This window comes from Schistocerca americana, chromosome X, assembly GCF_021461395.2.
Source record: "Schistocerca americana isolate TAMUIC-IGC-003095 chromosome X, iqSchAmer2.1, whole genome shotgun sequence".
In the NCBI taxonomy this organism is placed as follows: Eukaryota; Metazoa; Arthropoda; class Insecta; order Orthoptera; family Acrididae; genus Schistocerca; species Schistocerca americana.
The window spans coordinates 990,916,757-990,988,845 of record NC_060130.1 but is presented as its reverse complement, the minus strand read 5'-3'; the positions used below and the strand labels follow the sequence as shown (position 1 = coordinate 990,988,845).

The 72,089-nt window shown below is 39.1% G+C and overlaps 1 protein-coding gene across 1 annotated transcript; it reads left to right on the top strand.

Moving 5' to 3' along the window:
- The first annotated feature begins 15,084 nt into the window (after positions 1–15,084).
- On the top strand, positions 15,085–66,159 carry LOC124554811 (mediator of RNA polymerase II transcription subunit 26-like). Its single transcript, XM_047128469.1, is given in 4 exon segments — positions 15,085–15,276; positions 15,279–15,376; positions 20,534–20,608; positions 60,417–66,159. Coding segments are annotated over 4 exon segments (2,073 nt in total). The 5' UTR covers positions 15,085–15,170; the 3' UTR covers positions 62,211–66,159.
- The last annotated feature ends 5,930 nt before the right edge of the window (positions 66,160–72,089 follow it).

Below are 72,089 nucleotides of genomic sequence, written 5' to 3'. Positions count from 1 at the left end.
ATTCTTGTGTAGCACCATATTTAAAAAGCTTCTACTCTCTTCTTATCTGAATTGCTTACTGTCCACATTTTGCTTCTGCACAAAGCTATATTCCAAAAAAATACTTTCGTAAGAGACTTCACAAAACTTATGTTATATGTTAACAAATTACTCTTTTTTCCCTCCAAAAATACTTCCTGTCTACTTCAGCCATCCCAATACCCTTGTTTTACTTTGGTTGATTTTCATCTTATAACCTCTTTTCAGGATGCCATCCATTCCATTTAACTGCTCTTCCAAGATCTTTGTTGTCTCTGACAGAATTTCAATGTCATCAGCAAACTGCAAAACTTTTACTGCTTCCTCCTGAACCCTAATTCAGTCTCCTGCTTACTCAATGTTCAAATCGAATAACATCGAGGATAGGCTACCTTGTCTCACTACCTTCTGAACCGCTGTTCCTCCTTATCTTTCTCGACCCTTATTTCTGCACATGTTGGAAACAAACATTCACTCCACGTATTTTCTCTCTGACACCTTCAAAATTTCAAAGAGTGTATTCTAGTACACATCACCAGAAGCTTTCTCTATATCTAAAAAAGCTATAAACGTAAGATTGTCTTTCTTCTAAGATGAGTCACAGAATCAGTACTACCTCACGCATTCCTACATCTCTACACAACTGAAACTGATCTTCCCCGAGGTCATATTCAACCAGTTTTCCCATTCTACTGTAAATAATTTGTCAGTATTTTGCAAGCATGACTTATAATTTGGTAACACTCACAACTGTCAGCACCTTTCTTCTATCAAATTGTAAATATTTCTATAATATTAATCTTGAAGTTCATTTCCCTTGAATAGCCCTCAATTATATTTTCTTTCCACCTTCCAACCTTCCCTTTGCTTAGTAATGGTTTGCCATTAGAGTTTTCTATATTCATATAGCTGCTTCTCTTTTCCCCAAATGTTGTTATAATTTTCCCCTAGTTATGTATGCTTCTATATTCTCGCATTTCTCATGCATCCATTGCTGCTTTGCTAACTTGCACTTACTGTCAAACTCAATTTTAGTTGTCTGTATTCCCTTTTGCAGGTTCACTTTCTATATTTTCTCTTTACCTCAATTAGATTACATATTCATGTTTTATCCAAGGCTTTCTACTTGCCTTGTCTTTTTCCATGTTTAATCCTCCACTGCCTTTGTATTGAGTTCGTCACCACTGTTTGAATCTATTGTTGCCTTATGCCCCCTATGAAACTCTCAACAACCTCTGGTTCTTTCAACTCATCATAATGCCCTTCCTTTTTGGAATTTTAATCTGCATTTCATAACCAATAAATTATGGTCAGAATCCACATGTGACCATGATAATATTTTGCAGATTAAAAAAATTTGGCTTCGGGATATTTGTTTTATCATTATGTAATCTATTTGAAACCTTCCTCTGTCTCAAGGTTTCTTCCAAATATTCAGCTTTCTTTCATAATTTTTAAAGTAATAACAATGGTTAAATTATGCTCCATGCAAAATTATACCCGGAGGCTTCATCTTTTATTCCTTTTCCCCAGTCTATGTTCTCCAACTGTATTTCCTTCTCTTCCTTTTTGTATTATGGAATCCCAGTCTCACATCACCATTAAATTTTCGCTCCTTTAAATATCTGGATAATTTCCTTTATCTCATCATACACTTCTTCAATCACTCCATTTGAAAAGCTAGTAAATGTGCACAACTGTGTTGGGTGTTGGCTTTGTATTTATCTTACAAGGGAAACTCCCCATTGCAGCCCCCTCAGATTTAGTCTTAAGATGGAGCAATGGATAGCCATCAAAAACTGAACACAGATCAAGCATGAAAACGGGAAGGAAGTGTACTGAAGTGTGAAAAAGAAGCAAAAGAGAAATAGTGAACAGTCCAAGCTCAAGAAGTGTAGAATCGAGCAGGATTCTACAGCTACGGTGTCGTTATGTGGTCATGGTGTTGGACTTCAAAGGGGGAGACCTGTGTTCAAATCCTGCTCGTGCCCCAATATTTTGATTTTTTTGTTTTTGTTTCTTTTTATTTTTTTTTCACAAAACTATGAACTATCTGTCCAGTCATAATATATTACTGCCAAAAGTAAATGTGATGAATAGCGAGAGCAAGCAAGATGCCACATCAACCTTTCACAGAAATGAAAACAACAAATAAGTGTGTATGAACTATGTTCCATCAAAGGAACTCAAAAGTCAAAACTTCCGTAAGAGGACACAAAAGTCATAATGTGTGGCACTTGTGTAGAACAAATAGGAGGTACATAAGTCTGGAAGTTCCTTTCTTACATCTCACTGTTAAAAATGGACATTACACCAAGACACAGACACGAATGTGAATACAGAGAATAGAGAGCCCAATAACCGGACAGACAGTTCATAATTTAGTGAGAAAAAAAAATTGAGGCATGAGCGAGATTTGAACCCAGATCTCCCTCTTTGCTGTCCATCACCACAAACACAACCCTGTCACACTCAATCATACTCGATGCTGCATATCTTGAGCTTGGACTGTTCGCTATTTCTATTTTGCTTCTATGTTCACACTTCAGTACACATTCTTCCTGTTTTCATGCTTGATCTGTGTTCATTTTTTGATAGGCTATCCACTGCGCCATCTTGCAACTAAATCTGAGGGGGTGAAATGGGGAGTTGCACTTGTTAGCTAAAGTAACGCAATCAGTATGCTGTCCATATTAACATACCTACAGTTCTATTTTCTTGTTGTTGTTGTTGTTGTTGTGGTCTTCAGTCCTGAGACTGGTTTGATGCAGCTCTCCATGCTACTCTATCCTGTGCAAGCTTCTTCATCTGCCAGTACCTACTGCAACCTACATCCTTCTGAATCTGCTTAGTGTATTCATCTCTTGGTCTCCCTCTGCGATTTTTACCCTCCACGCTGCCCTCCAATGCTAAATTTGTGATCCCTTGATGCCTCAAAACATGTCCTACCAACCCATCCCTTCTTCTTGTCAAGTTGTGCCACAAACTTCTCTTCTCCCCAATCCTATTCAATACCTCCTCATTAGTTACGTGATCTACCCACCTTATCTTCAGCATTCTTCTGTAGCACCACATTTCGAAAGCTTCTATTCTCTTCTTCTCCAAACTGGTTATCGTCCATGTTTCACTTCCATACATGGCTACACTCCATACAAATACTTTCAGAAACGACTACCTGACACTTAAATCTATACTCGATGTTAACAAATTTCTCTTCTTCAGAAACGATTTCCTTGCCATTGCCAGTCCACATTTTATATCCTCTCTACTTCGACCATCATCAGTTATTCTACTCCCTAAATAGCAAAACTCCTTTACTACTTTAAGTGTCTCATTTCCTAATCTAATCCCCTCAGCATCACCCGATTTAATTTGACTACATTCCATTATCCTCGTTTTGCTTTTGTTGATGTTCATCTTATATCCTCCTTTCAAGACACTGTCCATTCCGTTCAACTGTTCTTCCAAGTCCTTTGCTGTCTCTGACAGAATTACAATGTCATCGGCGAACCTCAAAGTTTTTATTTCTTCTCCATGGATTTTAATACCTACTCCGAATTTTTCTTTTGTTTCCTTTACTGCTTGCTCAATATACAGATTGAATAACATCGGGGAGAGGCTACATCCCTGTCTCACTCCATTCCCAACCACTGCTTCCCTTTCATGCCCCTCTACTCTTATAACTGCCATCTGGTTTCTGTACAAATTGTAAATAGCCTTTCACTCCCTGTATTTTACCCCTGCCACCTTTAGAATTTGAAAGAGAGTGTTCCAGTCAACATTGTCAAAATCTTTCTCTAAGTCTACAAATGCTAGAAACGTAGGTTTGCCTTTTCTTAATCTTTCTTCTAAGATAAGTCGTAAGGTTAGTATTGCCTCACGTGTTCCAACATTTCTACGGAATCCAAACTGATCTTCCCCGAGGTCCGCTTCTACCAGTTTTTCCATTCGTCTGTAAAGAATTCGCGTTAGTATTTTGCAGCTGTGACTTATTAAACTGATAGTTCGGTAATTTTCACATCTGTCAACACCTGCTTTCTTTGGGATTGGAATTATTATATTCTTCTTGAACTCTGTGGGTATTTCGCCTGTCTCATACGTCTTGCTCACCAGATGGTAGAGTTTTGTCATGACTGGCTCTCCCAAGGCCATCAGTAGTTCTAATGGAATGTTGTCTACTCCCGGGGTCTTGTTTCGACTCAAGTCTTTCAGTGCTCTGTCAAACTCTTCACGCAGTATCTTATCTCCCATTTCATCTTCATCTACATCCTCTTCCATTTCCATAATATTGTCCTCAAGTACATCGCCCTTGTATAAACCCTCTATATACTCCTTCCACCTTTCTGCCTTCCCTTCTTTGCTTAGAACTGGGTTGCCATCTGAGCTCTTGATATTCGTACAAGTGGTTCTCTTCTCTCCAAAGGTCTCTTAATTTTCCTGTAGGCAGTATCTATCTTACCCCTAGTGAGACAAGCCTCTACATCCTTACATTTGTCCTCTAGCCATCCCTGCTTAGCCATTTTGCACTTCCTGTCGATCTCATTTTTGAGACGTTTGTATTCCTTTTTGCCCGCTTCATTTACTGCATTTTTATATTTTCTCCTTTCATCAATTAAATTCAATATTTCTTCTGTTACCCAAGGATTTCTATTAGCCCTCGTCTTTTTACCTACTTGATCCTCTGCTGCCTTCACTACTTCATCCCTCAGAGCAACCCATTCTTCTTCTACTGTATTTCTTTCCCCCATTCCTGTCAATTGTTCCCTTATGCTCTCCCTGACAATCTGTACAACCTCTGGTTCTTTCAGTTTATCCAGGTCCCATCTCCTTAAATTCCCGCCTTTTTGCAGTTTCTTCAGTTTCAATCTGCTGTTCATAACCAATAGATAGTGGTCAGAATCCACATCTGCCCCTGGAAATGTCTTACAATTTAAAACCTGGTTCCTAAATCTCTGTCTTGCCATTATGTAATCTATCTGATACCTTTTAGTATCTCCAGGATTCTTCCAGGTATACAACCTTCTTTCATGATTCTTGAACCAAGTGTTAGCTATGATTAAGTTATGCTCTGTGCAAAATTCTACAAGGCGGCTTCCTCTTTCATTTCTTCCCCCCCAATTCATATTCACCTACTATGTTTCCTTCTCTCCCTTTTCCTACTGACAAATTCCAGTCACCCATGACTATTAAATTTTCGTCTCCCTTCATTACCTGAATAATTTCTTTTATCTCGTCATACATTTCATCAATTTCTTCATCATCTGCAGAGCTAGTTGGCATATAAACTTGTACTACTGTAGTAGGCATGGGCTTTGTGTCTATCTTGTCCACAATAATGCGTTCACTATGCTGTTTGTAGTAGCTAACCCGCACTCCTATTTTTTATTCATTATTAAACCTACTCCTGCATTACCCCTATTTGATTTTGTATTTATAACCCTGTAATCACCTGACCAAAAGTCTTGTTCCTCCTGCTACCGAACTTCACTAATTCCCACTATATCTAGCTTTAACCTATCCATTTCCCTTTTTAAATTTTCTAACCTACCTGCCCGATTAAGGGATCTGACATTCCACGCTCCGATCCGTAGAATGCCAGTTTTCTTTCTCCTGATAACAACTTCCCCTTTAGTAGTCCCCGCCCGGAGATCCGAATGGTGGACTATTTTATCTCCGGAATATTTTACCCAAGAGGACGCCATCATCATTTAATCATACAGTAAAGCTGCATGCCCTCGGGAAAAATTACGGCTGTAGTTTCCCCTTGCTTTCAGCCGTTCGCAGTACCAGCACAGCAAGGCCGTTTTGGTTAATGTTACAAGGCCAGATCAGTCAATCATCCAGACTGTTGCCCCTGCAACTACTGAAAAGGCTGCTGCCCCTCTTCAGGAACCACATGTTTGTCTGGCCTCTCAACAGATACCCCTCTGTTGTGGTTGCACCTACGGTACGGCCATCTGTATCGCTGAGGCACGCAAGCCTCCCCACCAACGGCAAGGTCCATGGTTCGTGGGGGGGTCTATTTTCTTATTCATTATCAAACCTCCTTCTGCATTACCCTTACTTGATTTTGTGTTGATAACCGCACACAACTGCAGTCTCAGACAACTGAAACCACACTGCAGCGTGGTTTCAGTTGCCTGAGACTGCAGTCGTGTGTGCCCGTGCATGTATCTACATCTATTGTTGACGAAGACCTTAATGGCCAAAAGCTTTATTTGTGACAGTCTTTTCGTTGTGCCTATCTGCAAATCAGCATCTCCACTATATGGTGAGTAGCAACTTTCCTTTTCATAGTATTGTTACATTCCAACCTACTCATTACAAGTTTTAAATTGTGTCAACCATCCATTGGTTAAAGATCCTAACTTTTCACACACCAAACTGTACACGGCCAGTCATGTTTTTCCTAATGACGACATCCCCACCTCCTGCCTGAGAATCCACTTGGGGGCTACTTTATCTCCAGAATAATTTATCCAAGCTGATAGAACATTTAAACATACAGTAGAGCTGCATGCCCTCAGGAAATATAATGGCTGTAGTTTTCTCTTGGTTTCAGCTGCTTGCAGTAACAACATATCAAGGTCCAATTGAGTAGTATTACAAATTCAATCAGTCAATAATCCTGGCTGTTGCCCCTGCAGCTACTGAAAATGCTGCTGCCCTCTTCACAAACCAGCTTAGTCTGGACTCTCCACATACATCCCTCCATAGTGTCTGCACCTACAGTGTGGCTGTCTGTACCTTTGAAGCATGCAAGCCACCCCCCCCCCCCCCACCCCCCTCAGTAAATTCCATGCTTCATGAGGGCTTAGAGGACTACAAGCTAAAAATTACAGAAGTGAACACTGAAAAATACTTAAAGAGCAATAGTTATAATAGTGTGGAAGATTTTATAAATAAGGACAATAAGTAGCAGCTCTGGAAAACCATTCTCTTATAATAGACGTATGTGCTCTTTTAATATATACCTACAAATAAATTATAGACACACAATCAATGCTTAAAATGCAAATGTCACTACAGTGAGGAAGATTTTAAGAAAAAGGAAGATATGTAGCACCTATTTAAATTTTTTCATTGTAATCTACATGTATTTAGACCCCTATTAATATACAGTATGTAAAAAAATATGATTTAGAGGACATTAAAAAAAAAACTGTTATGCGTGATAAAAATATCTCGGGGACTTGGCTTCCCTGCCAGTGACGATCAGAAATGGCACTCAAACTGTGTGTAATGAATATTGTTTTAGAGATGTTACTGAAAATGTGATCAGTTTACATTAATCCACAACTGCCATCAGCATTCCAAAAATTTTCTAACATACTCAAAACAATTGGGTGTTTCACAAACAAGGGTTTCAACTCTAGCCAAATGGGCAACCAACTATGCAGTAATGCCTCATACACTAAATGCTCCCCAGAAGAAGAAATCTGTAGGAGTGAGGTCGGGAGAAAGCGATGGCCACGGTACTGGTCCACCGGTCCCAATCCAACACTTTGGGAATATGTGCAAGTGTGGTGGTGCCACATCATAACTGTTGCCCAACTGCTAGCAAGACATTTTCAATGTTCATGGAGAAAGATACAGCAATTTCCCCCAAAGAGGATTCTTGATAGAAGATATGACCCAATCAGATGACAGAACAAATGAGTTGCCTAAGGATTTTCCAACTCCCAGGCATGGCTATTGTGATTGTTCTGTATTCCTTCCCTTGTAAAGACAGCCTTATTAGTAAACAATACACATGTTTGGAAGTCGGGGGCATCTACAAATCTGGAGTAGATACCAATTGGCAGAATTCCACACACTGGGGAAATTCACTGATGCTGAAAGTATTTAGTTCCTTGGCTATGGGTTGTGTGATGGTGCTGCAGTTATTCTCCACTGGCTTTAACACAGCTTCCTGTAACTGAACTGTTTGCACACTACAAGGTCTATGTCTCCTGTGAATCTTGTCTAAGGGATCCTGTTTCATAACGATGGCTATGTAGTCTTTGACATGTGACATGATTTGGTAACCTCTACCCTGAAATCATTCTGCATACAGGCACCTAGCTGCTCAACTGTTGCATTGTGCCTTCCTATAAATGAGACGCATGTCAGCTAACTAGGCTGGATTGTAATTGGTCATCAAGAACCTGCAAACATCAGCAGAAACTTTCATGTAAACGCAAACTGACATACCGATCACACACTTTAACTTGGTGCCTGAGCGGAGGGTGCTGGGGGCGGAAGCTCACAACCCCACCTCATCCTCACAGAGCAACCAGCCTATAGCTTGTAAGAGAAACGAACATGTAATGGATTCATGGGTTGAAGCAGTTGACATGAAGGTTAATGGCAGGTCACTCTGAGGACTAGGTACAGCTCTTCACTTAATATTAAGAATGCGCCTACACACAACACTGCACACAAATCAACACTACATTCACAATGGCTACTTATAACTACAGCACACAATACTATTCGTAGCCAAGGCTGGCAACGAGCATAAATATTACAAGGGGGTACGAAGTCAGCTGACTTTCCCGTATCAGAAAGGGTCAAGATAAAGTGTATGATCTGTAAATAATAATGTAATTTCATACCCAGGGACAGGGCACTCCCTGCAGTAATGTGTGTGTGTGTGTGTGTGTGTGTGTGTGTGTGTGTGTGTGTGTGTGTGTGTGTGTGTGTAGGGGGTGGGGGGGGGCAGGGCACCGTATTTCCTACAGTCGCCACTGTGCTGCTATGAACACTTATGCCGCTACCGATCATATGCCAGCACCCCTCTCCGGAGCTCCGGCAGAGGGGTTCACAAACTTTCATAGGGGTCAGGTCTCCTCATCTACAGAATAGTCATTATATTGAAGACTGAATATATTTCAACATCCAAATCTACTGTTAGCACCTGATGCTGTAACTATAGCACACAAAGTTATGTATTACTTTTACTATTTTATATTAGATGTAGAATAAATTAGTATCAGAATTCTCTGTCTGCGAACAGCATTTGCTCAGACTACAGTATTCATTGACTAGTCACCAATGTTTCAACTAAATGATATTATACGACGTGTCACATGACAATAAAGATTCTAGTAAACAGCAACTACTTTTTAACGGAAAGAACTGAGAGGACAGGGGACTGTTGGATCTTTGAGGGATTCACGAGGCCACAGAGACAAATAATGTGCTCACCCTATGCCCACTTCCATCGGAGAAATATCATGAGAGTTACAATTGTTTGTGTCAACTGTTAATGATGTTTTTGTGAAGTCAAGCCACTGACCTCACGAATAAACATGTGGCATTGCTTAGACTGGTGAAAGCATTGTAGTCATTTGATAACTACAGAAAAGGTTTTATGCAATGGTGAGTGATGATAAATGGTGTTGCACTCCAACTGGTTATGATGGCTTGGTTGTTCTGAATGAGCCACATTGATTAGGGTGTGTTGTGAAAACAGTTGAATTCCATGTAGATGGTGTGACTGTCTGGATAAGTTTTTACTGTTTTTGGATTAAGTGAGAAGTCTTAGTAAATGTAAAATGAATACAAGTGCTTATGAAAATATTTTTGACAAAAGCATTTTTTCCACGCTCTGGTAACAATATGGAATTGGGCGTAGTCTTCTGTGTCAGAATTGTAGTTCCCAGTACTAGTTGCATGTCAGACCAATTTATCTAGAAACTGGCAACAAATAATAGACACATTTATAGGATGGGTACAGATTCTACATTCAGAGTATTGGGACTTAGCATAATGCCTTCCTTACAGATAAATACAGCAATAGTAGTATAAAAGAGTTCCAACATGTAACACTTTTAGAACAGACAACTATAGGTAATCAAGAGGCGTTTGGTCATCAAGTGTATACTTGACAACACAGAAAGTGGTGGTGGAAAATCACAGCCAGAGCGAAAGTTCGGTACAGTACTGACACGAATGAAATGCAACAAGATATTTTTACAGATTATGTTGAGAACAAGCAAAACAGGAATTATTACTTAAAACATCATGTAAAAACCACCCTCCCTGTATTCTAGACCTATTCCAAGAAGACACAAAAGTTTTTCTGCAAATAAAATATGCTTGAGCTATAGATACAATACACAGACCCATAATGGAGGAATTTTTTCTGGTTGTCATAGCTGAATGGTCAACATGTAGGCTTTCTGTTATATGATCCAGTCACATTAGTGTGACCACCACCTATGTTTGATGTCAAGATGCAATAACCAGACACATTTGGGAGGTGGCAGCACTAGCAGTGGAGGGTATATAAAGCATGTTGGGGAATGTGGGAAACAGTGTAGTTATTATCATAATGTGGAAACAAAGTGATTTATCTGATGTCTAAAAGGTGATGATCATTGGCTTTGGGGCCAAGGGTGGAAGCATTTCCAAAATGGCTAAGTTTGTAAACTGTTTTCCACGATGGTTAATGTATACACACATGGCAAAATGGTGCTATCCAAAACTGGCATGCCAAGGCAACTCCACAGGTGGAGTTGTGTATGGGCGTGGAGGTGTGTATGGGTGAATAGACCTACAACTGTCGAGCAACTGATCACCCAGATGAATCGAGGAGCTACCAACAGTGACTCCCCAATGACCATTCAGCAAATGTTGCTGTATATGTGCCTCAGCAGCAGACACATGGTTCACACACCCATCCTGACTGCTATTCATTGGTGACAAAGGCTGCAATTTACATGCCCCAACAATGCAACTGGACATCTACTGAGTGGTGACAGGTGGTCTTTCAAGATGAATCATGCTTTATGCTGCACAGGATACGTGGCCCTTGGCGTGCACGACATGAAACGTTGGAAAGCAAACACCCTGCAGCCAGGAAGGGGTGTTATGCTGTAGAGGATGTTTTCATGGGATTCTCTGGGTGATCTTGTCATTCTGGAATGCACAATGGAACAACAACAGTACACATCTATCCTTGGGAACCATGCCCATCCCTAATGCAGCCTTATCCCCCCTCCCCCCATGATGACATCTCCCAGCAGGACAACACAATGTGTCACACAGCTTGCTGTGTTCGTGCATGGTTTGAAGAGCACCAGGACAAGTTAACTGTACTCTCCTGGCCACCAAGCTTCCCAGATTTAAACCCCTCTATCAAACTATTCGCGCCATGGGTCCTCAACTGACAAATTTTGAGCAGTTGGCATGGCTCCACATCCCTGTCAGTACCTTCCAGAACCTCACTGACACTCTTCCTTAACGTCACGCACTGTACAAGGTGGTTATTCAGGGTTTTGAAGGTGGTCACATTCATGTGACTGGACAGTGTAGATGGGGCAGAGATTTATTCTACATGAAATTGTGACAGTGTTTTCGTTTTTCTCCCTTGCCTTATGAGAAAAACATTTCTCTAGTCCAATAATGGGAAATTAATTCTCTACAGAAAGTGTGATAGCCTTTAAGCTGAAAATTGTCAAGTGTAACTTAAATGACAAGTTCTGTACATAATAATAACAATAATAATAATAATAATAATAATAATAATAATAATATAGAGATAAAGAGGACTGTTTGATACGAATTGTCAGCTTTGATCAGTGACATCAGAAACACTGTAAATAATATGGTGAGTATAGTGTGATTTTCTTCTGATTGATTATATTACTGTGTTCTGGGATAGAGAGAGAGAGAGAGAGAGAGAGAGAGAGAGAGAGAGAGAGAGGTTTGTGGGCACTTGAGAAAGGAATTTCATTCTGAAAGCTAACAAAGCAAATCCATGTATCTTTTGTTGTTGTATCTGTTGACAGCACAGCGCTTCTGCCTTTCGGTGAGTTGTCTCTCTATTCCTAAATAATTCGTTAGTCTCAACCAGAACTTCCTGGGCCTTTTCAGGTAAAAAAAACTTGATTATTTTAATGCATGATGTTTCATATTAACATACAGGCAGTTTCTCTTGAACTTCCACTTGATGATGGATCAGTAACTTTGACTAGACTTGTGAAAACGAGTTTGTGAGTAATGAATTAATGGCAAGGGACTGACTAAAGGATAATAAGAAACAATGTTTGTCAAGATTCTACATTGTCTTATTCTTACATGTCTTATTACAATGTTCTGTAATTATTGCACAAAATAAAGTTAATCTCTGTTTTATAAAATACTTTTCGTTACCCACATGGGGAAATAAACAAGTGTGCACAGACTATAAAGAACAACGGGTTTACTCCACTTCACTGAGATACCCCATACATCAAACTTATTTTTGATGATTTGGCTCTACCTGACCCACACAAAAATGTGCATGATAACAGTGACATTAATAACATATCTGACTTTGCCACCTGAGATTCCCAGGAAATTAAGGTACTTTCTTAGCTGTCAGATTGTCTGACTACTATACTGTAATTGTAATAACAGTAATAATAATAATAATAATAATAATAATAATAATAGCAATAATATGGTGAAATAATATGGTGATGTTTAAGGGTACGAAAAGATTGCCAAATTAATTTGCAATATGAATGTACAATGACTCTTTCCACATCAAGACGATTTATTGTGCAAAATGATACACGGAACATGAAAGTAACTAACTAGCTAACTAACCAACCAACAAACCAGTAATGAATGGCAGGAAACGTGTTTTTGAAGATAAAGAATTAAATATTATACAGACACAACCATTTCAGTATAATCTTGAACAAAGCACACAGTTTAGTTGCAATGAACATCTCTGTTAATATGCACAGAAAGTAAGCCCACGAAAAAGTTGAATAATAAAATAGCCAAGGCCATGTGAGGACCAGAGCCTGATATCTGTGATAAATTAATCATTTTACATTGTATGCAGTGAGTGGCAAATTATGATATGTCTGGAACACACACAGGAGATTTAGCTTCGTGAATCATTGGTGAGATCTTCTGTACCAACATACCTTGTTCTTTCCAATATTACATCAACTGCGCTGAAGAGAATTGTGGTTAACTAAATGATAAAAGCAGCCCATAAGGCCAATGGAGCAACAGTACACATCCAACAACCAAAATTCCACAGTTTCTAATACCCATCTCATATGAAGTGAGACGATTTTCCTGGATAAACATCTGCAATGACATCGTTTACTGTTTCCATAAGCTAAAAACATGCCTCAAAAATTATAATGTGGTTAAACTGACTGCCAAGAAAATATAATCTAGAATTAGTTGTCAAAGATGCCAAGATATGCCCTCCAGTTGTTATGTTTTGTACATCCAGAGTAAGTAATCCTAGACAAACAATGCATCACATCCTTAATGGATGCCCCAAACAATTTCCTGAATGCATGGAAGCCGGCCGAAGTGGCCGTGCGGTTAAAGGCGCTGCAGTCTGGAACCGCAAGACCGCTACGGTCGCAGGTTCGAATCCTGCCTCAGGCATGGATGTTTGTGATGTCCTTAGGTTAGTTAGGTTTAACTAGTTCTAAGTTCTAGGGGACTAATGACCTCAGCAGTTGAGTCCCATAGTGCTCAGAGCCATTTGAACCATTTTGAATGCATGGATCTCATAAGTGACAACAATGGACAAAATGATTTATCATAAAAGTAGCTTAATACATTCATGGCATCCTTTAATACAGATTGCTTATGACTTAAATGAACGTTAACATCGCTGAAAGGTTGAAACTGCTAATTTTGTTCTTATATCCAGCGTAACTGTATTTTGTTTGGCATGAGTAATGTATAATTGTATTTTAATGCTTTCAAATTGTACCTAGCCCTACACAGTTTTTGTTATTTTCCAAAGTGAGACTAATTAAAGTTTCAAATTATTTTTAACGTGTCAACAGAGTTGTGCAGGGGTATTTGCCACACCGTCTTCTTAGTCAAATCTTTGTGTCACGGGATACTCACAGTAAAAATATGCACACTTAACGTGTGTTATGTCGATGGCTTCATTATATTATTCCAGAAATAACACAAATGATACTGCATTTCTAATAAGAATATGAGCATTTAAAAAGACTAGTTGGGAGAACCGGCAGATGGTGGCCCTAGCTAGATTGAATACGTATGAGACATGTGCCTACGTTTTGAAGATCCCGATGTACCGTATTTTAACCATGTCGGTGTAAGTGAAATATTTGCCTGATTATCTACATAGTGAGGTATGTATTGAAGACGACACTCAAAATAAAATACCAGGCTTCCGAAATACTCAACGATTTGAGGAGGGGAAAAAAACTTGTACTGTCAACGAGTTTTTGTCGGTATAATAAATAATTTGAACTCTCAACCAAGTCCCACAATCGTAGCTTTCGTAGTTTCCCATTTCCGTGATTATCCAACGTGGTGGCTTCAATAGACAACAGAAAATATTCCCCTTTGAAACGAAACGACAATACGAACACAACAAACGCAATAATTTACCAACAGCTGTCTTAATTACACTAGTTCTCCTAAATAACCATCGACACACAAATTAACTCATAATGGGTCTCCTACCTGAATAAAACGCTAAATTCAGTTACAACTTTACTTCTCTCCGCAATTCAAATTTCATTTTGTTCATCAATCCTGTATATTTAGGTTATGTCTTCAACAACAAACGAAATTTCATTCATATGTTCATCTCGGCAGCCATGTTTTCCAGAAACTGTAAAAATAATCTGCATTCTTGTCCGTTGTCACAGTTGGATACCGTCCTCTACACTGCACCCGACATCCAAACATTAATATAATTTCATTTATTGCAAAATTTTTGCAACAGCAGCGAAGCATCATTTCTTGGTTGATCCACATCACAACAGGTGTCAACAGTTAGTAAACTACTAATACCACGTACCGTTTATTTGCGGATGAGTATTTTACTTAAAAAATACTGCAGTTACATTCAGATCTGTAATGCATTTTTTGTTGTTGTAACGAAAATGACAGATACTAACATCATGACATGTGGTTGGTCTTTATCGTACAATAAAACAGTTGTCTCTACGCACTCATAATGACCTGTCGCTTATTGAAAAAAATATTGGTTGTCGGAAGGTTTTCGGAAATAAAAAGTATTTGTAATTGCATTCTTCGTGCAGCAGCTAACTGACTGTTACAGAAAACGTAACTACACACACCACGCAATAAACATAGAATGTTGTTTTCAAGTTTTAAAATCGTATAGGTTATTGCAAACTCTCGTGAAACACACAATGACGTCACGTTCGTCAGTTTTCGGCACCCATCGGGAACTGGGATTATACTCCCAGAATTCCGTAGTAGCAGATGTCCGCCATAAGTGCTTGGTACTGTATGTAGGAAAGGATCGTGTCAGTACGAGTCCCAGTACGGCCTCATGCAGCATTCTCCTTCGGAGATCAAGGAGAAGTTACTGAGGGCACTGGATAAGGAATACAATGTAAGGTTTTAAATACTGTCGAAACACATGAAACACCGAAATTAATAAAAATTACGAAGAAACTTAGCTAAATGCGCTGTGAAAGTGGCGTGTCTGACTCCAACTTGTGTTAGTTTTCCACTAGCTAAGGTAGAAATACACCCATATCAGACAAGAATTCCTTAACAGCAGTACCATAAATATATACAGGTTCATTCAGAAGCGTGATTTTGCTTAACATAGTGGAAGAGACGTCAAATTTCGTGTGTGGAAATTGGGTACACGGAGCTGTAAGAGGACAGTGTCTAGCCTAGACCTCCTCCTTACGCGGCACGGCGCGTGCGCACTGGCCAGTGGAGCATGGCCCGTAACATGTAAACTCAAGGCATTCACGTTGACTCATATTTCATACTGACAGCATATTAAACTACGTTTAATAGCCATAAAGTGTTATGGAGCCGTTAAAAATAACGTGCAAAGGATAATGAACCTAACAGTTGCTATATTCATTGTAATGTGCGGTGTTTTGGCATTATGATAAGTGAAACGTGCAAGTGAAGTATTGTGTGTTCTCCGTTTGTGGATAAAAACTGTGTTAATTACGTAAATAAAGTGATTTTGTACAAAGTAGATGCTCCCACAGAAGATTCCTTTCATGCATCATCCAGATTTACTGTGACGTGCCTTGTATCCTTCTTCCGTATCAACGTTTAAGGGATGTTCTCAAACTCATGACTTCAAAATCATATTTCTGTGTGTTTCTCTAATCTCAGGTAATTGTGAACACAAGTGTGCGAAAAGCTGTGTAATTGATTTGCGCCGATGCCAGAGTGAATTGCTTAAAAGGAAAAAAAAAAATGTTCGAAACTACTTTTGTACTGATGCATTTGAATATTGCAGATTACTTCAGGTACGTCCTGTTGTGGTTAACTGAACCATATGTGTAATTTTATTCGTATGATCTAGTTATCCGATGGAAGCCGTGGCCTATATGCATACAGTGTACAGTATTCAAAAGTAAATCGAACTCCTTGTTACATGTTGAGCAAAGTAAAGAAATGCATAAGGAGGCCAACGGGATTTCACCAAAAGATCTATTTCCATACACCAGGAAGCCTGAGCAAAAATGGAGCCCAGCAGAATATTTTTTACTATCCCAATGGGATGAAGGTTCCAGGTTGTAGGCTGGGAAGGTGTACTGGGTACTTTGCTGCAGCAGAACATAAAAAAGCACCTTTATTGAAAAATTAGATTTCAGCAAAAACTATCTTCAAGTAACTGCAAAAGTACAATTTGATGAAAAGCAATTTTTTTCGTTTAGATTTGCAGTCATCACAACTGACCCAGAACACAATGTGACAGTGCTAAACTTTGTCAGAACCTCTTTTGAAATCGGCACTTGTTACTTCTACATGTGCTAGATGTTTGTGTATTTACATACAGTGTTCAAAGACTGAACAGGTGATTTTGTTCACAAATAATGTTTGTATTGCTTAGTAGTAGTAGTAGTAGTCACAGTTTAATGGAATAAATTTCAGGGGGTTCTTGAGTTATGTAACTGGTCTGTTTCATTTATCAAAGATTAAAATTTTTCATGGACATGTCACAGAATAATAAAGGAAATATTTGATGTGATAATTCATACTTTTGGATGTTTTATTTAGTTAGGTAACTTCATTACCATTGGTTCTTGCATGTACATATTGATGTCACTTTAATTGTTTTCTGTACGAATTCCACAGTAAGTGCTAATACTTACTCCACAACTCTATTGTTGTGATAACACTTCACTTTGAAAAATATTTTTTTCACATTATTCCCTCTTTTCACATATAAAATTTATAAACCCATTTTGTCTTTTACATGTCCACAGATGGTAGCTATTGATGTCTTAAAAGATTACTTTCATAACAGAGTCAGTATGAGTAAAACTTCACAGGGAAAGGGTGAGGTAGCAGGTACAGAAATGTCAGCCACAGGAAGTTCAAAGTGTGTACCATGTTGCCATTAAATTTTATTAGTACTGGGGGCTGATACTTAAAACAATGCTATTAAAGATATTTGGTGTTATTGTTGGCACTGTAAAGACAGAGAAAGCTATTAATGTTTCTGTTCATGTAAAACATCCTGCAGGTATGTTAATCCACTGTGTAGATGTATTTAAATGCATATTTCTATGTGATACTGAAAGGAGAAGGCAGATGTGTGCTAGTTAAGTTGCAATCAGTGTAATGGTTAATTTGAGTGAAAGATAGTTAGTTTCTATCCCCATCTGCACAGGCTAATCTTCAACAGTCAGTGTAGCTTATAGATTTTCTGAAAGATTCATGTGTTAAATGATTGAATAAAATAAAATTATGAGATAAAGCTGCTCTTCCGTTAAATTAGATATTGATACTTTTCCTGTGTGCAGAACTGTTTATAAATTGGCTTTAAGTTTTCTTTGTGTTCGTCAGTTGCACTGAACGTGGTGCAGCTATATTGCAATGAATCATGTGGTGCTGCAATAAAGTGGTAGATTTTTAAAATTGCAAAACCCTTGATCCAAAATCCCTCATTTGCCATCCTAATTTGGTTTACTATGGCCTCTACAATGATGCCACCTGAGTGTGGTACACAGTGAAAAGACGATGATGGTCTTCTATGCAACAGAATTTCGACAAAGTACTAGGCCCTTTGCTCTTACCATCTGTAGGTGTTTGTTCGTCCTCACTGAAAAATGAATGTAACTCATTATGAAGTTTAAAAGAATTTTTAATATAAACTATTTAATTCTGTTTTGTATAGAGGCCTGAAAAGTGTAAACTGTTGCTTCTGCATGTCAGTTAATAAAGAGGAACTTGAAGAAATGACAGAATAGGTTCATGAAGAGAAATTGTAATGGTTTACTTGCTCATTGTGATAAATAACATTATTGAAGTGTATTGTGAAAACATATGGCACTGTTTGCACAAATTGTACCACCATGAAGGAATCTTCAAGAATTAAAATCATTAAATTTGTGGGACGTAGTGAAAAAATAAACTACACTGAACAACATAACAGCTTCACATTTTTAAAATACTGTGGAGACAACACTTGAACTAATCACTGGTGTGAAAGAGACAGAGAATGAATCTGTATTCTGTGTGAATGACTAGACTGGGGGGAAATTCTAGTATTTACAAGTTTATTGAGTCTTAAACATTCATTACAACATGTAGAGGAGTGGTGTTCCATCGAAATACTGCTCCAGATGGTGTCCCAACTTTCATGCTGGACATTGATTGGATCTGACACTTGACAAATTAACCTCTGTAATATCTTACCTGTACTTGGCCATCTCTCTGATCAATAATAGAAAGCAATACTTGATAAGGAATATTGTTATAGATTAGTGTTAAGTTGGTTCTTATTAATTATAGCTAGGGGTTGGATGTTGTGGGTATTCTACCCATCTTTTATGACCGCTGAAACATGAATTGTGAATATAGGTGTCAACAAAACTGTAGCTAGTATTGACCCAGTACTTGAAATGAAGCTCTACTGTCACTGGCTTGTAGATGATATGTGTCTGACATCACAGGTTTTGCTCTCTTAGTGTATGTTAGGTGCAGTATGTTTTCACGTGCATTATTTTGGTAGCCAGAATCATCGTTTCACACTGCAATGCACTGAAAGCTGTTTTGGAAGTTCATGAGACAGAAGCTGCATCAAACAATGTAGTAATACTACACCAGTAAAGGCTGCAGTTTCATGTTGGAGCAAACCATGTTCGGAAGGCTTACTATTTGCCTGCTACAGTAACATGACCACGTGGTAATTCTGGAATCAATTGTATATGAACATTTTTATGGGATATTTCTCATTGCCAGGAAATGTTGCAGACTGTTACCTTTTATGATTCAGAAGGCACTCCTCAGACCATGTACATGATATGTAATATTAAATTCACACACACTGTTCCCTGCCTATAAAGTCCTTCGAGATTGATACCATGCAGTATTTTATCCCCTATCAGACTTCTTAAGTAATAATGAAGTGTAAATCTAACTTACAGTGAATGAATAAAGTGAACTCATTTTTAAAATACTTGAGTTTCAGGCTAAATAAATTATTGCATTTTTAAAAAGGTAGGGGATGAGACCATACACATACTGAACATCATTTTGAAGAGACTTGCATCCACGTTTTAGGTGGAGTGGCTGTCCTGGAAATGACAGTGTAATAGAATTGTTCAGTGGATCATATTAGAAAATTACATATAATTTAACCTTTTCATACCTATGCTGCATAAAAAGAAGACTACGACCAGTCTTTCATTAATTTTCAGTATGTGGAAATTGAAATAATAATACACTCAAAAATTTTGTGTGTATATTTGTGACTGTAAAAGTCATAAATTAATCAATAGTATATGCTTGTGTGTGAGCATTGATAAGTACTAATTTATAAATAACAATGAATTGTATATGTCCAGCTGTTGCTGTTTGGCAAAATAGTATTCTTTCTGTACCCAACAGCTGGTTGAGATTTTGAGACTTCCATATGGACCACAGTGTTTTTTCTATTGTATGCCTTCACACATATTATTCTAGTGTCAAACAAGTAATTTTGAGTGTGCAGTAAAGATAAGCTTTTGAGGTTTTGCTGAAGGGCATTTAGCATTCTCTCAATTAACTGTTATTTATATTTACACTGTAATATCCATTCTTTACTTTCATTTTTGTGTTGTTAGTGTCTGTCTTCTACTCATGTACTGGGGAGGCAGCACTTGCCATTTCACGTAGCCTCTGTATCTCAAACTGAAAATAGCTTCTTTGAATTGGAGGTCAGGATATATATATAAAAAAAAAATCATGCAATAACTGTGTATTATTGTGGGTGAAATGCATCTGGTTGTTTTCCCTTTCTTTTCTGTATTTTGTGACAGCTCTGGTAACATTGTGTTGCATATTATTTTATTTGTAGATATTCACTACATTCCACAGTGGTGAACTGCCCAAAAGTAAAGATAAGGAAAAGGTTTTACACAATATTTGCTTAATTTACTCTTCTGCTGTACGAAATTTTCTCATACGACATCCATCTTTTGCTTAATTAGTTATGTAAATGGAACTGTAGTTTCCTGATTGACTCATATTATACTTAGGTGCTAACTTGTGCATAGTACATTCTTAAAGATGTTTGAAATTACAGGTTATTAATTATGGCGCTGTGGAAGAAGTTATTGGACTGCTGGAAAACACTCCAGTTACAAAGGAGGTGCTTGAGGTAAGATGTAGTAGTAGTTCATGGTTATTTCATTGAATATTTAATATCAGTTAGTGTTCAGTGGAATGTACACGTTTATCTTTTAGTGCTATCATTATATGCCGGCCGAAGTGGCCGTGTGGTTAAAGGCGCTGCAGTCTGGAACCGCAAGACCGCTACGGTCGCAGGTTCGAATCCTGCCTCGGGCATGGATGTTTGTGATGTCCTTAGGTTAGTTAGGTTTAACTAGTTCTAAGTTCTAGGGGACTAATGACCTCAGCAGTTGAGTCCCATAGTGCTCAGAGCCATTTGAACCATTTTGCTATCATTATCTATAACACAGTGTCATTGTAATAATTATAGGAGACTGCTGTGGAGAGTTTACCCTTTTTCCATTCCTTTGTGAATGCAAATATTTCATAGCTGATTGAATAATTCTACTACAGGTCTCTATTTATGAGAATTGTGCTGCATTTGGGATATTTCAACACTTCAGTGTGTAGGGTATCTAAGTAATCATAGTTTCAAAAATTACATAAGTGTGTATGAATTATCTGTTAAAAAATAGAGCAAAGTCTACCATTGGATAAGTAGAATGCCATTTTTAATAGCAATTACGTGTTCATATTCCGTGGTTTGCTTTGAACCTGTTATTTCATATGGGTAATTACAGAATGTATCATCAAACAGAAGTTGTACATTTTACCCAATGAAGGTTGCCATTGAAGTACTTGCTTATGTAGAATGTAATTTGTATGTTAAGAAAACACACACAAAAACCAAGTAATATTGACATCGGTGGGTTATGGAGAAATAGATGGAATGTGGGCTGGTTAGAGGGAGAAATAGGACAGCAGGGGATTAGAAAGATCAAGCTGGTGTGTAACATGTGCTTGCAGATAGCAGTTTCAGTACCATATTCATCTGAGAAAGTTACGTTCTTGTATATGTGTCCTCCTCGGTGCTCTCTGCAAGAACAGAACAAGATGCAAAGTCATGCTGAAAGAGGTTATTGAGAATGTACCTTAACTTGATTGATATTTCATTAGATCATCTTTGGAGAGCATATTGTAACCCTTGTAAGATTCATGAAGAGGAAGACCAGCCAGTTGTATACAAAGATCTTACCCCCATGAACTTGATAGAATTAGGATGACTTCTCCTTGCTGGACACTATTCTTTAATTTAATTGTTATTTTATTTGCTTTATTTTATGCCACTGGATGTTTGTGAATGATACCTGATCATAGAAAATGATGTTATACACATAACTTATTTATCGAAAAACAAAGTGAGGTGGTCCAGCGATGTGGAATAGGACTTATGTTTGGGGGATGACTGTTAAAATCCCTCTCTCACTATCCAGATTTAGGATTCATGGTTTCTCTAAATAACACATGCCAGATGACTGGATGGTACCATCAGAAAGCATGTGGCTGGTTTTCTTCCCTGTCTTGCTCCAATCTGATTTTGACCTCTGTCTGTAACGAGTGTATTGTCAACAGGAGATTATGCTATATCTTCCTTCCTCTTTGTTAAAAGAAAAATGACAATGTGTTCAGATATAAAATGCAAAACTGGCAACAAACATTCTGCTTTGAATTACTGATTGACTAAACACACTGTTTGTGGATAGATATTACAGGTATCAGGAATTTTTCATGAGCAGTCAAGGTCCAACATGGGATTGTTCAGATCTTTGTGTGTGTTGCAAGAAAGAAACTACTCTAAGCAAGGAAGCTGTTATGCCAGCAGTTTCTTATGATTATGATGATGATGATGACTAGTCTCCTAGCAAGTAAACAATCTTTATAAAATCATCTTAACACACTTCGGGGTACAAAATAACCCATGGCACCCAGTGTGCACACGGTTGGACATGGCCTTTTTTTCCCCCTTTGAGAACTTGCACAAATGTATCGATTCTGATTAACAATACTCTTATCTGGTTAGCATACAGTGTAAGTTGAGACATTTCTGTTGACTGCAGCTTCTTCCACAGCCTGCAGATCACAACAGGCTGAACCTTGAGACATGTTGCATTATAATGTCTTTGCCGTACTTCCAGTCTTTCAGCTTTGTACCAATTCATAGGAAAGAAGTAACTTGGTAGTCCATTTTGAATATATGTGCACAACAGAAGTGATGTAATAAGTGTTCAAGAACTGCAATGGCCAATGTGCATATATTTTCTGTTAGTTTGCTTTTCCTGTTTCTTTATTTGTATCACACAATGTAGAAGAGCCCATTAGTTTCACAAGAGATAAAAGGCATTGTGCGAATTGGGTAAAGCACATTTCTAGCTGTAGTAGTGTTTTATTGTGTTCTTTGTCTACCATAGAAGTTATTTCAGGCCATTGCTTAGCTACAGGAGGTGAAATTTCAGTACTGCTGATACACATAGAAAAGTTCATACAATCCTAGCTTGTAGAACTAATTATTTCTTGTTCTGGGAGGAAAGAGGGGTAAGTTGGGGAAGGTTGAAAAGGATCAGGATGACATTTAGATCCCAGAATGAGAGATGCCTACTTGTTGTGAGGTCAAGAGGAGACCACACTACATACCCCACACTTCTCACATAGGAAGGAACTGTTAATGCCAAAAGCTATGATAGTGTGTGTATGAATGAATGTATGTGTGTATGTATGTATGTCGGTCGGCAGCACTTAAATTTCATCTCTTGAAGGTAAGTATTGGCCAGCAATTCTATGTCATAATTTTATTGTTTTCTCAAGTGAATTTACCTTTTACACAACACAGAATTAATTCAGATAAGTTTGTAAAATGGACAACTTCTAGTAAGACCTTCCTGAGAAATTTGTTATTTAAAAAGTATTGAGGGAACAAAATGGCTGATCAAAGCACAAAAATGAAATTATCATTGTGGGCATGCTGTTTTCTGATACCAAATTATTTGTAGATGTAACGGGGCATGCTGAAAAATAATGCCTCGTAATTTTTTATTCTCTTCTCAATATCAGTTGAGGTATTACACATCATGCATATTACTTGGTTGACTTTTCAGCTTCACTGATGGAAGGTGCAACCCTCTGCCGCTAGAGGACTTCAAATTGTAGGATGTAACATGACGATGTGTAACATAACTATGCCAGTGCACAAAAAACTGCTTGCTGTAATTTAGTTTCTAAACACAGAAAAGTTGGCTCCAATTGAAATCCGTAGAAGAAAGAAAGCTGTGTATAGTGATCATTGTATTGACATCAGTAATGAGTGATGTTGGGTTGTTCGTGCTCATAAAGAAGACAACGGTGGTGCTAATCTCAATGTGTGTGACAGAGCACGAAGTGGATGACCGGACAGGATCACCGACACCAAATAAGTTCAAGGCCATGCCATTGGTAGGCAATGTCATGCTCACAGTGTTGTGGGATTTTCAAGGTGTAGTGTATTCGGAATTCATGCCTATAGGGATCACCATCAATTCTGCAAGGTATCATGAGTCACTCAGAAAACTGAAAGCACAAATTCGAACAGTTCATCCACACATGGAACACCCTCTCCTTCAACAAAATACCAGAACACACACGAGTGCTGAGACATATGCAACAGTCCATTGCCTTGGGTTCAGTGTCATCAGTCATCTTCCATGTAGTACCAACTTGACCCCATCTGATCTTCATATGTTTCCAAAATTTAAACAACACCTTCAAGGACCTCACATAGGTAGTTGTGGAGTGGTGCAAGCAGAGTTGAGGTTGTGGGTCAGTCAACCAAGTCAAACATTCTACCGTGACAATATCAACAGACTAGTCTGTTATTGGGAAAAATGTGTTTGTTGGTCAAGTGACTATGTTGAGAAGTAAATAGGTAGCCATGACGAATAAAGTGTATTTTACATAAAAAGCTTTAAAGAGTTTTCACGTTCAAAGTGTTGAGGCATTCCTTTTCAGTATCTCTCCATATTTTAAAGCATTAGTGAGTTCAGCATTGAAAATGTTGTGTGTGTACTTTTTGTTTAATGTGCATGAAAATTTTGGAAACTAGAGCTATAATGGCTAGAAAAAACATGGGGTAAACATGATGTCAGAAAAGCAATGTAGTTAAATGATTCCGAGAACACATAAGTAAATAATATAAGAAACTAATGAAGTAATTTACTTTATAACTGCTACATTTTAAAATAGTTTGTGAATTAATATAATAAGTTTTCTTTTGGTAACAGACTGAATACTAACTGCAAGGTACATCACATTTTGCAAATACTTAAAGATAAATGGTTTTCAAATATCTTACAGTTCATCATATAAAAACAAATTGCTGGTAAATAGCTGAAAAATTATTTTCAGGTCAGTGACTAGAAATTTTCTCGTAGTTCATAAATCTTAGGCCTAATTTACCTTGGTGTGTCTTTTCAGACTGCCCATAATTATCGTGAAGTTCCACACCTGCTGTAGTTTATCATAGTGGCTTTAGACTAAGCAGTTAAATTGATATGGAAGATTTCATAATACACTCAAATTTTGAACACAGTTTTATTATTTAAAACTAAAACTAAGGCTTCTGTACTTCAACAGTGCAGAGTAAGGAGAGAGATACAAATTGTCCTAAAGAATAAATTGCTGTGCTAACTAAATTTGAAAACACTGTTTTAGGGTAATGGAGAACAACTAGAAACATTTAATATGATCAAATTGACCATAAACCAATAATATTTGGATCTAATATTGCTTGTTGCAAAGAGAAATCGGGAAAAATAAATACAGTTTCAAAATCTGATGTCACAAATACACATCACATGAAATCAATGTAGATGTTACAGCAAAATTTTATTCATGCATGTCTTAGAAATGGCCAGTCTCTTTAGAACTGTGATATTACTCAAGTGCCAAAATGGAAGACTGTAAGAGAAAACAATATTCCGTAGGCAATAAGATGATGACTAAAGGAGTCATAAAAGTGCTTTACAAATTTCAAGAGGACAACATAGAAAAAAGGCATTGTTTCTCTGAAAGGAGTCAAGAAACAAATCATTATCTGCTGATACATGATACAGAGATGTCATTACAGTAAAATTACAATTTTGGCTTATACTGAAACATGTAAGCGCTCTTTCATATTTATTGATGGATGGAATTGGCATTGGAAAGAGGGAGGCATCAATATTGAGGAGCAGCTGCTGAATGAATGTGCAGTATATACTTTAAGGTCATGTGCAGATGCAAAACAGGTTGATGACCCACTGTCAACAACAGTTTGGCTCATCAGTGGATATGTAAAGATAATTTGTTATCTGCTTAATTGTAGCTGAGGCTAAGAGAAAGCAACAGATGGCAAAAATCTCTTTCTGTGGATACTTTACAGTCATCTCGGTTTCTGCAACAGCTTCCTAACAGGATATTGTAACCCAAAGAGATATGTGACTGATGAAAACACTTCATAAACAGTTAACAAAAATAATTGATTCACATCTCAAAAAAAGGGACCATACTTTTTCATGTCCTGTGTGTAGGCATCTAAGCAAACCCCGGACAAGAGTCTTGAGGTGCACAAACATATTCACAGTAATAGCAAATGAGCTGTCTGAGTTGAAAGTTAAGTTGCAGGAAAAAAATGAGATTCAGCTGCGGTTGTTATGTTCTGTTCATTACAAATAAATTAATTTTTGGTTTAGTGAAAGCTGTCAGGTTGTACTAACTAAACAAATTTTTGGTGATAGCGTTATTCTACATCTACATTTATACTCCGCAAGCCACCCAACGGTGTGTGGCGGAGGGCACTTTACGTGCCACTGTCATTACCTCCCTTTCCTGTTCCAGTCGCGTATGGTTCGCGGGAAGAACGACTGTCTGAAAGCCTCCGTGCGCGCTCTAATCTCTCTAATTTTACATTCGTGATCTCCTCGGGAGGTATAAGTAGGGGGAAGCAATATATTCGATACCTCATCCAGAAACGCACCCTCTCGAAACCTGGCGAGCAAGCTACACCGCGATGCAGAGCGCCTCTCTTGCAGAGTCTGCCACTTGAGTTTATTAAACATCTCCGTAACGCTATCACGGTTACCAAATAACCCTGTGACGAAACGCGCCGCTCTTCTTTGGATCTTCTCTATCTCCTCCGTCAAACCGATCTGGTACGGATCCCACACTGATGAGCAATACTCAAGTATAGGTCGAACGAGTGTTTTGTAAGCCACCTCCTTTGTTGATGGACTACATTTTCTAAGCACTCTCCCAATGAATCTCAACCTGGTACCCGCCTTACCAACAATTAATTTTATATGATCATTCCACTTCAAATCATTCCGCATGCATACTCCCAGATATTTTACAGAAGTAACTGCTACCAGTGTTTGTTCCGCTATCATATAATCATACAATAAATGATCCTTCTTTCTATGTATTCGCAATACATTACATTTGCCTATGTTAAGGGTCAGTTGCCACTCCCTGCACCAAGTGCCTATCCGCTGCAGATCCTCCTGCATTTCGCTACGATTTTCTAATGCTGCAACTTCTCTGTATGCTACAGCATCATCCGCGAAAAGCCGCATGGAACTTCCGACACTATCTACTAGGTCATTTATATATATTGTGAAAAGCAATGGTCCCATAACACTCCCCTGTGGCACGCCAGAGGTTACTTTAACGTCTGTAGACGTCTCTCCATTGATAACAACATGCTGTGTTCTGTTTGCTAAAAACTCTTCAATCCAGCCACACAGCTGGTCTGATATTCCGTAGGCTCTTACTTTGTTTATCAGGCGACAGTGCGGAACTGTATCGATCGCCTTCCGGAAGTCAAGAAAAATAGCATCTACCTGGGAGCCTGTATCTAATATTTTCTGGGTCTCATGAACAAATAAAGCGAGTTGGGTCTCACACGATCGCTGTTTCCGGAATCCATTTTGATTCCTACACAGTAGATTCTGGGTTTCCAAAAACGACATGCTACTCGAGCAAAAAACATGTTCTAAAATTCTACAACAGATAGACGTCAGAGATATAGGTCTATAGTGTTGCGCATCTGCTCGACGACCCTTCTTGAAGACTGGGACTATCTGTGCTCTTTTCCAATCATTTGGAACCGTCCGTTCCTCTAGAGACTTGCGGTACACGGCTGTTAGAAGGGGGGCAAGTTCTTTCGCGTACTCTGTGTAGAATCGAATTGGTATCCCGTCAGGTCCAGTGGACTTTCCTCTATTGAGTGATTCCAGTTGCTTTTCTATTCCTTGGACACTTATTTCGATGTCAGCCATTTTTTCGTTTGTGCGAGGATTTAGAGAAGGAACTGCAGTGCGGTCTTCCTCTGTGAAACAGCTTTGGAAAAAGGTGTTTAGTATTCTTCTATCAGTTGGGTGGACACATCAGTGTATTCTGCAGGTTTCATTAGTAAATGACTTACCACCTTATATGTTTACAATTCTGAGAGAGATAAAATAAAATTTGCCTACCAGAGAATAATGATGATGGTGTGCTTCATATATTCATTTCCACCAAGTCGTGAAATAGCTCCCCAAGGGTCTTAAATTTATCAGAAGGGACATATTTTAATACATAACATTTTATTAATTCAACAGACCAAATATTAAACTTATGGAAGAATATATTTACCAGCATTTCAGGGAGGCTAATATGTAGTTTAAGATAGGTCCAAAGATAAGAGATGAAATTGTTGTACCTTTTTAGACTATTGTTGGACAGGACTGCAGTGCTGGTAATTTCGCACCGCATTTACAAAACACTAAATACAAGGTGTTTGCTTTCTTTGTATGTGATTGCTATTTTTTACAGTTAAAGCACACTAGAGGCAAAAATGTGTACAAATTTCTGCATAAATAATGTGTAGTTGGACATTTTCATCGGTATCATCATTCTTGCTAACAATCAATCCGGAAATAAATAAATTACATAAACTGTTTATGTATTTAATTCCACTTCCTTGTTCAAAATTTTTAAGTGACATATCAATAACATTCCAAAGAAAAATTACAGATAACACATATTATAAATACACTTCTCACTAAAGACACTTAAACTGTGTGAATAAGGCTATGGTATCCATTGAGTAACTATTCATATTCTACATTATAGATAAAATATTTCTCCGTGTAACTAGAACAACACGTTATTTTACTTTTTGAAAAGTTACTTAAATAAAAAGTAACAAGAAAATTGCAAATTCTCCTATTTTCATGTATCAGTTTAAAAGTAGCATGTGAATGATAGCTTCTGGTAAGCCTTTGTGAAATTTCATAAGAAAACATTAGCACTTGAAAATTGTATTAATCTTTAATTGGACACACACAGAAATATTATGAAGAAAAATATATTAAGTTACTGAAATTGGATGTGTATGGTCATGTGAACAATTTTACATGTATTTTTAAAAAAGTACAGTATGTTGTCTGTAAGCATCCTAGTGCATATCATAAGAAGAGGTGTTACAATATGAAATACTATACTGAAAAAATGGTTGCATTTTACACTATTTCTTGTCACATGTCTTAAAACAATTCCTTTTTTCTGCTAAGCACAAAACAATTCCATGTTTTCCACCCCTGAGGGCAAAGCCTATAGCTTTCCTTTGGCCCATACTCCGGCCAGTGATCAAAACTGTCATATTGTGCATAATTCACTGGCACAGGAACTGATGTTTTCTTCCTTTTCTAGACTGGTTGTCAATCCAGTGATGGCCTGACAGGTTACCTCTTCCCAGAAAACACGTCTGTGAGGGTGTACTGAAAGGCAATGTCTTCAAATTTTTATGTGGAAACTGTTCAGTCTTTAAATAAAACAACTATTATCAACATTCTACATCTTTATTCTTCATGTCTACACATTTATTTTTTGAAAGTCATCCTGCTGACGAACACATTTGTCCCAATGAGAGACTAGCTTAGTCCATTAAATTTTGGGTGCAAATAAAATTTCCTCCACTGATATTTCGGCTGCATATCATCCGGCCATCCTCGGAGTGCATCACAAGACTAACAACAAGAGACAGCTATTGACTGGTCATAAATTAGCTCCCAGAGATGAGGGGGAAGGAGGGCGCTTCCCATAGCAACGCCATCAATCTGTTCGAAAAATTCACCATTAAACTGAAAAGACGATGATAAAACCGCATGTTCAGATAAAGCTGTAATGTTCTTACAAAATGTTAACTGATGAGAGAGTCCTTTAAAGGTACCTTGGTATATAATGATACCACGTCAAAACTAAGAAGCACATCCATACTATTTAACCTGAAATTGCCAAGTCTCTGAATAAAATCATAGAATTAAGAATGTGGTGACTACATTTTCCTACCAATGATTTTAATAAGCAAGCTAGATATTTGGCAGAAAAATACATTGGTGAACCAATAGTGCTCATTATAGGTCTCATAGACAACTGCTCTAGTCGCTCATCCTTATCCATCTTGCGAACTTTAGGAAGCCCATAAAATCTCTGTGGTACTGCACCTCGCACTTTCTGGGAAGCACCCTCTCCCTCTGTAGCTAATTTATTCATGGAGGACTTAGAGGACAAGGCACAGGATTCGGCATGTTTTAAACCAACGGTCTTCGGAGGTATGTGGACACATTTGTGGTATGACCACACCGGATGGATGAATTACATAGATTTCTTGAGCATTTGAATTCTATCCATGCTAGTATCAAATTTACTGTGGAAATAGAAAAAGACAGCTGCCTCCCCTTTTAGGATGTTATTGTTCACCGTTTCTCGTAACAAACGTTTTGGAAACAGATGAAAATTGGATGGGGCCATGTCAGACTCCATGGAGGATGATTGATGACAGTGAACACAAAGCATTGGGTGGTTGCAGATGTCGCAGTGCTTGTGTGTTGTCTGGCACTGTCGTGCTAAAGGGAAGGTGCTCCATGTCAGGATGAACTCTTCTAATTTGAAACCTGACTACAGCACACTGTTTCTCATGCTCTAGCATAGCTATGTTATACAGCGCCATGTTACGTGGTACAATTCAGTGCCCTCTAGTAACACAGGGTTGCAAATATTTAGACAGTAAGAATAAAGACGTAGAATGCTAATAAAGTTTGTTTTATTTTTTTTTAAATTAAGAGTTTTCTCATAAAAAATTTGGAGGCATTACTTTTCAGCACACCCTGTTATTTACAATATCCCAAGTAAGAATCTGCTGGCACAGCTGTGTAATAACTCACCCTCTAGAATGTTACTTTCCATTTATAAGCAGTTTTTGTTGCATAAGATAAAACAGTGTCACAAAATCGAAAGAAACTGTTAACTGATGCTCACATAAACTAGCACAGTGTCTGCCAAAACTGCACAGAATTCAGAAATTTTGTACGAGAGAGAACAGAATAGCACTGGATCAGATAACTTAAACATTGCTCACAAGTGCTATTGCCCGTCCGAGTATGAAACTTGAGAAATATTGCAAATTCAAGATGAAATTTTGTTACACATAATCAAATTCTTTCACTGGGCAGAATAATATAACAATAAAATAATGCAGCTGAAGCAAGCAGTATATTATTTGTGCACATCAAAATAGCCGGCCGGTGTGGCCGTGCAGTTAAAGGCGCTTCAGTCTGGAACTGCGTGACCGCTACGGTCGCAGGTTCGAATCCTGCCTCGGGCATGGATGTGTGTGATGTCCTTAGGTTAGTTAGGTTTAATTAGTTCTAAGTTCTAGGCGACTGATGACCTCAGAAGTTAAGTCGCATAGTGCTCAGAGCCATTTGAATCAACCACATCAAAAGAGGTTGGATATAATTATCTTTTACTCTAAGACAGGTTCAAAATGAAATACTTTAATTCAATGGGTGACGATGTAAATAGTGCAAAATTTGAGTAAAATGTCAAAATATAATGAAAACTGCTTTTTGTAATTTGTTTGGAAATCTCGGTTGTGAATCTGAGCAATTGTGGGGAATGGAAACAACTGAAACTAGTTACTGCAGAGGGAATAAGAAGTTGTTATAGTGATTGAATCAAATTGTGTGTGTGTGTGTGTGTGTGTGTGTGTGTGTGTGTGTGTGTGTGTGTGTTTAGCCTGAAAGTGTTTTAATATCTGTTGGCCAAAAGGTATGATAAGCAGAGAGACCTTAAATTTTGAGGTATTTTTAGGTATTTAATATGCAGTCATATATATTAGGACATGACACATGTGACAGTGTGTGCCTTTTAAATCTCACTGACACCAAATTGCAGTACTCAAGTGGTCTCAGTGTGTCTGCATTACAATGTAGCTAGCTCACTTTGGGAATTGTCACTGGAAGTGTCTTATGAAAATTGGTGTGGTGTTTATTAGGGAATTTAGGTACACACACACACACACACACACACACACACACACACACACACGCACTCTCTTACATAAAACCATATGCACCCGAAGAGTCATAAAGTCAAGTGCATTGTATCTAGCATTTTGACAGATATTTCACACCTGTTTTTGTAGTGTGTAGATGCAGTCAACCCAGACAAATATTGCTTTTTATGTGTCACATGACACATCATGCCAACAGAAAATGTCAATTTGTTTCTCATAACAAACAAAATATTTTTTAATGTGGACTTTTTATGCGGCTGTTCAATAATACAGTCCCAAATTAGTGTGGAGTGGCAGTCAGTGCAAAAATCTGTGTTAACTGGGCCAGAAAAAAAACATGAAGAATAACAACCAGAACTTCAACTGCAACAGCATCTGGTGGTAGTACAAAGGCAGGCAGCACAGTGCAGTTTGGCGTGAGAGATGAAAATGGGCGAGTTAGGCAAGGAAGATGGGGTGAAAAATTGTTCATTACGACAGCACACTGTTAAAGTAAACTAAATATCACACTAGACATATTTTTTCTGCTTTACCAAATTAGCACATAAGGCTCCTCTTTAATAAACATTTTGTGGTTAGTGACAAAGCAACATTTTCCATTGACATTGACCATTGCATGAAATTCCTGGTAAGCAGGATCTACTTGGACAGACTCCATATACACAACTGTGAGAGGGGCACTATAGTCAGTACATTGAACTTGATATTCAAATTTGTACCCAGTCATCCAAATTTAGCTTTCCTGTGATTTTCCTACATCGCTCCAGGCAAATTACAGGATAGTTAATTTCAAAGGGCACAGCCAGTTTCCTTCCCCTTCCTTGACAACATTGTGAGCTTGTGATTTGTTGCTAATGACCTGAATGTCAATGAGACATTAAACTGTAATCTTCCTTCCTTCCATCTGTACATTGGAAAAATGGAGTAGCAGAAATCTGTCTAAACTCCCAAGGAAAATGAGACTTAAATTTTATGTCGTCATTCTTGGAAGGTCCCATAGTCAAAATCTTGTACAGAAACTTAATGTTGGTGCATTTAACACTCATATAGGCCAATATTTAAGAAGCTGATATTCTTACAGTGACATTGGAGTTCACCATGTACTTGTTTGAGATTTGTAGTTAATAAAAGAAAAAGCTGCAGTCGTTTAGTGAAGAAACTACAGATTTTCACCTCAGATTGAAGGCTTTTCTCAAAATGATATTTCCTGTAGAGCCACCTTAGGTCCACATAATTGTATTATGGTATTTGTGTCCCACTGAAATAACTGTGAAGTAGGAAATTACCTGATCAAGCATTCCTTATTTAGATCTTCCCTAATAATTCCAGGAGTATGTGATACTATGGTTCTTTCTGTTAAGACATTGTCAACACCTTCCCCATTATTAAGCTTTGTAAAATGAAGTAACTTATTTTACTTATTATTTTATTTTCACTGCAGTTCTCACTTTGAAATTTTGTAGTTAAATATTCTTATATTTATGAGTTCACTTTAATGAAGTTCTGGTTTAGTAATGGTATGTTTTGTGCTCACATGTCAAAGACAGAGATCCCATGGATTAAGCATGAATAAAGTTCATATCAGTATAAGCTACCTGAACTAATTAAATGAATATTGTAGGTAAAGCAAAGCTGATTTCAACCTGAAAGTTTATTTGATCTCCACATTACTAAGCATGATCGTATTGAAAGTGGTATGCTCTTGACTTCCTCTTACTTATTGACTTACCTAGGTAGTAAAAAAGTGACCTTCAGCTAAACGCAGACTATGAAGTGTGGTGCAACTTGGCATTTTTGCATGAATAAATGATTGGTAGAGGTGAAAGAAGCACTATATGACAGAAAATATCCTAGGACTGACAGGGAATCAAACCATGCAGCTCATCCATTACCATTACAGTCATAATTATGTCTTAGTCATCCAGTCTATTTCATGATCCATTTGTTTGTTTTATGGTCTCTCCTAGAAAATCTCAACATCATTGCTCTCCGAACAACCCATAATTTTGAATGATTATTGCCAATAAAGTTTATGTCTCATTACGATAAGTAAAAATTGGCAATATACAATGATTGTAAACCTTCTGTTTCAGACATATCAGAAGCTTCATTTTAAAAACACTCTTTATTTTACCAGAAATACTCCATGCATGTTTGATTTTCTGTTAATTTCATTTGATGTCCACTCAGTTGTCTGCAAATGCCCGAAATACGAAAACTTGCCAAGTAGTTCCATTACTTCATTCTCAATTTATTATGTTTTGTTACTGGTGTGTTGGTTATAAATTACTTTAGTTATTTCATAATTGATTGTCATATTTACTTCCACACTTCAAATGTAATCATTAAAATGAAGGTGGTTCAGATACGTTCCATTTACATATATTCCTTCTTCTTGTAGCACAGCTGAGAACTGAGAATAGTTTTAGTGCTATGTAGTCTCGTTGCTGACTCCTCTTTCAATTCTGAATTTGTCTGTTCTGATTAAATCTAACAGGAGAAGTAACATTGATTTATATGTTCTTCAGTGTACTTGAATAAGGGTCTTTTTCCTCGAGATTTGTTAATATATGCATTGTTCTGTTCTGTAATTGTGTTCTCAACTTGTAAATGATCTGGTGTGCTATATCCGCTTGTGAGGGCAATTTGTTCCTTAATCTGCTTTCTCTGTTTTTGGTAATAAATTCAGTGAATATGTCATGTTATGGAGAGGAGGCTGATAAATGTATAATTTTTATGTTTCTTTTCATGAAGTAAAATAATTGCAGCACAGTTCCTCCAGAGACATAATGATGCTAGCTGTAATGGTGTTCACTGAACAAATGTTTTTGTTTTTGTATTCTTCATACCCTTTTGTTTCCAGTTGTTCCTCTTATCATAATTTCATTTCATCCCCCCACAGCCTCTCAAGGACATTAAAGAATGTTTTTGTTTCATTTCTGGATAGTCTATCATACTCTTATTACTATTTTCATAAAACTCAGTCCTTTAATAGGTGCCTCATCTCAGTTGAAATTATTCTTTTACAACTCTCTTGATTAAATAATTGTTTCCCCCCCCTGTGCGAGTATAACCTTCTTTTTCTAACATACAGATGTTCTTGCTTGATTTAATCATGTATCTCTCTCTATGGTTAAATGAGTAATAATAATTTAATTTTGTCAACAAGTGGCCACGAAAGCCTTAACAATTTTGTAATTTAATTTTTGTACTTCCTGCTTGACAAGTCTGTTTCTTTCAACTTTGTATTTTCATTTCTTTTCTTAGTATACTGAATTTGATTTGTTTCTATTTGTTCCTTGTGAAGTCCTTTTTCTGTTTGTTTTGCTCTATGTTAAGAACATACACATTTTTCTCACAAAATTCTTTTACTGTATGACCTATTTCATTTCTGCTACTGCACTTGAAATTTCTGACTAAAGAATTATTCTCCTGTTTGTGACTTAATTTATCATTGAATTCCAGAATTAAAATTTTGTAGTGATGCTTGCTGTTCTTTGAGTTTCTGTAACTGTTGACAGAAATCTTCCACTTCCTAATCATAATTTGGACATGTTGGCACATAGATCTGAATGATTTAATTCAGGTATCATTAATTTTCTTTAAACGAGTGATGCTATTTTTTTTAGTCTTATGAAAGATCTAAATGTGAAATGGAAAATGTGACAGTGTACAGAAGGTGGTAAATCACAGGATTACAATGTAGTAGTTCATGGTTAAGTTTTGACCCACTTAGTCTGATGGGAGAATTCCATTGTTTATTTAAATATAATTTTAGTCAATTCTTAAAATTGATGATTATAAAGAGCATCTGGTCAGTTTCTTCTCGCGTATTGACCCCATGATAGGCTGTAGGAATATGGAAGAAATGTGTAGCAGTTGGCCAAGGTAACATAAGACAATAAATTATTACAATTCTACATTTATCGGTTTTATATTGTACACAACGTACAAGCAACATGGTGTTTCAGGATGGCTGCCAAGTTGGAAGTGTAATCTTCCAGCTTGTGCCAAAGAAATATGTGCAGGTAATATTTAAAGTTGTACTTAAAATTTTGGGATCATTTTAAATTAAAGCTCTCTTACATGTTAATTAACAATTTCGGGGATCTAACTCAAAGCCTGCTACATTTAATATTCTGATACTGATATTTTTCTGAAACTAATTTTCTTGCACAACTTGAAGGAATGTTCAGGCATAAAAGAGCTAATCATAAGCAAAAATGCTGCACCATTGAAAACTGGTGAAAGCATTATTTTCTTTTGTCACACATTCCAGAAAGTTGTTGTTTATATATTTGCAAGTTCCATGCATAATAATTGATATCTTTCGCTGTGATGTGTAATATGTCAGCTGCAGTGTAACATGTCAGTTGCACAGTTACAATACACTTTCTTATTGAAAAATGTAGCAACATGCTGATCATCTTACTGTCTTTAGCAAACCTCTTTTTGTTGGTACACACACACACACACACACACACACACACACACACACACACACACACACACACACACACACACAGAGAGAGAGAGAGAGAGAGAGAGAGAGAGAGAGAGAGAGAGAGAGAGAGATTAATATTAAACATTCAGAAAATCTTATATCGTGTAGAAAACCTTGTCAAGCAGATACAATTTCAGTTTGTGTTTGAAGTTAATTTTATCGTCTGTTGACTTCTTTACATCACTGGGTAGGTGTACAAAGGTTTTTGTGGTTGAAAACCTCACTCCATTCTGTGCCATACTAAGGCTGCTGCTTCTGTTATTTTATGTATGAATGTTACTCGTGCTTTCAAACTGTGAATGGTTGTTGACAGGCGTAAATGCTTTCTCTCAATTGGATTTATTATAACACTAGTATCATCTGCAAAAAGTACAAATTCTGTGTGATGAATGTTAACATATATAAGAAAATGAAAATTGAACTCTTGTGGGATTCCTTGTGTGACCTCTCCCCAGTCACTGAAATTTTCTCTCCTTCCAACATTGTTTGAATTGTTCAGCACAACATTTTGTATTCTGTTTGTTAGGTATGATTCAAACCAGTTGCGTGTAAAACCATAAATTCCACAAAATTTAAGTTTTTAAAGTGAGTAATATGACCCATGAAATTGACCACCTTGGAAAGGTCACAAAAAAATCAAATGGTGATTTTTATCATTTAAGTTTCATGCAGCCCTTCTGGAATCCAGACAGTAAAGTGCTAAGTAATTTGTCTCTACTTAAATGAGAAGCTACTTGTGAGAACACAACTTTTTCAAATCATTGAAAACGGACATCAGTAAGGAAATTGGCCAATAATTATATTTTTTTAGAATTTTCACAATTCTATTAACTTCTGTAAAGGGGGTTGTTACTAATTCCAGTTGCTAAACTTTTTGTGCACTGACATTTGTAGTATATTCTCTTGCTTCTTCAAATGAACCATTTAATCCTATTTTTGCTGCTACAGATAGAAAATGATTGTTAAGAGTACCTGCAACTTGTGCCAAACACAACATTTTCATTCAGTTTAATTTTGATAATATCTTGTGCACAGATTGGTTGTCCTCTCTCCTGTTTCACAGTATCCCACATAGTTTTAATCTTATTATCTGCATTGTTAATGTACATAATGGTATGCATATCTCTGGTCATTTTAATGACTTTCCTTAAAATGGTACCATATTTTTTGTAGAATGCAAGTAATGTCAGATCTTTACTTGTTCTGACCTTTATAAAGTTACCTTTTCCTTTTACATGATACTTTAATCCTTTCAGTTATCCATATGCTTCTAGACCCTGCTGTACACAAGAACTGCTCATGTCAATATTTTTTATCCAACTTTTACATATGTTGCAGCTATTTTTTTTTTCCATGTTAACTCAGCACAAAAATAATGCTAGTCGATAACTGCTGATATTTAACTTCGTTGTAAATAATCCACTGCAATTCAAAAGGAACAGTGCTTCACCTAATTACAGTACCAGAAAGAAAAAGGACCTTCATTATTCCACATTAAGGCTTTCTTTAGCACAAAAAAGGGTGCACAATGCTGCAACTAAAATTTTTGATAATCTACACAGTGATATAAAATCTCTGACAAAAGCTAAGTAAAATTTGAAAACAAACGTTTCTCCTTGACACCACCACCTGTTCCACAGAAAAATTTCTATTATTATAATGTGTTAAATATGGTGGGTAGGAATTATGAACTCACATCTGTATATTTTAAATAAAAATAAATAACTTATAAATGTTCAGCATGTAACCTTATTTACAAATTAATTTTCTATATGAATGTATAATGACTCGATCCGCATCATTATGACTTATCGTGTAAATGATCCATGGAATGGAACATGAAACTAACTGAATGACTGACTCCACCCCTGTGGTTACATGACATTCAGAGAGGCCCAGAGCATGTATCAGTTCAGAATTTTCCACATCTTCTAGACATACAAGAAGCTTTCCAACCCTCTAATTTCTGATGAACCAGACTAATTTTACTTCTCTGGGAAATGTTACATATATTATGCTCATGTTATGTTTCTAATTTTTTTTTTTGCCAAGACAGTCTATAATGTAACTCTAACATAAAAAGTGTCCTTCTGACTCCATTAATAACAGGAATTTTACCTTGCAATCTTGTATCACCTCCCCTCACCCCAGTAAATACACATACTGCAAGATGGACAGCTAATCTGTCCTTCCCCCACCTATTCAGGTTTTGGCCATGATCACTGCTAAACCTCCAGAAATACTGCCCAAGTGTGTGCTGTTGCTGCTTTTATCTCATCCAGGTCACCTCTAATACCAGAAGGTTTCAGACAGGTCATGTAACAAAGATTTTTAACTGCAAAACATTTCCAGTGGCAGACATGCACTCTGACTACAATTTATTGCTTATGAACTGCAGATTAAAATGGAATAAATTGCAGAAAGGTAAGAAATTTTTGTTATGCTCCTAAGAGGTGATAGAATCAGATGTTTAGAGTTCAAAGGGAGCATTAGGCAACTGTTTTCTGAAACTAGGGAATGGGATACAATGTAAGATGCAGGGGCAGCCTTGAAAGATGAAATAATGAAGGCAGCAGTGGAACAAGAAGGCAAGGAGACAAGGCCCAGTAAAAATCATTAGATAACACACAAGATAATGAATTTAATCAATGTTGTTGTTGTTGTTGTTGTTGTTGTTGTGGTCTTCAGTCCTGAGACTGGTTTGATGCAGCTCTCCATGCTACTCTATCCTGTGCAAGCTGCTTCATCTCCCAGTACCTACTGCAACCTACATCCTTCTGAATCTGCTTAGTGTATTGATCTCTTGGTCTCCCTCTACGATTTTTACCCTCCACACTGCCCTCCAATACTAAATTGGTGATCCCTTGATGCCTCAGAACATGTCCTACCAACCGATCCCTTCTTCTGGTCAAGTTGTGCCACAAACTTCTCTTCTCCCCAATCCTATTCAATACTTCCTCATTAGTTATGTGATCTAGCCATCTAATCTTCAGCATTCTTCTGTAGCACCACATTTCGAAAGCTTCTATTCTCTTCTTGTCCAAACTATTTATCGTCCATGTTTCACTTCCATAAATGGCTACACTCCATACAAATACTTTCAGAAACGACTTCCTGACACTTAAATCTATACTCGATGTTAACAAATTTCTCTTCTTCAGAAACGCTTTCCTTGCCATTGCCAATCTACATTTTATATCCTCTCTACTTCGACCATCATCAGTTATTTTGCTCCCCAAATAGCAAAACTCCTTTACTACTTTAAGTGTCTCATTCCCTAATCTAATTCCCTCAGCATCACCTGACTTAATTCTACTACATTCCATTATCCTCGTTTTGCTTTTGTTGATGTTCATCTTATATCCTCCTTTCAAGACACTGGAGTCACAGTATGGAAATGATAGATACCTCCTATAAGTAAATTAAAGAGACCTTTGTGTAAAAGAGAAACAGTTGTTTGAATATTAAGAGCTCTGGCTGTAAGCCACCGCTAAGCAAAGAAGGAGAGGCTGAAAACTGGAAGAAATGTACAGGGTGATCCTGCTAAGCTGTTCACCTCAAATATTTCCACATTCTGTTTTCACCCAGATTGTGAGAAAGTCCTCACTAAACAACATACAGTCTGTTTTCAAAGCTATATTAATTACAGAGATATCAATTTCAACTACACTTTTTCAGATTGAACTATAATAATTTATGCTCTGGTATCATACTTGTAAAACAGATGAAGTCAATGCAATTTCACTCTTCAAAATCTGACTACTAGTTTTGGAGTAACTGCAGTACTTAGAACTTGGGGTTTAACTATTTTGAACCTGAAACCAATCACTGTCTTGCTTCATCAGCTTAGATTAGATTAGTTTTTCGTTCCATAGATCCATTCTGAGGAGATCCTCGTGGATGTGGAACATGTCAATTTATTTATTTTTTTTAAGCTGAAGTAACAATACTAATAGTATAAATATATACAATACATCATTTGTTTCTATTAAAAAATTCGTCAATTGAGTAGGAGTTGGCCACTAGTAAGTCTTTCAGGCTCCTTTTAAACTGACCTTTATTTGTAACTAAATTTTTTATGTTTGCTGGCAAATTATTGAAGATGAGTGTTCCTGAGTAGTGGACCCCTTTTTGAACTAAAGTAAGTGCTTTTAAGTCCTTGTGCAGATCATTTTTGTTCCTGGTATTGTATGTATGAACTGAGCTGTTTGTTGGAACAAGAGATATATTATTTAGGACAAATTTCATTAAGGAGTAAATATACTGAGAGGCAGTAGTTAGTATACCCATTTCTTTGAAGAGGTTTCTACAGGACGTCCGTGAATTTACTCCACAAATAATACATATTACACGCTTTTGGACTCTGAAAACTTTTGTTTGACTTGAAGAGTTACCCCAAAATATTATACCATATGACATTATGGAATGAAAGTAGGCAAAGTACACAAGCTTTTTCATTTTTATGTAGCCTATGTCTGCTAACACTCAAATTGCAAATACAGATTTGTTAAGGCGTTTCTGCAGTTCTGTGGTGTGCTCCTCCCAACTGAATTTATTATCAAGTTGTAATCCCAGGAATTTAAGACCGTCAACCTCTTCTATCTGTTCTTCCTCATACTTAATGCATATGCTGGGTGGAAACCTCTTACAGGTTCTGAATTGCATATAGTGAGTCTTTTTGAAGTTTAATGTCAGTGAGTTGGCTTTAAACCATTTATTAATATCCATGAAAATATCATTAGCAGATCTTTCTAGAACTACATTCGATGTACTATTTATTGCAATACTTGTGTCATCTGCAAACAAAACGAACTCTGCTTCTGGCAGTGTAACTGATGAGAGCTCATTAATGTACACAAGAAAAAGCAATGGCCCTAAGATGGATCCTTGTGGGACTCCACATGTAATTTCTTCCCATTCTGATGATGACTGATGACTTCATTCACTAGTCCCTTACACTGACACCCTTTGTTTCCTGTTAGTGAGGTATGACTTGAACCATTTTGCAGCACTGCCCGTGACACCACAGAATTCTAATTTATTTAAAAGGATGTTGTGGTTCACACAATCAAATGTCTTTGACAAATCACAGAAAATACCTGCTGCTTGTAACTTGTTATTTAATGTATTAAGTACATTTTCACTGTAGGTGTAAATAGCCTTCTCGATATCAGAACCCTTCAGAAATCCAAACTGTGTTCTTGATAATATGTTATTTGTGGTCTGATGGTTGAGAAGCTGCCTGTACATTACTTTTTCTAAAATTTGCTGGCAAAAGTGAAATCAGTCTGTAGTTTGATGGTATCTCTTTATCCCCTTTCTTGAATAGAGGCTTAACATCCGCATATTTTAGCCAGTCAGGAAATATCCCAGTTATAATTGACTGGTTACACAAGTAACTTAGAATTGTACTAAACTCCCAAGAGCATGCCTTAATTAACTTTGTTGATATTTCATCGTAACCACTAGAATGCTATGTTTTTAAAGATTTTATTATGGACGTTATTTCATTTGGTGAAGTGAGTGACATATTCTTGTACCTGAAGCTATTTGTAAAGGCTAGTTTCAGATATTCAAGGGCATTATTTACTGATCCTGACAATCCCATTCTATCAGTAACGGATATAAAGTACTTGTTACATAGATTTGCCACACTGTGCCCATTGGTTACTGATGTGTCATCTACCCTTAATGCTATTTGCTCCTGTTCCTTTCTGGTTCTACCAGTCTCCTCTTTCGCTATATCCCGTATTGTTTTTATTTTGTTCCCTGACATTGCTATCTTCTTCTCATAGTGCATTTGTTTAGATGTCTGAATTACTTTTTTTAAATATTTTACAGTACTCCTTGTATTTAGCTAAATCATCAGCATTGGAGCTATTCTTGGTCGACAGATACATTTTCCTTTTTGTCTTACAGGAAATCTTTATTCCTTGTGTAATCCATGGTTTTATTATAGACTTCTGTTTAATTTGAGTAACTTTTAGAGGAAAACAGTTTTCAAACATGGTACTGACATTGTTCATGAATGTGTTATATTTTTCATTCATGTCATGAGCACTATAAACATCTTTCCAGTTCATATCTTTGAGCAGTTTTCTAAAACATTCAATTTTTGGTTGATCGACTACTCTCCTGTACTCAGATTTAGCAGTCTTGATAATCTGCTTAGAATTTATATCTAAAACGAGGAACTGCATGTCATAATCTGATAGTCCATTTATTACAGGTTTTATGATATGATTTTGTTTTTGTGTGTCAGTACTGAGTGTCTTTGGATTGCCCTTTGTCCAATTTTTCAAGCATCAATCCATTCTTGTTGTATTTTTGGGCCTCTGTCAGGGAATGTGGCACCCAGCAGCCCCATCTGTTGGTTAGGTCTGAATGATCATGAATAATGGTCTGTGCCACAGACGATCCAACATTTAGAGTCCCTTGAATGTCACAAAATGTGAGATGAGGATCATCTTCGATAATTTGCCTCGCAGCATCATTTTTTTCTTGGGCCCCTGCCATTGCTGGAATATGGGAACACAGTTTATCTTCAAGAGACTCCCGACCCCTTGAAAATTCATCAAACCAGTTTCCAATGGTGGCCTTAAAAGGTAAAGACTCATCAAAAACACATACCAGAAAAGATTGGTATTGTTCTGCATTTAACTTCTTTTTGTAGTCATTGTACAAAAACAGTGGTATGACAAATCCATCTTGCACTGTTTGACTCAGCACTGCCTGCATCTTTGCTCATTGTTTGCAGCATAGTTTGAAATCCAGTGATGGGGGAATCATTGCATGCAAACTCAAGGGTCGAAAAACAAAGCTCTTTCAAACTGAAATAATCCTGTTCTCATCAGGTTTCTGGTTTAAGAGCTCCTAAAAACTTTCAGCCCAGCACTTGTATTGGAAACTGTGATTATTCCTTTCTTCATTGAGGAAACCTTAACACGTAAAAGATAAACATAATATCTTACTGCAGTGCTACAGACTCTCCTAGGGGAAGTACCACTTGAAATATAAAGATGTACGTGAAACCAGTACGATGGGTGCCTGAATCACTACTTGTTTGTGCCCAGGCAAATGCTCAGCTAACTCTTATCTGGTTGCTTGATAGCACGTGAACTCATTATCAGTTGGCGTGAATGGTACCCTGGGTCATCATCATCATCATCATCATCATCATCATCATCGTAGCCTGGGTTGATGTCACTGAACTTTTCACTCCAGAGTAAATTCAAAGATGAAATCCTTGCACAAGTTCTGATGACCAAAGACAATTTAAAGTATCACTTTGTTGCAACATGTGCGATGATATAGAAGAAATCTCTTGAGTCTGTCCAAAAGTCCTTGCATTAGGTACTGAAAGTGTGTGTTGCTGTAGACAGTAGGCATTTTAAACACTTGATAGCATAAATAAAAATTTAAGAAAGTGCTTGTGACCATCTTCTTCTTCTTCTCCTCCTCTTCCTCCTCCTCTTCCTCCTCCCCCTTCCCCCCCCCCCCCTCTCTCTCTCTCTCTCTCTCTCTCTCTCTCTCTCTCTCTCTCTCGACATTTGACAGAGTTCAACTTCCATCGAACATTAAAGCGGTCTGAGATAATTTCAGTTCGCCCTTACATCCCCAACCCTACGTGTCACTATCAGTGTCAGCGGTTTAATCATACCAGCCAGTTGTGTTCCAATCCAGCCAAATGCGTTGTGTGTGGCAAGGATGCTCATGAGGTTGCTTGTCCACCTTCATCCTCTCGTTCCATCAACTGTATGGGTGGCCACACTGCTTCCTCTAGGGATTGCCCCATTTTCAAAGATGAACGCCTTATTCAGGAAATCAGAGTGCTGCTTGTAAGTTATTCACCAGTTGAAAGCCCACTGTGCCTCCAGCAGATAAATATAGCACTGTCGTTGCATCTCCTCAGCCCGCTAAGGAGCCGGCCACACAGACTTGTGATCTCACCTTTAATGCCACAATCGTCAGATCGGCCAGTGCAAAGATCGCCTGTTCAACTTCCGCACTATCACCTGCTCACTCTACGGCTCACCCTTCATCAGCTTCTGCTAAATCACGAGCCCCAAAATCAGGGACTAACAAAAAAGAGCCTACTCGTGAAGATTTTTTTTATGTACCCTGACTTCACAACCATCGATTCCTCCCTCATTTCAATGTCCTGTTTCCAAGAAGGCTCATAAGAAACCAAGCTCCTCTCCTTCTCCGCCATGGTGTGTCTCATCTACGGTGCCACCTGGCGGTAACTGACCTTGGGTGTCTTCCGTGTCCCCAAGGCACACTGCTGGAGGCCGATCAACCAGCCGATCAATGGTGGCAGGAGCTGCCCCTGACCAACCTATGGATCAGGATCTCCTGCCTTTGGCTGAATGCCATTCCACACTGCCAGCCGGCAGCTCTCATCAGTTGTTGAGTTGATAGCAACCGTGGTACGATTCTTCCCTTTTCTGTCCACACTATGTCAATTATCCGGCGGTATATCTGCGGCATTAGAGCCAATCGGGATGAATTGTCGATTCTCTTACGATCCTACTCGCAAGTCATCTTCTGTCTTCAGGAAACAAAGCTGCATCCTCACGATCCCTTTGTTTTCCCTCATTTTCAGTCCGCCTGGTTTGATCTCCCCTCTGTTGATGGCACTCCAGCACATGGGGGGACTTACGATTCTTCTCCATGATACTGTCCATTATCACCCAATCCCCTTAAACAGTTGCTTGCAAGCTGTTGCTGTTCGTGTTTCCCTTTCTGGATACACCTTCTCTCTTTGTACCGTATACAATCCATCATCCACACCGGTGGCAAGAGCTGATCTCCTTCATCTTCTTGGTCAGCTCCTGTCCCCCTATTTGCTTGTTGGGGACTTCAATGCCCACCACCCACTTTGGGGATCTCCTCGTCCTTGTCCATGAGGCTCCCTATTGATTGACGTCTTCCACCAAACGGATCTTGTTTGCCTCACCACTGGGGAACCTACATTTTTGTCTGCCTCCATGACAAATTTCTCTCATTTGGACCTTTCGGTCGGTACTGTTCAGCTGGCTGGCACTTTGAATGGTTCACTCTTGCTGATACACACTCGAGTGACCATTTTCCATGTGTCATTCATATGCAGCCTCAACTGGCCGAGGCGCTGTAAGTTTGCCTGAGCCGATTGGACACTTTTTTCGTCTCTAGCGACATTCAATGGTGGTCACTTTCCTAGTGTCGACGATCAGGTCACTCATGTTACAGAAGTTGTTCTTACAGCTGCTGAACAGTCAATAGCTCGCACCTCCAATTTTCCCCAGTGCCCCCCGGTTCTTTGCTGGAACGAGGCGTGCCATGACGCAATACGTGAGTGGTGACGTGCTCTTTGCGTTTTCTGCCACCATCCTACTTTGGCCAACTGTATCCACTATAAGCAGTTACGTGCGTGATGCCGTCACATCATCCATGATAGCAAGAAGGCAAGTTGGGACTACTTTACTAGCTCTTTTAACGCCTTCACTCCCTCCTCAGAAGTTTGGAGTCAAATTCGACGGTTATCTGACACTCCTGACACTCCTAGTTCCTCCCTGATCTCTGGGCTCACTGTCGCACATGATACCTTAGTGGACCCCGTCACAATTTCTAACTCATTGGGTCAACACTTTGCTGAGATTTTGAGCTCTTCAAATTACCCGCCAGCCTTTATCTCGAAGAAACGTGCAGCGGAAGTGCGACCTCTTGCTTTCTCCTCTCAAAATAGCGAAAGCTGTAATACTGTTTTTGACATGCGGGAACTCCAACACACACTCTCTTCTTCTCGCTCTTCCGCCCCAGGACCAGATTGTACCATAGTCTCCCGTTATCTCCTTCACCATTATAATCGAATTTGGAATGACAGTACTTTTCCCAGAAGATGGTGGGAAGCTATCGTCGTTCCTGTTCTGAAACCTGGAAAGGACAAACATCTCCCCTCTAGCTATCGCCCAATTTCTCTCATGAATAGTGTATGTAAGGTTTTGGAGCATGTGGTGAATTGCCGTTTAGCCTGGTGGCTGGAGTCCTGAAGCCTTTTAACACCTGCCCAATGCGATTTCCGAAAGCATCGTTCTGCAGTTGACCATCTTGTTGCTCTCTCCACATATATCATGAACAATTTTCTCAGGAAACGCCAAATGGTAGCAATATTTTTTGATCTGGAGAGAGCATACGATACCTGCTGGAGGACTGGCATCCTCCACACACTGTTCTTTTGGGGCTTTCGAGGTCGGCTACCCCTTTTTATTTGTGAATTTACGGCAGAGTGCACATTTAAAGTGCGGGTGAAGACTACTCTCTCCCGTACTTTCTCCCAAGAAAACAGGGTACCCTAGGGCTCCGTGCTAAGTGTTGTACTGTTTGCCATCGCCATAAATCCAATTGTGGATTGTCTCTTTCCCAATGTCTTGGGCTCCCTCTTTGTGGACGATTTTGTGATCTACTACAGCTCTCAACAGACCAGCCTTCTTGAACATCATCTTCAAGGATGTCTCGATCACCTCCACTCTTGGAGCATCGAAACCGACTTCCGCTTTTCTCCCAGTAAGACCGTTTGTGTCAATTTTTGGCATTGTATGGAGTTTCTTCCGCCTTCCCTACATCTACATCCTGTCGACCTTCGGTTCACGGACATCGCTAAATTCTTGGGTCTTATGTTTGACAGAAAACTGTACTGGTTTATTTATTTATTTATGTGTCAAGTTCCGTAGGACCAAATTGAGGAGCGAATCTCCAGGGTCATGGAACGTGTCAGTACATGAACTTACAACATAAAAGTAATAACAGATAAAAATAAATGTTCATGAACCTGAACCTGAAAGAAAATCAGTCCATAAGTTTAAGCAAACGCTATCAGCAATACAATGAGAATCATCTTAATTTTTCAGGGAACTCCTCGACAGAATAGAAGGAGTGACCCATGAGGAAACCCTTCAGTTTTGATTTGAAAGCGCGTGGATTCCTGCTAAGGTTCTTGAATTCGAGTGGCAGCTTATTGAAAATGAATGCAGCAGTATACTGCACACCTTTTTGCACAAGAGTTAAGGAAGTCCATTCCAAATGGAGGTTTGATTTCTGCCGAGTATTAACCGAGTGAAAGCTGCTTATTGTTGGAAATAAACTAATATTGGTAACAAGAAATGACAATAAGGAATATACATATTGAGAGGCCAATGTCAAAATACCCAGACTCGTGAACAGAGGGCGACAAGAGGTTCGTGAACTCACACCACTTATTACCCGAACCGCCCGTTTCTGAGCCAAAAATATCCTCCTAGAATGGGAAGAGCTACCCCAAAACATAATACCATACAACATAAGTGAATGAAAATAAGCAAAGTAGACTAATTTACGTGTCGAAGTATCACTCACTTTCGATACTGTTCGAATAGTGAAAATGGCAGTATTAAGTCTTTGAACAAGATCCTGAACATGGGCTTTCCATGACAGCTTACTATCTATCTGAACACCTAGGAATTTGAACTGTTCAGTTTCACTAATCATATGCCCGTTCTGTGAGATTAAAACGTCAGGTTTTGTTGAATTGTGTGTTAGGAACTGTAAAAACTGGGTCTTACTGTGATTTAACATTAGTTTATTTTCTACAAGCCATGAACTGAGGTCATGTACTGCACTACTTGAAACCGAGTCAATGTTGCACACAACATCCTTTACTACCAAGCTAGTGTCATCAGCAAACAGAACTATTTTAGAGTTACCCATAATACTAGAGGGCATATCATTTATATAAATAAGGAACAGGAGCAGCCCCAACACTGATCCCTGGGGCACCCCCCGACTCTACAGTACCCCACTCAGATCCCACATCACAGCCGTTATCAACATTGTGAATAAAGACCTTTTGCTGCCTGTTGCTAAAGTAAGAGGTGAACCAATTGTGAGCTACTCCCCTTATTCCGTAATGGTCCAACTTCTGGAGCAATATTGTGAGGTCAACACAGTCAAATGCCTTTGTTAAATCAAAAAAATACGCCAAGCGTTCGAAACTTTTTGTTTAGCCCATCCAGTACCTCACAAGAAAAGAGAATATAGCATTTTCAGTTGTCAAACGACTTCTAAAGCCGAACTGTACATTTGATAGCAAATCGTGTGATATAAAATGATCAATTAACCTCACATACACAGCCTTTTCGATAACTTTTGCAAACACTGATGGCATAGAAATAGGTCTAAAATTATCTACATTATCCCTTTCTCCCTTTTTATAAAGCGGCTTTACTACTGAGTACTTTAATCGCTCGGGAAACTGACCATTCCTAAAAGAAAAATTACAAATATAGCTAAATACAGGGCTAACATGTGCAGCTCAGTACTTTAATATTCTACTAGACACTCCATCATAACCATGAGAGTCCTTAGTCTTCAGTGATTTAATTATTGACTCAATCTCCCTCTTGTCTGTATCACAGAGGAGTATTTCAGACGTCAATCTCGTAAAGGCATTTGCTAAGAAATTTATATGATTTCCTGTAGAAACTAAATTTTTATTTAATTCACCAGCAATGCTCAGAAAATGGTTGTTAAATACTGTACATATATCTGATTTATCAGTAACAGAAATATTATTACTGCAAACTGACTTTATATCACCAACCTTGTGCTGCTGACCAGACACTTCCTTCACAACTGACCAAATGGCTTTAATTTTATCCTGTGAATTAGCTATTCTATTTGCATACCACATACTTTTTGCCTTGCGAATAACATTTTTAAGCACTTTACAATACTGTTTGTAATGGGCTACTGTAGCTTGATTGTGACTACTTCTAACATTTTGATATAATTCCCGCTTTGTTCCACATGATATCCTTATCCCACTAGTCAGCCAACCGGGCTGTCCATTACTGCTAGTACCCCGTTTAGAAGCAACTCTCAAAGAGCATGAGAAATGTGTTATGGAAAGCATTATATTTATCATCTATATTATCGGCACTATAAACATATTGCCACTCTTGTTCCTTGACGAGTTTTGAAAAACTCTCTATTGCTGTTGGATTAACTTTCCTACGTAGTTTGTAATTAAATACGACATTGGTTTGAGTACAAAAACCTTTTAGTGTTAAAATTTGTGCATCATGGTCTGAAAGGCCATTCACCCTTTTACTAACAGAATGCCCATCTAGTAATGAAGAATGAATAAAAATATTGTCTAATACTGTGCTACTGTTCCCCTGCACCCTAGTTGGAAAAAACACAGTTTGCATCAGATCATATGAATTTAGGAGATCTACCAACATCCTTTTTCTTGCACAATCATGTACAAAATTAATATTGAAGTCACCACATGTAACTACTTTCTGGTACTTCCTACAAAGTGAATCAAGAACCCTCTCTAGCTTAATCAAAAATGCTCTGAAGTCGGAGTTAGGGGACCTATAAACAACAGCAATTAGAAGTTTAGTTTCACTAAATTCAACTAATGCTGCACAACTTTCAAATATCTGTTCAGTGCAGTGTCGTGATATGTCTATGGACTCAAAGGAAATACTGTTTTTTATGTACAGAGCCAGTCCCCCACCCCGCAAGGAACTCCTTGAGAAACAGCCAGCTAATCTGTAGCCTGGTAAAGGAAGCCTCTGAATTATCAAATTATTTAAGTGGTGCTCTGATATACCAATAATTTCAGAATTAACATCTATTAGCAGTTCACTAACTTTATCTCTAATAACTCTTATATTTTGATGAAATATGCTAATTCCTTCTCTACTTGGAAACATTACATCCTCTGTAGGTGAGCCCTTAGTTAGAGGCACTTCCTTCAAGCAGGTATGCCTATCAGCTGACTTCAGTCTAAAAAAGGTGCAGCTCTAACACCAACTACTACACGAATTTTTGCACGAGTGATACCACTGCCACCACCACCACCACCACCACCACCACCACCCACTACACTGTCACCTATAAGCTTAGCCAGCCTCCCCATCCCATACCTATTGAGGTGCAGGCCGTGCCTAGTGAAACCCCATCTACTGATAGACCCAACTGGCACCACTGAGATGTGATCCATGCCCTCCGCCATCAGTGCCCTCCCCAGCCCCACATTAACGCGCCTAACAGCCGCATTAAGGTGAGGCCGATCATGACACTGAAACAGTTGCACGAAATGCACATTAGTGCCACCAGTTTAAGTAGCTATCTTAACCAAGTCACCACTGACATCATATTCCCCGTCCCTATCGAGACTGTTCCCTGCTCCACCCACTATCACTACCTGATCCTCTTTCGTAAAATTCTTACATAACTCCCCTATGCTTTCAGTCACCTGAGCCAACCCTGCACTAGGCTTCACAATGCTGGTGACCTGGTACTCACTCCCCAACACTTCCTACAACTGCTGGCCCACACCTCTACCGTGGGAACTACCTAGCAGCAGAACCTTTATTCTGCTAGACTTTGCAACTAACCTAGGCCTCCTAATTGCTGAAGACTGCTGCAAGTTACCTACATCTACGGCTACACGAAGCTCCTCTCCACTCAACTCTGACAGTTGGTCGTATCTATTGCATGTATGCAAAGTAAAACTGTCTGAATACCTCCTCTTCCTAGCTACCTTCTTGCCAACTGCCAGTTCCCATTCCCCACCACCTTTCACCCTCCTCAACCTATCTAGTTCCTCTTTTGTGCATTGTAACTGCACCTGAAGGGGACAGATCTTACGCTCCTGCTCCTCTATTAACTTGTTTCTACTACAGATTCTACATTCCCAGGAGAGGATCTCCCTAAAATGACCACTGGCTTCCCCACTGCATTCCCCCCCAATGAAAATACTTTGAACAAATCCCACACCGTAACCCACTACTCACAAACCTACGACAGAGCCCACACTTTTCACACATGGTAAATTTTACAGTTGCTGAAAAGAAACTAAACGTCTACATTACCAAAGTTCAGTTACACCAGTAGAACTATTTAAGAACTAACAATAATGGTCACGAAATTCTTTGCCTACTAAGAAAGCAGCTACTTGTACTAATACTACTACAACACAGCCGATACCAATACCAGCAAAACTTAACAAAATCATTAGCTACAACCAAAAAATTAAAATGACCACTGTAACACTAAGCGAAGTTATAACACTAAATGAAAATTTTACTGAAATATTTCACTAGAAAGAATAATAAATGTCAGTTGAAAACTAAAGCACGAAATTTACTAAACGACTTCAACACACTGAAAACTCTATAAAACACAGCGAGCGAACGATTACAAAAGTTTATTAAGTCGTTATTTCGCCACAAACGGCACACAACACCGCTGAAATCTATTAAATTTATTACAGAGCGCAAATACTCCGCCTCTGTCGCGCCTTAGTGCACTCGAAATTTGACTATAGAAGCATAGTTTACTCCTCTGCTCAGCCATCTATTCTTCGGTGTCTCGACTCTGCCCACCACCGTGGATTGTGTTTAGAGTCTGGAGCTTTTTACACCAGCCCTGTGGAAAGCCATTATGCTGAGACTGCTGAACCTCCACTGTCCAATAGGCGAGCTGTACTTCTGTCTTCCATGCCTGCTAATTCGGCCCATGACCTTTTTCTTTCAACGCCTCCTTGGATTTAGGGTATGCAGACCGCCCTTCCTCTATAATACCACCGGGAGTCCGCTTCCATCAACTGCTACGTTCTCTTTCCTTCCACTTTCCTAAAACTTTCTTCACAACTGTGGGTGCGGCACCACCTTGGCTCTGCCCCAGACCTGCCTGCTCTGTGACTTTGTCAGCTTCCCAAGGATGATACGCCCTTCTCTCGTTTATTGTCGGGCATTTGCTGCTCTATGTGCACAAATGAAGGATGCCACATTTATTTACACTGATGGCTCAAAAACATCATTTGGTGTTGGGAGTGCCTATATTGTTGGCGACACCCCTAATTGATTTCGGCTTCCCAACCAGTGTTCGGTTTTTACTGCGTAACTTTACGCTGTTCTCCAGGCTGTCCATCAGTCGCCATCAGCACATGCAGTATATTATATGCTCAGATTTGCTCAGCTCTCTCCTCAGTCTCCAAGATCTTTACCCTGTCCACCCTCTGGTCCACCGGATTCAGCACTGCCTCCACTTGGGGGGCGTCTCTGTGGCATTCCTCTGGGTCTCAGGACACATTGGTATCCGTGGAAACGAGGCGGCCGATATAGGCTGCAAACTCTCTTCTTCAGCCTGCTGTTTGCATGGTTCCCTTTGCCAATCTGTAGAGTGTTTTATGTCGTCGTGTTGCTCTTTTATGGCACACACATTGGTGTACACTTCCCAATAATAAATTGCAGGACATGAAAGTTCTTCCCTGTGCTTGGACCTCTTCCTCCCGAACTCGTCGTCGGGAGGAGGTAATTTTAACTAGACACCGGATAGGGCACTGTCTTTTTAGCTATCGACATCTTTTGAGGTGCGATCCTCCCCCGCTTTGTACCCACTGCTCTCAACTGTGGACGGTGAGACATCTTTTACTTCAGTGCACCTATTTTACTCTGCTATGCGCCTGTCTACAGCTGTCGCCTGATATATCTTCGCGTCCTCGAGTTTATCAGTGTCAGTGAGATGACGTCGGTCATTTGAAGCTCTTTTTGGGGAAAACAACCCCCCTTCTATAGTGGTTTTCTCAGCTTTCCTTCTGCTTTTTAGTTTCCTCACTTTTTGAGTTTCGCTCCCATTGGTGCTGATTTCCAATTTGTTTTCTTACCTTTCCCTAAGCCACAGACCGGGTGCTGATGACCATAGCAGTTTTGCACCCTAAAACCATGACAACAACAACAACAACAACAACAACAACAACAAAGGTTTCCAAATGAGCAAGTGGCTCGAAGGGTTTTTAAGTAATAGAACCTAATATGTTATCCTCGACAGTACTTGTTCATCAGAGACCAGGGTATCATTAGTAGTGTCCCAGAGAAGTGTGATAGAACTGCTCTTATTCTCTATATACGTAAGTGATCTGATGGGCAGGGTGGTGTAAGGAAAGGTTTCGTTGTTGAGTGACTATAGGAGTTACAAGATGACATAGACAAAATTTCAAGTTGGTGTGATGAATGGCAAAAATGTACAAAAATGTAAGTTCATGTGCAGTTCGTGTACAGCATTAGTAGGCGCTGCTTGACAGTCACATTGACTAAATATTTATGTGTAATGTTGCAAAGTGCTATGAAACGGAATGAGCACATCAGATTGGTGGTAGGGAATGTGTATATTTGACTTAGTTTTATTGGGCGCATTTTGCGAAAGTGTAGCTCATCCGTAAACGTTAGTGCAACCCATTCTTGAGTAATGGTCATGTGTTTGGGATCCCCACCAGGTCAGATTAAAGAGAGACATTGAAGCAATTCAGAGGATACTGCTTGACTTGTTACCGGTAGGTTCGTTCAGCATGCAAATATTATGGAGATGCCTGGGGAACTGAAATGTGAATCCATGGAGGGAAGACGGCACTCTTTACGCAAGGCACTGTTGCAGAAATTTAGAGAACCAGCATTTGAGGCTGGCTGCAGAATGATTCTAGTGCTGCAAATGTACATTTTGTGTAAGGACCACAAATATAAGATGCAAGGAATTTGGGCTCGAATGGAGGTTTTCAACAGTCATCCCCCCCCTCCCCCTCTCTCCCCGTATTTGTGACTGGAACAGGACAGGAAATTGACTAGTAGTGATACATTTTATCCTCTGCCGTGCACCATACGGTGGCTTGCGGAGTATGTTTGTAGATGTACTTTCCAAAGATGTCAATTGCTGATGGGTATGAACATTAAAAGACAGTCAGTTCAATAAGTCATGGTTGCTAGGGTAATTTGAATCCATGTTCCTCATGAATAAGTTTCCAGTACCTGAATCCTATATAGAGCATAGCAGTTATTTTGTTGAAAGCGAAAAGACATACATTATGTTTTTTTTTACTCTTAGCATGGAAACAGGAAAACATGTCTTTTTACATCAATAAACAAAAACTTAATTTTTATGAATCTCTTTGTATGCCATCTGAGCATTTTGTGAAATCTGTGGACTCACTTATAAATAAATAGTGACCCATTGACAAAGGTGGAACAGTTTTATTATTAAGAATGATAACAAAAGAAATAGATTTTCTGAAACATCTGGTCCACTGGTATGTTAGAAATACACGTGCAGAGTTATTTTGGTTCTCCTCAACATTTATTGAAATGGCCCTTATATGTTGCTATGTCAAAAAATGCTGTATATGAAAACTGTACAAAGAATCTGCAGGCATATTGTCAGCAACAGAATTTTCACAGCAGTCACCAATGATGTGATGTCATTGGAGCTGAATCTCTGTATAGAACTACCACCATGCGCATTTTTTTATTGAGTTGGAGCTGACTGTAGGACTGCACATTTGTTTCATATCCATCAATTTGGGATTTCGAAACACCACTTACACATTCCTGATGAGAAAGCTTCATGAAATGAAAAGAATAGACAACATTTATGTAACATATACAGTATATGTGCCCACAAATAAAAAAGGCACTCAATGCATCAGGCATTACTGGAAATGACTTTTGATTGATTTTTTAATCCAAATAATAACATACCATTGCTATTTGCTAGGAAGTGGAACTACTGTCTCAACCACAAAATGTTGCTGCTGATTACTGCAGCCATAGGGACTAAGTATGATGGTAAATCAGTGAGTTAATGCACCCAATGTAAGATGGTCAAATTGACCACAGACTTGTACTGTGTTAACTACTGCAGCAAATTTATTACACTCAGATTTAAGCTTCCTGTTTTTTGGCATATGTTATGTGCTATAACAGTATTGCCACATTGGCAATCAGCTGCACATCAGTTAATCGTGAACTGTAGCGAGAAGGTTGCCCAGCATGGACAGAATGCAGTTTTGCCTGCTACAGCTGAATGGGGTGCTGGGCAGTGCCAGATAAAGTGTTATGTTCATACATTGCATTACTCAAAGACTGCAAGTGAAATGGCAGTTTGTTGTGCCACTTTGGTAATGACAGACAGTACACTTGTCATTTTAAGAGCTGTGGAGCAACTGTGTCCCAAGGTGTGAAGTGTCAAGTAACAGATACTTCTAATCATATTGTACTTATTGTAAGTGATCCTTAATGATCAAATTGTAAGTTTATTATATCTGTATCTTTCTCTAAACATTCTACAATGCTTTGGGTATTTAACATGCTGTTAGAAATCTACATTCTTGACTGTCAATAATTACACAGGACCAAAGTTTCAGAACATGTTAAATTAATTTGAAGTAACATAGTTAACAGACATGAAGAACAGAAGATACTCACTCCAATTTTCTAACACATTGTATCACCCTGATAGCACTAAAAATTCATACTGGACAGCTTAGTGCAGTGATGATAAATGAATGTCTTGGAGCCATTTGCTTTTTTAGGTTTTCAACTTTAAATTGAACCCGAAGTCCATCACTGTGCAAAAGTTAGCAATTTGACACTTTTCTGTGGACAGTGACTTTCAAGCATCTGTGGTAACATACGGTGGCATTGTCCCTACACAGTTGCTTTCGTAAGTGTTGCTGAATCATTCGAATGACTATACTACAACTGTTCATCAGTAGCAAGGCCTTTCACTGTTTATGGACAACACAGCTTAGAGTTATTAGCTAAGTAAGAAATTAAAATTCTCATTGAATGTGGTGGCAAACGACCCTGAAACAGAACTGCTAGTAAAGTGTATTATTTAGTTTCACATGTGATGGAAAACAGGGAACTATATTTACCACAGAGTAAATGTATTTCAGTTGCTATGTTGTGCTTTAATTATGTTTCACTACTTTTAGTGTGTTGTGTAAGAACAGTTGTAAGCAATGAGTGTACATAGCTGTTGTCATTTTGCAAATAAAGTTGCTTTGTTTGGCAGATAGATGGCTACAGTGCTTGAGATACTGCAAAACTCTAGGTCAAAAGCCACTCTCAGCAGCTAACTGATGTGGTTACGCCGAACTCCATAACTTGTTAACCAATCCGCATGTCAATAAGGCCTGTGTGGGGAATCCTTCTCCATGTTGTGCTGTCACCCAATTTGTATATACAGGATGATTTTTTCTACCATTAACAAACTCTAGGGATTGATCAATGAGAGGATACGGAACAAAAAAGGTGTAATGATCTTATGTCTGTATATGCAGGGTTTCTATGCTAGAGACCATTTATTCAGTCGTACATTGTTACAGAGTATGCAGTCTAGTATGCGCTGCACCATGCAGCCATAGTTACAGTATGTGTTGAAAATGGTTTCCATGTGCCTCCACGCATGTGTGTACATGCCTATGTTCACATCAGCCAGGCTGCATCAGAACAGTGTCAAAGGCAGCATGAATACACCGCTCCAGTGTCTCCACATCTGTAATGGGCTCAGCATACACGATACTTTGGAGATGGCCCCATAACCAGAAATTGATCGGTTGTGATCTAGTGAATGAGCAGATCATGCAACTGGACCTAGCCTGCTAGGCAACATGGAAGGAAGACTGATCCCAAAATACAGTCTCCAATTATCCTGGCCCCTTACATTCCACTTGCACCAATGCTGACGATTCTGTCTCACCATACCATGTGGGTTCTGCATACTATCCCACATATGACTGTTATGAAAGTTGAAGCCACCACACTGCGTAAAGGTGGCTTGTGAATAGGCTGGATGAGACAAACCCCAGAATCATGGTTGCCTCATGAAGAAACCAGTGACAAAACTGCTCCCGATGTGGAAAGTCTGTCACTAGTAAACCCTGCACATGCTGTAAGTGATAAGAGTAGTAACAATTGTCATGGAGAATGTCCCACAGAGTCATCTGGCTTGCCCTGCACTGGCGAGCCAACTGCCTGATACTGACACGGCAGTCACCTTCCACAGTGTTAATCACATTTTCCTCCACGTCTAGTGTCCAAACATTTCAGGTACATCCCTCATGATCTTGTTTCCTGAAGTGCTGCTGCAAACATTCAATGCTGTGGTTGACATCGTGGGGGGGGGGGGGGGAGGGGGGGGGGGGGGAGGGAAGATAGGTCTCGTGATACAACCTTGCTGCCCACCACCCATTGCCATTTGCCTTTCTGTAAATAAACACCATGTCGGCAAGGTCTTGATTTGAGCACGGAACCATTGGGTACAACACTTTCTCACATCCACAGCAAGGTGAGTCACCAAGAGAAGTGAATAGGACACAACATTATAAATTACTATGGCAGGACAGGGCACTAGGGCATGCCGTATGAGGAACAGTACCACCCTCTAAGAGGTAACCATTCATACTGAAATGTGGCTGCATGGTGCAGCGTGTATTAGGCCATAATCATTAGACGTTTTTTGTTCTGTATCCTCTCATCAATCAATCCCTAGAGTCTGCACACGGTGGAAAAGAATCACCCTGTATATGTGAATAAGTAGCTGGAATAGCAAAAAAGTAAGTTTCGGTGGGTGTAACCAGTACTATGGGTGTGGTACATATGTTCTGTCACCGTGGTTTTATTTATACATTGACCGTCCAGAATAATATGAAAACCTACCAAATAGCTGATATGTCCATCTTTGGCACAGATGACAGCTGTGTTGCATCATGGCCGTGAGATCTTGGTGGGTCACTGGAGGGAGTTGGCACCACATCTGTATACACAAGTCACCTAATTCCATAAGTGCCGGGGAAGGGGGGGGGGGGGGGATGGGCAGTGAGCTCTGACACTAGGCTCAATGACATCTCAGATGTGATCAGGTTGAGATCTGGTGAGCTGGGAAGGGGGGGGGGGGGGCAGCACATCAATTGAAACTGGGCACTGTGTTCCTCAAAACACCCTGTCACACTCCTGGCCTTGTGATGTGGCACATTATCTTGTTGAAAAAATGCCACTGCCAATGGAAAACATGAGATGAAGGGGTGTACGTGGTCTGCAACCAGTGTACGATACTACTTGGCTTTGCACCAGCTGCACTGGACCCATGGATGCCTGAGTGAATGTTTCCCAGAGCATACTGGAGCCGCTGCCACCTTGTCTCCGTTCCGCAGTACAGGTGTCGAGGAGCTGTTTCCCAGGAGGATAACTTATTTGCACCCTCCAATTGGCATGATGAATAAGTTATTGGAATTCATCAGACCCTGCAACACTCTGCCACTGCGCCAGTGTCCAGTGCCAATGGTCGCGCACCCATTTTGTTCACAGTTGCTGATGTCGTGGTGTTAACATTGGCACATGAATGTGTCTTCGGCTGCAGAGGCCCATCATTAGGAATGTTCGATGCACTTTGTGTTCAGGCACACTTGTACTTTACCCAGCATTAAAGTCTGATGTAAGTTCCGCAACAGTTTGTCACCTGTCCTGTTTTACCAGTCTGCCCAGACTACGACGTCCGACATCTGTAATGACAGGTGGCCGCAAACCCCATGACGTCTGGATATGGTTTCACTTTGGTTTTGCCATGTGTTGAAAACACTTATCACAGCACTCCTCGTACACCCAACAAGTTGTGCAGTTTCAGAAGAGCTTGTGCTGAGCCTCTGAGCCATCACAATCTGCCCTCAGTCAAAGTCAGATAGATCATGAACCTTCCCCATTCTACACACAGACAGCAAGCTCACTGATACTACATGCACCATGCATGTGGCTGACTAGCAGTCATTCCTCACCAGGTGTAGCTGCTAACACCTAGACAGATTTATATCGACAGTAGGTCAGTGGTCATAATGTTCTGGCTGATCAGTGAATATATGCTGATTCTTCCAGGAAGAGGACTCCACAGTGTCTAGTTCTTGTGTAATACTACTTATGAGTGCATCACGTTTTTCTTGCTTTTACTGGAGGACATTCATGTTTGCTATTTCGAAAGATAGGATTAGCCTGTGTATAACATATGTAACAAATATTAGTATAGGATGTAATTTGGAGTTGTATGTTGGATTATGTTCTAGGGGGTGCATACATATTTTAATATTTCATGCTGACAGAACTTCCTTACCCACAAGACCACTAAAAACCTAATAAAAAAAAGGCTGTTTTCGCCTTCATTAAACTTTTTGATAATATATGTCTTGGCTTCTTTTAGATTTGCAATTTCAGTACTTGATATTCTATTAGTTATACCCATTATGAGTTCTATAAGACAAGCCTCTTTGTACTTATTTCTGAAACATGACCAACCCGTAGTAAAATAATATGAAAAAGAGTTTGGAGTTGGCGTCCCCTGTGTTTATTTTACTGCAAGTTCAGATACCTGTGAGAATTATTTTTAAATAGCTACATATAACTTGAAGAGGTAGTAACTCTTGACATATTTGCAAGAATGGATTCTGAAGCCCCATCTGTAGTTACTAATAGAATGACTATTCCTGATACAGCAAGGGGCATACAGTTTCCTTGTAGTCATTTCATCTACCTGTCATTTGTTTGAGAGCCACGTCATTATTACATGACTATGCAATACCTCTCATGTACAAAAATGATATCTTGCAATAAAGTAAGTTTTCTTTTTCATTTGTGGCAAAATTTCTAAGATACATTTCTTTTGCTAAATATCTAGAAAACTTTTGTAAAAGCATGACGTCCTTTGCACTTTGGTTTTGTGTAAATGTTGATGTAGTATTGTAAAAAAATTGTTTTTTGTAGAGAGATGATGGATGATTTTGAGCTCCTCGTATGACTACGTTGAACTTGAGCTAAGCATTTAACTTCTGGAATTTCTACAATTTTTTTTATTCATTTCATTGCCATAAAGCCTCAGCAAAGGAACCTTACATTTACATGTCAATCGATACTCCTACTTCTATAATCTTGGCCATGTGTTGGCTGTACATAATGCAACAAGAGGTATTAGTATGATAAATCATGCATTCATATGTTACTCTTTTCTACAATCAGCAACTTTGTATGTAATGGTACTTTCAGGATATAGACTATTTGACTATGAATTAGTAATGTGTAAACCATCATAGCTTTGATCTGTCATACACTGATTTCAGTCTACTTGCAGTATATGAGCTGAATCATTGAAATTTACGGTTTCTACTGTTATCATCTCCAGAATGTTCTTTCCTTTTTTTAGACTACACGGCTGGGACGATACATCAATGAACTACGAAAGAAGACAACCGACGAAATGCTTGCAAAACGTGCCAAAGGTCTGGTTCGTCAGTGGCGTCACATGATCATGCCGGAGCGACAAAGTCCTGCACATAGAGTGAACGGTGCGAGTGTTGGTGCAAGTGCGTGTGCCAGTGCAGGAGCAAGTCCAGTACAAAGTGGACCCACACCTGGACACGGAGCTAGCCCGGGACCCCATTCACCAGCAGGCTCTCCCGGTCGACCTCCACACCATGCAGACTCTGTACCGAGGACCATTGCCGCCAACAAGCGGCTCCGAAAAGATGACTCGGACGAAGGTCAGCCTCCAGCTAAAGTCGCACGACAAGTGAATGGCGGGCTTGAAACAGACAATCCTATAGAAAGTGTCCCTGCCGTTAAAGGCTCAGCGACGACTGGTAGGCGTCGCCGAGCTCACCGTTCAACTAACTGTCATAATGACGACATAGTCAAAAAGAAATTGGCTTCGGCAGCTCGAGCACTGCGTGTGAAGACTACTCAGGAACTGCTGGCCGGTCTGAGTTCTTGCACCAGCAGTGGATCGTACACGCCTTCGAGTACGACTCCGGAGCCAAAACCGGTATCTCCTGCATTGCACGCTCGGGCGTCTCCGGCAATACGGCAGCCCTCGTCTCCGGCTTTGAGGCAGCCCGTGTCTCCTGCGGTGAGGCAGCCCGTGTCTCCTGCGGTGAGGCAGCCCGTGTCTCCGGCGGTGAGGCAGCCCGTGTCTCCGGCGGTGAGGCAGCCCGTGTCTCCGGCGGTGAGGCAGCCCGTGTCTCCGGCGGTGAGGCAGCCCGTGTCTCCGGCGGTGAGGCAGCCCGTGTCTCCGGCGGTGAGGCAGCCAGTGTCTCCGGCGGTGAGGCAGCCCGTGTCTCCGGCGGTGAGGCAGCCCGTGTCTCCGGCGGTGAGGCAGCCCGTGTCTCCGGCGGTGAAGCAGCCCGTTTCTCCGGCGGTGAGGCAGCCCGTGTCTCCGGCGGGGAGGCAGCCCGTGTCTCCGGCGGTGAGGCAGCCCGTGTCACCGGCGGTGAGACAGCCCGTCTCTCCAGCACTGAGGCAACCTCTGTCTCCTGCAGTTGTGACCCCAGTGTCTCTGGTAGTGCGGAAGCCGGTATCTCCTGTAGTGCGGAAACCGCTGTCACCTGTAGTGCGACCTCATCAGCTACAAGTACATTCTAACACCGCAGGTGTTCCACCCCATGAACCTGTATCTCGTACCCTGTGTACGTCACCTGCCCCATCTGTACCAACTCCCTCCCCGACACCACCACTCAGAGACGATGTCGGTACTGCTGTCATCAGTATGCCATCTGTGAAAACTGCTAGTACGCATTTGTCCTCGGTGAAGCGGGTACGCCAGTCTCGAATCGATGCGAGCTCTGTTCCCGCAGCCCAAACTGTAAAACCTCCCCCTCCTGCACCGTCGCCCACTCCCTCACCTTCACTGTCACCAGCTCGCTCAGTGTCGTCACTGCTGAACGCTGTCAGTGATTCCACCAGATCGGGCGATATCTGTGCTCAGATTGCAGAAATAATGTCTAGGCTTCCTCCAATTGATGCCTCTGCAGTGTGTCGAGAGGAGATCTCACCGTCTGTCCATTGCGATTACCAAGCAGAAGATCTTCTCGATGGCGAGATAGATGGTGTGACTGGAAATGTGTCTCACGATGGCAAGTTTAGAGAATGGCACGAGTGTGTATCGCGGACGACTGCAGCTGGAGAGTTGCTTCATATACTACCGTATACAATTATAGACTAAGATGATTTGGTTGATTTGGCTGTTATATTGTTGCATGTCACGGATACTGAGTAGTGACGTGTACGGAATATGAAATATGCGCACCTGTGACTGATAACCGTGACTGCGCCATTGGCTGTGGTATGCTAGTCGTCACGCAGACTGGCAAATGGACCGTAATTTTGTGAAACTGCAGCCGTGAATTGTGTAATTATGGTGCTGTCTGGGGTCTGAAGGATAGAAATACAACAGCGATATCAGGGATTTGTGCATTTGCCTAGTTATGGTACAGTACGTGCCGTGTGCACATGGCTTGTGATAATTGGCATAAAGGACAGCCCCGTCCTGTATTTGCAACCTCACATTTTCCGTACGCTGGGAAGTCAAGTACCCTATATTTAATTGGATATCGTTGCCAAATGTAGGGTTACTGTTAATATTGTATAGGCTACACTGCCCAATGTTGATTTGTTGTAAGCATCAACTTAATACATATTTACTAGTGAGTCCGATTGTAACTCAGAGTTTTGTACAGTTGCCTGTGCCTTTTACTAGTTGCCTGTCATTCACTGGAGGAATGATTTAGTACTTAGATATATTTATACTTCATTTTTTATTTAATGATATGCTTCAGTTCTTCCAAGTGAATTACTTGCAAGAATCAAGTTTTTGGTAACAGTATTTGAAACGTATCAAGCCAGAATTCATATAGCTACTTAAACTGCATACAACGAGATGAAGAATGCTTACATTTGTCACCTTTCATTATTACCATTAACACCAGCCAGTGATGTTAAAGATACTTAATTATGTAGTTTTTAACATTTATTCAGTCCTCCGTTGTGGAGAAATAAAAAACCTGTTCCAATCAATAAGCAACACCAACAAACCAAGTTTTTGTAATTTGCATGTCAAAAGGTGCCTGCCATTCAATTCTAAACTGAAAGAAAAGTGTTTTCCTTGCATAAACGCATGTGGGCTGACAAGCTTGAGTATTTGGAACTCTTTGTTCTGTTATGTGGCAATTTTCTGTTGGAAGACTGTTAGTATGTCATGCCACATCATTGGTGATAATGGTTCATAATATAAAGTTCCTGAGATACTTTCCAGAATTTTGTATCACAAGTTATCAGTGTATTCATTGTCGTATAATGAATTCTGCTACATTGATTTAAAAAGATAACTTAAATATCAGCTGCCCATAATAGCTACAGCATGTTTCTGTTACTTTTTTTCCCTTCTTCTTCTTTCTCGTTAGGTTAAATGTGACCATTGTGTTAAAGTGCCATCATCCCCGACTCATTTCAGCAAATAAACTTTCAATTGATGCTGTATACTTCCATTTTGTGCAGAAAAGTCTATGTTTTAAATTAATGTCATAAACTGTTAATTTGTGCTAAATTTTGATGTATGAAAGAAAAAAATCTCAGTTTTACAGTCTCAATATATGGAACAGAATTCTAGGAGGAGGGATTCAGAAAACTTGTTCCAACTCTGTAATGCAGACAGTCCAACAGTTACAAAAGAGTATAAATATGTTGCTTATGTTTTGTTGTTGGAATATTTCTAGCAGGCCAATAATTTTAAGCCCATTATGTTGTTGCATTCGTGAGTTAGCCAAAGCTTTAATATTCAACCATGATAATCAAAATGGGCAATATAAAGCAGCTCCTGCGGTTAACGTTGTGCTGAAAATTATGTACTTGTTGAGCTAGCATTACTGTTCTCATGATACTGTGATAAAGATTATTTGTATTTAAACTGTATATAGTAAATAGAAACTTATCAGTTTATGTTATGGAATTGATTAAATATTTTTCTAATGGCAAGATAGCTGTTTTCCTTTACAGTAAATCAGTTTAAATTGTAGCTTAATTTCTTTCAGTTCAACTGAGGTGTCACTGTAGACTCGGCATTTTAGTTATTACATAAGAAATAATTTAAAATTTCTCAGTGAGTAGTAATGTAAGACCTACATAACACAGCAGATGTGTGGCCTCCTTCCCCCCTACTTACCACCTCCCTCCACTTCACTTCCTCACTTCTCCCCAGCTATACCTGTTCACTTCAGCACTTCACCCCTCTACTCCACCCTTTCACTCCACCATTTTATCGCTTCTGTCACTCTTTTACTCCACCACTTCTCACTTTTTGCCCCTGCTTCACTCCACCACTTCTCATCTTTCCCCTTGCACTCTATCACTTGTAATCCGTCCCCCTTCACTCCACCACTTCCCATCTTCTGTCCCTTCTTCACTCCACCACTTATCACCATCTGCCCCCCTTCATTCCACCACTTCTCACCATCTGCCCCCCTTCATTCCACCACTTCTCACCATCTGCCCCCCTTCATTCCACCACTTCTCACCATCCGCCCCCCTTCATTCCACCACTTCTCACCATCTTTCCCCCTTCATTCCACCATTTCTCACCATCTGTCCTCCTTCACTCCACCATTTCCCATCTTCTTTCCCTGCTCCACTCCACCACTTCTCACCATCTGGCCACCTCCCCCCCCCCCCCCTTTCACTCCACCACTTCTCACGTTTTGCCCCTGCTTCACTCCACCACTTCCTCACCTTTTGCCCCTGCTTCACTCCACCACTTCCTCACCTTTTTTCCCCTGCGTCACTCCACCACTTCCTCACCTTTCGTCCCTGCTTCACTCCACCACTTCCTCACCTTTCGCCCCTGCTTCACTCCACCACTTCCTCACCTTTCGCCCCTGCTTCACTCCACCACTCTGCATCACTGTTCCCCATCTGCCCTCCTTAGAATACGACTTCTCTCTCCACTTTTCTCATGCCACTATCTAATTTTTACCCCATTTTTCCCGTGTGCCTCCACATAGTAGTCTCCCCCCCCCCTCCCTCTCCCTCTCCCTCTCCCTCTCCCTCTCCCTCTCCCTCTCCCTCTCCCATCCTAGGCAGCTTTCTTAATTCAGTTTGGCAGGTCACTGCTTCATGGAACATATGTTAGTAAAATCACTTCTACATCTTGTGATAAATAGTTCCAAGGTACTGATACAAAAGACTGACATTGTATGTTTATATTACAGAAAATTCTGAGAGACATCTCACTTTTTAGACTGTGCCTTAAAACTGGTTGTAAATGATGACATCAGTTTTAGAATATTTGTATTTAACTGTGATAACGTCTGTCTTATTGCTGTATGCTTGACTTTAGAACTGCTGCCACAATTCAGGCACTTCCTATGTTAAAACATTTTTCTTCATATGCCACACTGCTGTATGTAGGTTAAAATGCTAGATTGTGAGTTGTATACAGTTATACTGTAAAAAAACAGTGTACATTCTATTTGCTAGCAGTCTTGTCTGCACTGTTTGATTTTCATAGTAATGAATGTATTAAGCATATATTCAGAAGCTGGGTTGAATATTGATATAGGGAAAGTAAAAACAAACATTACCACTTAAGTACAAAGTCAGAATGTAATTCCTTAAAATAGACTGCCAGAATTTTTGCAACAGCAGAGGCATTTGTTAGATATTCATAGCAAGGTGAAAATGCTCTGGAATTCAAACTCCAGACACTGAGTGTTGCTATACAGTTCAGCTAATGTTTCCTCCTCCCTTACCTCCACTCTGTGTTGGTTAAAATTTTATTTTTAATCATATCAGAATATTTTGTTCATTCCATATTTGTAGGTATTAGTAATTTCTGCACCCAGATGATTTGTGTTCCTTCAGATATGTTAATTTTTAAGATCTAGAGAGTGATTTTGGAAGTTTTTTCTAAAAGTGTTTTGCTATTGTTATTGAACAATACAGGATATTTGTGGATTGTTCATCAATAAATGAAGTGAAGCTTGTCTGCTCTGGTACATATAAATCACCCTAACAGCAGTATTTAGAGGTTTAGTTTCTCATTTGTAATATTATACATGGCAGTATTATTCAGATTCTAAATTTACATTTCTTTCATATTAAATTTAGTTGTTTTGAGTTAATCTGTAGTCTTTTTCATTTTAATTGACAATTGTAAAATAGTATTTTATTTCTGTTCTTCAGGGATAATTTGACTCAAAAAGAATGAACTGAAGCAGTTATGATTTTACTCCATGTGTGACTCAGTTGATAATTTTCTGTACACTTCCACTAGGAAATAGGCCTGATACCGATCTGCTTTACTCAGTAGCTTCATTTTCTTGTAGATCAGGATGTGAGCTGTACTTTGGCAGTTCTAATTTAGGTTTTTTTTTCTAAATTCCAACATTTAGAATTAAGAACAACCAAATTGTCTTATAAACATTGCAGTTTTTAAGGTTTGTATCTTAGGTCATATTTCTCCCAGCATCAGAGTAAATATTTAAAATTACAATACCGTACTAAAATTTGAATGTAAGAAGAGGTGTAAGATAGCTGTGGCTTAACCATTTCTCTGAGGAGTCAGTCCAGCAAAGCACATCAGAAATCTTCTGAGTAGGAGTTGAAGCCTGGATCAATCAGTTGCTAAGAGCATTGCCCAAGAAAAGCGAGGGTCTGGATTCAAGTATCAGGAAGTTCCACACAGTGTAATCTATGTTGCTGAGAGGGGGATTCATTCAGCCATTGAACTTGTTACCAGTCAGGTCATTTTCACATGGTATAAAAAAGGTAAATGAAAGTAGACTCCTTTCTCCTGGCAAAATGGTATGAATGCATAATAATCTGTGTCTGCAGGATACACAGTCAAATTATTCATTGAAATAATAAATAGATGGTTGTGATGTTGCATTTGATTTACCACTTTGACCCTTGTGTGCTTCATTTTGCAATAAGTTGCCGGTAATCTACTGCCAGATTCAAGTAGTTGATGGTATAAGTGTGATGATTTTTCTAGCATTTTGCTTGTACAATTGCTTGCAGCCCTATATATATATTCAATAATATATTTTGCTAACATTAACTTCAATCAGATTTTCTTTTTGACGCGGTGGTGGCAGTGAAAGTCTTAATTTGTGTTACAGTGATTGTGTTTATTACTATGAGAATGCTAATGGCTCATGCGGCTTTAGTATTATTCTTACCAGTGATCTTGAACTTAAAGTGGTCAGACTACATTCTTGGGTTATTATCAGAGATGCACCAACACTTCTCAACATATAGTTAGTGTCCATTCCCTCGTTTGCAGGATTTTCCAGTGCCTTTCATTGACGTGCTGTCTTATCTGTTTATCCATAGCTATGTGGCACAGAATTTGGAAGATAGCATTTCTGGTATACTGTATGTGCCAAATGAATAATATACACCAGTGAAGAGAAAAAGCAGTTTTGAAAATTGTAACAAACTCATTGCTACCCTCTCTGGGGTGAACAACTTTTAATTTTGCGGTATTTCTACTTATATTTAAGAGATCTAGAGGAACAAAATATTTTGAAATTCATATTGTGATACTTGTAGCAAATGATTAAATTATTAACGAGCTGTTTAAGCAACAGATGAGAAGATGCTATTGAATATCACTTTAGAAAATTGCAGACAGTGATAAGCTGTAGATTATAAAGAAAGAAAATAGTACTGTAGTGTAGTTCTGTGACTGATTATATAGTGTGAACATTTCAGTTTTAGGTAGACTTTGATGGGTTTGTGTAGAGTTTGAATTAATTATATTCAAGAGCGAACGAGAAAGTCTTGTTGTGTGAAAGCTATTTTATTATTAATTTTCTCACGGGATGAGACTATAGTTTGAAGTGTAGAGCAGTTATTGGGTTACATGATAGTTGGTATTAATTAATTAAAACTGATTGTAAGGTCATATGGCAGTTGCTAGGATTAAGTACTTAAATAATGTAAAGGTTCCTATGCAAGAAATGTTTGTAACATAAGCAATACGGTTAAACAGTTCTAATGCTAGTGACACCTGCACTTTATTTGCAGTCTGGTGATTCTGGGGAGAAAAAAGTTTCGGAGGGGGGGGGGGGGGGAGATCAAAGAAATTGTGTGACATATAGAAATATTTCAGGATATATTTTGATGTCAGCTTGATATTGTCAGTCACACTGGTGCAACCTCAGAATTAATTAAATTTACTTGTAACAGTGTTTTTCCCATATCACTAAGATACTTGCATATTTATTGGTGCCTATTAAGACCCATTTTTTAACAAAACAAAACTGTGAATTTGATTTGTTGAGAGATAAATGAAATTAGTGAATCATATTTGCATTTTATGATTATAAAAGTTTGTTATACTCATGAATAAAATTCCGAAATGTGTCCTCAATGAACGTTTACACCAAAATTGACACAAAAGCAAGTCCTCATTGATTGTGCAACAGATATGTGGTGAATGCCTTAATCATTGTTGTCATTCCATGTGATGGTGACAATGTGCTGCTGTTGGCATAGCCTCAGTTTCAGCACGACATTTATAAGGTGGTACCCAGTGTATGGTTTTTAGTCAATGTACTACACTCACATAGGGCAACTGCAAGTTTATCTTGATATCTCACTTCACATACACTAGTCATAAGCTCCATGTCAGATTTGTTTACATGATACACTAATTAACCTTGTTATCTACTTTTGCTATCTCCTTTTTGCTGAGCCCAGGCAACTGAAGGATGCATTTTGTTAGTCTCTTGATCCTTAATGAATACTGCCAGCATGCAACAGGAAGAAGGTGGTCACTGTAGACAGCTGTTCTATGCAGGAAGAAGGTGGTCACTGTAGATGGCTGTTGTATGTTATATGAGGATAGACAGATATAATGATCTATTTCACGTGAATTTTTTTCTGTTTGAGATTACCTTGCTTGAATACTTTTGACATTCATGATACCCATATTATATTTCCAATGGAAGAATTTTTATTATCAAGTATTATGAAAATCCTGTAAAATGGTGCTTTAAATGCCCTGCTATTTTGGATGTGGAGTTATTGCTACTGATGGCAAGCAGAAATGGACCTGCAAGACACACATTTTTCTTTAGTTTTTGGCTTTGTTTTGCATTACAATTTTAACAAATGGTAGATTTTTCTTTTGGCATAATGAATTTTATATTTCCATTGAATAGATTTGTATTTTTTTTTTTTTTTTTATTTTTCAAAAATCCTTGCTGTTTGTTCTCTACATTTGAAAATACATTTAATTCGAGTTTCAGCTTACCAGTTTCCAGTACCCTCATCAAAACCCCAATCTCAGCAGCAAATCTGATTATCATGTTTGTAACTTGCCTATCCAAATAGGCAAAGTTGTATCGTTTCTTATATGGATGTAGAAGTTTCTTATAAGAGAGCGGAATGAGGCCATAATACATTTTGATTAATGGTACATCAGTAGCCCTCTTCTGGCAATTCACTACAAAAATAAGTGATTCTCAGGGGCACGGTTGCAGCAATGAAATGTGTACATGAGGAAATAAATAGTGGCTTCACAAAGGGCAAGCTGTATGGAAAACCCTTCAACACTATTTTTCTAATTAAAAGTGCCCTTGTTCCTATTGTCACTTGCAAGCAATCAGGTGAAATCACCTTCAACAGCAACCCGCCTCGTAGAGATAATGAAACATTTAATAAACAATAAAAATCTGTTTCAAATCACTCAGCATCTGCCAAGTTTTCGTTTGCTTGAGGTTGTAGTGAAATGGATTAATCTTCACACACACACACACACACACACACACACACACACACACACACAAAACTGTCAGGCTTTAGACATATTTTTCCTTTCAGCAACTGGATCGTCTTCTACTGGAAAGAAGAGATACTTTGTAGATTTAGGTCATGAGATCAAGTCCAATTGCTAAAAACTTTTCTCTTCAGATGGTGAGCACGCCTCCTTTACTGTCTTAGGCTTCTCATTCTTTCCTTCATTGGATGTCTAGTCATTCGAAATGTATATCCATTATAGTACATGAAGGGTGTCCCAGGAGGAATGATCAATATCCAGGGATATGACAGGTATGATCATTCAAAGCAAAAAAGCCTAGTAAACATGGGATTCTAAAATGCATTCCTTAAGAGCTATTATCATCTGCCTCCATAGCAGAGTGGTCAACTTGAGGCATCTCATGTGGGGGACCTGGGTTCAATTACTGGTACTGCCAGGGATTTTTTCCTTGGTTGAAGACTAAATTGGGGTACACTTAGGCTTGTGATGCCAATTGAGGAGCTACTTGATTGAGAGGAGGTGGCTCCAATGTTGGAATGTCGGCAACGGTGAGGAGAGTCGGCTGCTGACCCCGTGCCCCTCCAATCACATCCCCGCATCCAATGATACATGACTGAGGATGAAATGGGGGCCAGTTGATTTTCTCATGGTCTTCAGGGCCTGGTTGTGTGGGGTGTTAGAAAAAAGAAGCTATGAGCACTTTGTAAGTAGCAGTAGTGAAGATGAACAGTGTCTCGTATCTCTTAAGGTATGCACTTTAGAGCTCATGTTTACTCAAATTTTTTTTCTTTTTTTGTACACACTAACACCTTTCAACATGTGAAAGGCAAAGAGCTTGCAGCAGAAGAGATTTGTTTCACAGTATCAAAGATGAAAAAGTGCTCATAGCTCTTAAGGTAGGCATTTTAGAGCCCATGGCTACTAGACACCTTTTCTATGAATGACCGTTTCTGTCATATCCCTGAAAATTGACAGTTTCCACTGGGATACCCCATATAAGGTGATCTATCGTCTGAAATCTAAATCTCTTAGAGATAGTGCCACTGAGTCATGAATGAAGAAGACTGTTTCTAGATTGTCCTTTATTTATAATTTTGATAACTGAGTAACAGTATGTATTCTATATGCATACAGTATGTATTCTATATGCACTCATCAATTATTATTATCAGTTTCAACTTAATCCGTATCCAATGACATTCTTGCATTTGGTTCTCTATTACTTTATTTCTCCAGAAAAAAATTACAATCATGAAAGAGTATTCCTGCATTTAATTACAGTTACTCCTTCATCTTCTCCAAGCAGTGCTCTTACTGACTGAGCTGTATGGGCCCAAATTAAGGTCTTCAGTTCTGTCACTATCACTACCATGTTCCAAACTACATTCAAGTCATTGAATAGTGTGCATGGGAATAACAAGTAGTAAAGAAAAGGCTCAACTAGACCTTAGGGTTTGTTTCCAAAATGCACATTTCACTCTACAGTGGTGTGTTGTTTTGAAACTTGTCACCAGACCTAAACTGTGGGCCGGGCTGGAAGTAGTACCTGGACCCTCTGTTTTGGTGGTCATTGCTGGCAGAGGGAAATGATTCAAGTACCTGTTTGGCACACAGTTTCTACCTGTGAGAAGCTTTCATAACACTGCATATTAGTCTCTGTGGAGTACCATTTACAATTTATGGTGTAATACAAACTATAAAAACTGCAGATTACTGGGAAATTGAAGATGTATATGTGATAGAATGCTGCATCTCAAATAGAAAAGGTGCTGAACGTTAGGTGGGTTTGTAGGAAAGACAGAAAATTGCTTACTTTCTGGACTGTGTTTATCAAAAAACACACACAAACTTTATGCAGGAGATGGAGATCTTTTCTGAGTGCTGAGCTACGGCGGTGGCAGTAAAAAATTCTTTGGATGTGCCAAATCGTATTTGAGGTACCGTATCACATGAAATTTGGGTGATTGTGACTGTGAACAAATTGGAGCAACTTTATTTTAATGGTGTGTAAAGCTAGGATATCACCATTTGTAGTCGGTAGGTGGACAGAAATGGGAATGAAGGTTAGAACTTCTCTCGTTGAGGTCATTTGGGAAGGCAGTGACCCATCTAGAGTGGGAAACAGTCCAGCATTCATTTGAAGTAAGTTTTAGAGAAACCACAGATAACAAAGTTTCGTTTGGATTTGAACCCCAGTTATCCTGATTATACAAGTCCAGTGTCTTAAGCAGTGTGCAATCGCATTGCTTAGATATACCGAGGGATATGCAGACCGACACCAGC